This window comes from Miscanthus floridulus, chromosome 10, assembly GCF_019320115.1.
Source record: "Miscanthus floridulus cultivar M001 chromosome 10, ASM1932011v1, whole genome shotgun sequence".
Taxonomy (NCBI): Eukaryota; Viridiplantae; Streptophyta; class Magnoliopsida; order Poales; family Poaceae; genus Miscanthus; species Miscanthus floridulus.
In genome coordinates, this window is record NC_089589.1 from 120,953,817 (window position 1) to 121,025,905 (window position 72,089).

Below are 72,089 nucleotides of genomic sequence, written 5' to 3' on the forward strand. Positions count from 1 at the left end.
AAACTTGAACAATAGACATAAGCCCCCGCACAAACAATCAAGAAAGTGAACCTATTTTGCATTCCATAAAACGTCAAGTAGCATTCTTACAGGACACAAACTTACAATAAAATCCAAACTATTGTGGCGGAGGTCCGCGCCAAGCAAGCGCGTGAGTAAACCCAGCGCGCTCGTCGTCTATGTCAAACTTAACTGACTCAAACACGTTGCGTGCAACGCTGCGGGGAAAGGCCGAACGCCAATACTCCCAAAGCTCTCCGCTCACATATATACCATCGTTGTAGAGAGTCAAAGGCACAACATCTTGCGCAGGCTCTCGATTCGGAACCTACGCAAGGTTAAAATTTTCCACAAAATCATTCAGAACAAAAGAAACTTTATTTACGAGAGTCCAACTGGACTACAATATACAAGTCAAAACAGCTAAGTCCTAGAAAGAGCCTAGACCTCCTGCGTCTCGGCCACAGCAGAAGTCCCTGGAATGGAGCCCGCATCAACTGTGGGCAGAGACGGCGCCTGCGGCCTTCGTCCATCATCATCGCCGATCGTAGCGCCCACCGGAGCGCCAGCGGTGGCGGAGGCGTCACCCATGATCGCCGAGCGCGGAACTGGCGGAGGCCTACCCGCAAGACTCTTCTGTGCATCCTGTAGCACAGGCTAAAATATCAGTCGCACAGGCAATGAAAGCCTTCGCAGCTTCGCAAAAAGCAAGGAGAAAAAAATAGCGGCTACAAAGACTAGAAATACCTTCGCCCTCTTTTCCCCCGCCAGTTTCCGGGCAGCAGGTCTCCCAAATGGAGCCCAAAAGTACCCGATGAAATTTCTCAAGGTTTTTCACAAACCAAGAGAAGTCTCACCAAGCTCCTCTGGACCCGGCAGCGCTCCCTCCGGAATACTTTCGGTATGCGTACACCCGCCGCGCACCAAAAGCTTGGCGTAATTCGCTACTCCCGCCAGCGCCCCATAGTCCGTGCAGCCATTGATCAGACCGAGGAGCTTCGCAAGGTGACGCTTTAGCCAGGAGGCGAGGGCGTAGACGCTGTCTTCCTCTAGAGGAGTGGAGGTTTTGCCTCTAAACTCGGCAACGATGGCCCGGTAATGGCCAATGGTTGCAGCAAGGACCCCCTTGACCGAGTCCAAACGCCTCGTCATCAAAGACAGCTGCTCCCCCACCGTAGCTGCGGATTCCTTCTCAGAGGCCAGCTCTTGCCGGAGACACTCGGCCAACTCGTTCGCCCTATGGGCTTGCTCGGCGGACAAAGCTTCTGCATCCCGGGCCTTGGCGAGATCGGCCCTCAAAGCCTCCATTTCTTGTTCCTTCTCCGCCAGAGAAAGGCGGAGAGTTGCAAGGGAGTTGGCCAAACCCCCTTTTTCACCTTCCAGGTGCTCGTTCTCCGCCTTGAGCGCTTCAATCGCAGTATCTCGGTCAGAGACCTCGCAAGTGCAGCGCTCTTCCATAACAACAGCTATGTGATACCCCTGCGATCAGAAAGAAGAAGACCAAGGCGATCAGCAATAGAAACAAAAACAAGTCTAAAGGCGAACATACACCAAAAAAGGCAAAACGCCAAAGACGCACCAAGCTCTGGTGTTCTAGATGAACACGAAGAAGTTGGAAGAAATCCATGTCCCTCAGACGCTGTTTGAAGCGATCTGTTCAAAGAAGAACAAACAAACACAAAACCATAAGGTGAGAAAAGCAAATCTCACAATAAATACACCAACTGCCAGAGACCACCTCCGACGTCTCCAAGAACCCCAAGATAGCACTCTTCCCAACCTAAGATAGAAGTGTCGGAGGAGCCTGCGTAGCAAAAAAAACAACAACAACAACAACTCAGGTCAGAGGGCCGATCACAAATAGGCAATAGCACAAGACCAAAAGACGAGCAAGCTAAAAACAATCTACACTCACTTGGACCCGGCGCCATCGGCCCCGGCTGCCCCGGACCAAACCTGGCGCTGGCAGCGGCTGCTTGTTCCTCCGGAGTGAGGAGTCCAGCCATGACATCACCTACAAAGCAACAAGTACACATTATTAGCACTTGGTAGAATACAGAAACAAATAAACCTGGCGAAGACAGCGGACACACAAATGTGCGCTAAACAAACTTACTCATAAAAAGCCCAGGATGGGCCGTCTGATGAGCCCCCTGGGCAGAAGTCTCCGCCCTATCATGCGGCAAAGGCCCGAAAGGCCAGCTCTCCCCAGCCCATGGCCTGGCAGGCGGAGAGCTCGAAGAAGCCTGGGCCACTGGGGCCTGCTCAGCAAGCACGGCCTCCGGCTGCCCGACGTCGGCCTCCGGCGCGGGGAGAGACGCAGCAACGGCAGGAGGTGAAGGAGCACGCAGCAAGACGACATCCGCGACCTCTTCAGAACTTGAATATAGCCCGCCAAAAATGTCGGGCATAGGATTGGCGGCGCTGGCCTCCGGTTGTTCGGCGCTACTCGTAGCAACGTGCAAGGAACGCGCCAGAGCAGCACTGGCCTCTGGCCGCTCCGCACCGCTCACAGCGCCACGTACAGAGCGCACCGGAGCTCCAAGAGAGCCGCTATCTCCACCGCTCGCGACCCGCATGTCCCTTGATGGGATGGAAGAGCTCTGAACGTCTTCACCGCCGGCGGAGGCAACGCCCACACTAACGGCCGAAGATGCGGCCGGCGTGATCACCAGAGCACCGGTCTTCTTCTTCCTTTTCGCAAGCGCCTGAGCAACAGCGGCGCCCTTCCTCTTCTTGGACTCGGCCTCCGCCGTAACATTCTTCATGGAGGCCTTCTTCTTCTTCTTGTCAATCGAAGCCAGGACCTCGGCGGGAACCTCGCGCTCCCGGTTGACGATCCCGAGCTCCTCAAAAACTCGATTGAGCCACGACATGGTGCCTGCCACGGCTCTCCGAGACATGTATTCACGCTTAGAAATTTTGCCAACCAACCCGACGGTGGCCTCCTCAACGTCGGCAACGAAGCTGTCCTCCGTCACCCCCTGCCCCAAAGACCGACCAAAGCGGGGGAAAGGAATCCCGGCCTCCGGCCCAAAAACGGGAACCTTCACCTTTTCCAGCCGAAAGGCTGGGTTGTCTCTACCCAGGGGCTAGTAGTTGGAGGCCATAATCTCCTCCACCAGGTCGCGGCCCCCGGAGTAGCGGCACGCTGCTGCAAAAGCCCGGTCGCAAGCCTTCCTCGCCGGAGACATCTCCTTCGGTGGATCCACGCGCGTATGTGGCGCCATCACCTCCATTCTTGAAGTCAATGGATACTCCACGACCTCCGTACCATCCTTGGTAGTGCCGCGGACCCCGTAGGTCTTCACGTAGAACCACTGCTCAAGCCAGCCATGGTCCCACTTGCCCTTCTGGCAAAAAGAAATCTCCAGGCGGTCTACGCCTTGGTTCCTCTTCGACATAAAGGTGCAACTACCATACTGGTAGGTCACCTCCACCTCCTTGCCCTCCCGCACCTCCTTCTTCTTCGGCTGCTTCTACAGCTCGTAGTACGCACAGAAGGTGTCCACATCCGGCTCGACGCCATAAGAAACACACGCCCAACAAAATTTGCTGAGCGTAAGGAAGGCCATAGGGGTCAGATGGTGAACCTGGACATTGAATGTCTCCAACACCCAGCGGAGGAAGGGGATGTAAGGAAGGCGGAGGCCGCAGGTGAAAAAGTCCCGAAACACCACCGCATATCCCTCCTCCGGCTCTAGAACGGTCTGGCCGGCCGGAGGGATCTTTACCCTCAAAGAAGGAAAATACGATTCCTTCAACATCTCCACGACCGCCTCTTCAGTAATGGAGGAGGGGCCGAAATCCCATGACTTTATCGCCATGTCTCCAGAATCCATAGCGACCAGGTCCCCGACAGACGCAGAGACACTCCCCAAATCCTCCTCCACCAGCTTCTCAAATTCCAGTGCAGAGGCGGAGGCAATCATGCACTCTAGCCGCTTGCCCTAACACCAAGAAGGTGGCGATAGGGTCCGAAGAAGGCGGGCCGATGAGTATGGGCGAAGGCCAAAAAGAAAGCCACCGCGGCGGCAACCTAGGAGGAAGGCGCAAGCGGAAAGAAGGAACGCGCGAAGGCAGTTCAAGCGAAAGCAAAGAAAGCAGAGAGCAATTTCAGGCATTGCAACGAAAATGAAAGACTCATGCGGGGGGACCCCGCCACCAACACCGCCCTTATATAGGCCGCGGGTGGGCGGTTTAGCTCTCGCCGTACAACGGTCACCCCCGGATAGTGCGCCTGGCACCCAACGGTAACCCCTGGATAAGTTGCAAGGTGCACAACAGCTAGATTTGTAGCCCAACGGCAACCTTAACAAGACCAGTGGCCGCGCCAGAGCGGGCCAGGGGGGAACCGGCGGGGATCGGTCGGAGACATGACCACGCACAGTCTCCGCCCCCGCGGACATCCTTGCTTAAGGCGCTTTGGGATCCACGCGCGTATGTGGCGCCATCACCTCCATTCTTGAAGTCAATGGATACTCCACGACCTCCGTACCATCCTTGGTAGTGCCGCGGACCCCGTAGGTCTTCACGTAGAACCACTGCTCAAGCCAGCCATGGTCCCACTTGCCCTTCTGGCAAAAAGAAATCTCCAGGCGGTCTACGCCTTGGTTCCTCTTCGACATAAAGGTGCAACTACCATACTGGTAGGTCACCTCCACCTCCTTGCCCTCCCGCACCTCCTTCTTCTTCGGCTGCTTCTACAGCTCGTAGTACGCACAGAAGGTGTCCACATCCGGCTCGACGCCATAAGAAACACACGCCCAACAAAATTTGCTGAGCGTAAGGAAGGCCATAGGGGTCAGATGGTGAACCTGGACATTGAATGTCTCCAACACCCAGCGGAGGAAGGGGATGTAAGGAAGGCGGAGGCCGCAGGTGAAAAAGTCCCGAAACACCACCGCATATCCCTCCTCCGGCTCTAGAACGGTCTGGCCGGCCGGAGGGATCTTTACCCTCAAAGAAGGAAAATACGATTCCTTCAACATCTCCACGACCGCCTCTTCAGTAATGGAGGAGGGGCCGAAATCCCATGACTTTATCGCCATGTCTCCAGAATCCATAGCGACCAGGTCCCCGACAGACGCAGAGACACTCCCCAAATCCTCCTCCACCAGCTTCTCAAATTCCAGTGCAGAGGCGGAGGCAATCATGCACTCTAGCCGCTTGCCCTAACACCAAGAAGGTGGCGATAGGGTCCGAAGAAGGCGGGCCGATGAGTATGGGCGAAGGCCAAAAAGAAAGCCACCGCGGCGGCAACCTAGGAGGAAGGCGCAAGCGGAAAGAAGGAACGCGCGAAGGCAGTTCAAGCGAAAGCAAAGAAAGCAGAGAGCAATTTCAGGCATTGCAACGAAAATGAAAGACTCATGCGGGGGGACCCCGCCACCAACACCGCCCTTATATAGGCCGCGGGTGGGCGGTTTAGCTCTCGCCGTACAACGGTCACCCCCGGATAGTGCGCCTGGCACCCAACGGTAACCCCTGGATAAGTTGCAAGGTGCACAACAGCTAGATTTGTAGCCCAACGGCAACCTTAACAAGACCAGTGGCCGCGCCAGAGCGGGCCAGGGGGGAACCGGCGGGGATCGGTCGGAGACATGACCACGCACAGTCTCCGCCCCCGCGGACATCCTTGCTTAAGGCGCTTTGAGCTCACGACACGCTCAGGCGGACCGTGGTCTCAAAAGGGGGGAATTGTTGTAACACGGCCTCCGAGAGTAGCGGAGACCTACGCGGTCAGCAGGTCTCAAGGACGTCTCCGACCGATCACCTAAGCGAAGGCCCAGCCACCACGCCTCCAGACCCTGACCCTAGAAAGATGATAGTTTCTCAGACTATGCTCGTAGGACGCTGCATGCAACCTCGGCGGAGCCTTCGCCCGTTAGGCGCGCAGGCACCTCTGGACGAAGAGGGCGGAGGCCACCCCACTGATAGGCTAATCAAATGCCAACGTCTAATATGTGTGTGCAGGTAAGCAAAGGAAGGCGCTCATGGACGGTGCTGACACTCTGGTTTGGCCTCCGCTCATTGGGCGGAGGCCCAAGCAGGAGCATGACTGAACCAGGCATCGGAGGTTGGTGGCTTTCGGCGCCCCTGAGGTGAAGACCGACGGCGGAGGGCCAAAGGCCCATCAACGATTCCTGAGGCCTGCTGGGCCGGTTGGTCGCGCAGGCCCAGTATCTGATAGCGGCGTGGCAAGATTACCCCCGAGACGAAGAGCAAGTACAGGAATATTCCCAGAATGTACTGTAGCAGTTGAGGGGCACTGTTGTAAACACCGCAAAGGCGGTAGTTGAGCCCTATAAATAGGGAACACTTGTAACAGTACGGGGAGGTTGGTGAATGTATTAATGAAACCACAGCATTACGTGTCACTCCCTTACACGCCCACTTGCCGTGCCAACCCTTCCAAAGCTTCCGCCCGATTACTGCAATCATCGGGCGAAGACCCCTACCACTTCCTCACCATCTGAGATAGCAAGTCTCAACACCATGGACTGAGTAGTTTGTGGCGTCTGTCGGTTTTTTGTATTTTTCTTAGTACTAGGTCTCCGACTTGTATTGATCGAGACTGGGTATTCTTGTTGTAGTGGCGCCTTAGTCCTTGGAGGTATCTTGCTGATTGCAGGGTAGCATTTACTCTGACTTCTTCTATACTGTCGAGTTCTAATCTTCGGATGTGCTCTGCTTCTCCTTCGTTGTATTGCTCTATTCTTGGTGACGTCCAGATCAAGTCTGCGGGTAGTACGGCTTCTAATCCGTACACCAGGAAGAAAGGTGAGTATTCGGTGGCTCTGCTTATTTGAGTTCGTAGCCCCCATACTACTTTGGGTAATTCTTCAATCCATTTTGATCCATAGTCTGCTAGCTCTTCATATAGTCTTGGTTTCAATCCGGCTAGTATGAGTCCATTAGCCTTTTCTACCTGTTCGTTGGCTTCTGGATGTGCGACTGATGCGTAGTCTATGCTGAAGCCACAATCCTGTGCCCAACTTTTGAATTCTGTAGCTGTGAAGGGAGAACCCCAGTCTGTGATGATTCGATTGGGCATGCCGAAGTGGTGCATAATGTCTTGGATGAACTCGACTGCTTTGGCTGTGCTGTATTTTGCGAGTGGTTTGTATTCGATCCACTTGGTGAACTTGTCGATTGCTACAAAGATGTACTCGAAACCGCCCTTTGCTTTCTTGAGAGGTCCTACTTGATCCAGCCCCCAGCAGGAGAAAGGCCAAGCGGGTGGGATGCAGATGAGGTTGTGGGCTGGCACATGAGCCTGTCTTGCGAACATCTGACAACTTTTGCATCTTCTGACAAGTTCTTCTGCGTCTTTCAAAGCGGTTGGCCAGTAGAAACCAGTGCGAAATGCTTTGCCGACTAGTGTTCTTGAAGCAGCGTGATTTCCATAGCAACCTGAGTGTATTTCGTCTAGGATTTGTTTGCCTTCTTCAAATGAGACGCATTTTAGGAGTACTCCTGATGATGCGGCTCTTCTGTATAGCTTGTCTCCTACTAGGACGTAATTCTTGCTTCTGCAAACGACTCGTGTGGCTTCCTTTTTTTCTGTTGGCAACTTATTTTCTTTGATGTAATCAATAAAAACCTAGGTCCATGAAGTGGTGATTACCAAGATCTGGTTGCCTTTGGCTAAGATTTGAGGGATTATTTCACCGGGTTGTTTGATAGAGGGGGTTGATAACTCCTCTATGAACACACCGAGTGGGACCTCTGCCCTGTCTGATCCAAGCTTGGCAAGGACATCTACTGCAATGTTGGAATCCCACAGGACATGTAGAATTTCTAATCCTTGGAAATATTTTTCGAGTTTTTGGATTTCAGCACAGTAAGCACCCATGTTTTCTTTGGTGCAATCCCAATCTTTGTTGACTTGGTTGATGACTACTGCCGAATCGCCGTATATGAGTAATCGCTTGATTCCAAGGGTAATTGCCACTCGTAGCCCATGGATGAGAGCTTCGTATTCTGCTTCATTGTTGGTAGCTTGCCATAATATCTGAAGGACATACTTGAGTTGTTTTTCGTCCGGAGAAATTAGGAGGACGCCTGCACCGGCTCCTCCTAGCTTGAGTGACCCATCAAAGTACATCTTCCAATGATCAAGGATGGTGCTAGACACGGGTTGTTGAATTTTTGTCCATTCGGCAACAAAATCAGCAAGGGCTTGAGATTTAATTGCTTTCCGTGGGGTAAAATCGATGTTGAGAGCATCGAGTTCAACCACCCACTTGGATATGCGCCCTGTTATGTCATTGTTGTGTAAGTTGTCTCCTAGTGGGAAATCTGTCACCACGGTAGTCTTGTGGCTTTCAAAATAGTGACGAAGCTTGCGTGAAGTGATTAGTAGGGCGTAGAGTAGTTTTTGCACATGCGGGTACCGGATTTTTGATTCTGATAGTACTTCGCTGATGTAGTATACTAGGCGTTGTACTTTATACACGCGCCCTTCTTCTTCTCTTTCCACTACTATTGCCGTGCTGACTACAGTAGAGTTTGCCGCAATGTATAACATCATGTCTTCGTCTTTCTTTGGAGGTGTGAGGATTGGTGAGGATGTGAGGTATGCCTTATGTTTCTTGAAAGCTTCATTGGCTTCTTCCGTCCACTCAAACTTGTCTGTCTTCTTTAGTAGTTTAAAGAAAGGTAATCCTTTTTTGTCGAGTCTTGAAATGAAACGATTGAGTGCCGCCATGCAGCCTGTTAGTTTTTGTACATCTTTGACACTTCGAGGAGGGCCCATCTCTGTTATGGCTCGAATTTGCTTAGCGCTTGCTTCGATTCTACGATGACTGACCAAGAATCCGAGTAGTTGTCCTGAAGGAACTCTGAATACACACTTATTTGGGTTCAATTTCCACCTCCATCTTTTTAGATTCTCGAAGGTTTGTTTTAAGTCTTCAATCAGTGCATCCGGGTTCTTTGTTTTTACAACCACGTCATCCACATATGCTTCTATGTTTTCGCCGATCTGATCTCCAAGGCATGTTTGGATAGCTCTTTGGTAAGTGGCTCCAGCATTCTTGAGTCCAAACGACATGATCCTGTAGCAGTAGGCGCCGAACGGAGTGATGAAAGATGTCTTGCTTTGGTCCTGTTCTTTTAATGCGATCTGGTGATATCCGGAATAGCAGTCCATAAAGGATAATAGGGCAGATCCTGCTGTTGAATCGACTATCTGATCAATGCGTGGTAGCCCGAACAGATCTTTCGGGCAGTGTTTGTTGAGATCTGTGTAGTCGACACACATGCGCCACTCGTTCGTATTCTTTTTCTGTACTAGAACTGGGTTTGCTATCCAATCTGGATGAAGGATTTCTCTGATGAATCCGGCTGCCATTAGTTTTGTAATTTCCTTTTTAATTGCTGCCTTCTTGTTGGGAGAGAATCGTCGTAGTCATTGTTTCACAGGCTTGGAGCCTTCATTGATATCAATTCTGTGCTCAGCCAACTCACTTGGGACCCCTGGCATGTCGGCCGGCTTCCAAGCGAAGATATCTTTGTTGTCCCGAAGAAAGTTGGTGAGCGTGAGTTCCTATTTTGCTGATAGGTGTGCACTGATGGTTGCCGTTTTTGAGGGATCACCGGTGCCCAGGTCGATTTGCTTGACGTCGGCTTCTTTTGGTGGTGCTAGGATGCTTGGCTTTTTAGCCGGTATCTCTAGTTCTTCTTGACTTACTTCTGCGGCAATAGTGGCTATTTCTTTTCTCCCATCGTTTGCTTGTGCTCTTGCTGCAATTTGAATAGCCTGAACATCACAGTCAAATGCGCGCTTTAAATCACTCCGAAGAGAAAGAACACCGTTAGTCCCTGGCATCTTAAGCAATAGGTACGGATAATGCGGTATTGCCATGAATTTTGCTAGTGCCGGGCGCCCGAGGATTGCGTGATATGATGAATCGAAGTCTGCGACTTCAAACTTGATGAACTCTATACGGTAGTTTGAGGGAGTTCCAAAGGTAACCGATAGAGTGACTTGTCCAAGTGGCATTGCTGCCTTGCCAGGTACTATGCCATAAAAAGGTGTTCTTGTTGGTGTGATCATCCCGGCGAGTTGTAGTCCCATGTTCCTTAGAGTTTCTGAGAAAATGATGTTGAGTCCGGCTGCTCCGTCGATTAGTACTTTTGTAACAGTCATACCGGCAATGGTTGGATCTAGAACCAGTGGGTAATGGCCTGCGTTTCCTATGCTGGTCCATTGGTCTTCTCTTGAAAATTGGATTGGATACTCTGACCAATTGAGATATCTTGGTGTAGCAGGTTCTGCTGCCATGATGGTTTGTAATGCTAGTTTTTCTTGATGTTTGCTTCTGGAATCTAGAACCCCAGCAAAGATTACTGCCACTGTCCCCCTAGATTTTTGGAATCCCTTGTCTTCAAGGTTGTCTCCTTCTTTTTTCTGATTGTCTTCTTTATTGTTTTCCTTGCTATCTTTTCTAGTGTATCTTTCGTTGAAGGTGTAGCAATTTCCGATGGTGTGCTTTCCGTTGGGGTGCAAGGGGCAACGTATGTTCTCAATGTCATCATATCTTCTGGGCTTGGTAAATTTCTTTGATTTGTCAGCCATTGCTACTGTGTTGTCTGGACCACGCTTTCTCTCCTGATGTCTGCTGTTTCGAGGAATTTGCCTGTCCAGGTTGTCTCTGTTGTTTCTATCCAGGAATCTTTCTCGTGTCTTCTCCTCTGCAGTAATCATTTTTTCCACTGTTCTTCTGAATTCTTCATTGTTCCTTGGGTTTTCTTTGCAGAAGTCTTGAAATTGCCACCTAGCCATGATTCCGTGAGAGAAGGCTTCGATTACTTCTCATTGTGTGATGTCATGTACTTGAGCTCGTAGTTCACCAAATCGTCGATAGTAATTTCTGAGACTTTCGCCTCCTTTCTGCTTGAGTCCTTTTAACTCTGCGTGGGTGATTGGATGTGTAATAATTTCCGCAAAATTTTCATAGAAAGCTCTTTGCGAGTGGCATGGTTTCTAGGGCCATGGGAAAGAACAAGGTTTTGATGTCATCATCTCCTCCGGCCAATTCAATCGATTGTGAGTAAATCCTGAGCCATTGCTTTGGTTCAGTCTTGCCATCATACTTGGAGTGGTTGGACGGCTTGAACTTGTGAGGTAGTCGTATTGAAGCAAGTCTGTTCGCAAAACAGGGGAATCTATCGTGCGTTCTGGCTTCCGTATATTCTGATTCTGCACCCCCTTCTTGCCAACTGTCGTCTTAGTGAGAGTAGCTCTGCGTGGCTGTCCGAGTAGGTGCTTTGCTTCTAGTCTTTCTTGGTTGCTCGACTCGGTTGTTTTGACTGTGATTTCTTTGGCTCTCTCCGTTGTGACTTCCACTTGGTCCAAGTCTTTCGAAAGCGGACTTCCTTTGATTTTGATTTTCCTGTTCATGAGATGTTGCCCTTCCGTCGTGCATTTTAAGGATTGTTGATCGGAGAAAATCTCGGAGCTGTTCTTGTTTTTCATTGGGATATGAGGTCGCCTTGAGTTCTTCTAGTGCTTCTCGGATCTTATCGTAGGGTGTATTTGCTGCTCGTCCTTCTTCAACCTCTCGTTCTGATTTTCTTCTATTGTACTCGGCTAGGTCTGATTCATATTTGATCCAAGTATCCTTTCGCTGCTTAGCACGACATTGATGTCCTTGTTTCAATTTGTTCTTTCTTTCTCTCGCTTGCCTTTGACTCTCAGTTTCACCATCGTGCCCCTGGATAAATGGCGATATGTTGGATTTGGATTCATCTAAAGACCTCACGTCAGGTACTTCTAGGGGGATCAATGGTGATCGAGGACGATGAATCATGAATACTTCTCTAGCGTGAGTTGTTCTGTCATCGTCGTTGATTTCCGTACTGCTAGAGCTGTTGATAACTTCGGTAGATGTTTCAAGGTCATAGATCGAATCTCCTTCTTGGTAGGGTAGAGTTTTTGTCATCGTATCGTCGACTAGTTGGGTGTCGTCATCCTTAGGAATGGTACCTGGCCAGTGAACGATGCAGTCTTGAGAAGTTATAGGTAGAACGAGACCTTCCTGGGCTCCCTTCAGTGGCATTCTGAGCACTGGATCGAGGAATCCTTCGGGCCGTCACTGATTAGACGTCGCCATGTTGTGGAGTCCGAACGGAAGAGGACCCGACTTCTTTGAAGTATTATGAGTGTATTCTGAGTAGTATTCTTGATAGGTTGACGTCATGTTCCGGAGCTTTTTCAGAAAAAGAACTCGGTTTTCCGAAAGAACTCGGATAAGACTTCGTCTCGGAAGTGGAACTTGAGTTTGAATCGGATGCGTGAAGTCACGGAATCCAAGTTGGATCAGAAATTACAAGTTGCGTGAATCTGTCGGCAAGCTGATCTGTTGTTGTTGTCGAAATGAAAAAGTCCTGATGATGATCCGAATCTTCGAGGAGACGGCCTTGGAGCTTGCCGTCATCGCCTACCTCGCAGATCCATGAACCAAAGATGAAGATTGATCCCTTCGAGAAGATCATGTTATCAAGGTCCATCGAGCTCTCGGATGCAAAGTCGCCGAAAGCCCCTACCTGGCGCGCCAGCTGTCGATGTTTGACCACCGATAGCCTGCCACGGGGGTCCCCGGGGCAGTATGTTCCAGGCTTCAGCGTATGTAGAACTCGACGGTTAACGCAAGAGACAGTCAATTTATCCTGGTTCGAGCCCTCGATCGTAGACCGAGTAATAGCCCTACGTCTAGTCGGCGTTAGCCTTTGCATTGGATTGATTGTAAAGTGTTGCGTTGTACAATTGTTGTCTGAACTACTGATCCAAGGAGCCCTGCCCTCCTTTATATAGTCAGGAGGCTAGAGTCCTAGTCAGTTTACAATGAGAGTTCCTAGTAGGATTACAGAATAATACTACTACTAAGATTATAGGGGAAGACTCCTAGTTAGGCTAGTTCTTCTCCCTTCCCTACGGGGTATCCCGTGGGTCCTACACCTACAACCTCATCTAGTAGTGATGGTTTCATTTGTGATGCCTCACTAATGGTTGAGAATGAAAACCTCAAGAAGGAGGTCAACAAGCTCACTCACACCTTAGCTAAGGCCTATGGTGGTGAGGGCCACTTTATGTGCTTGGGTAGCCAAAGAGCTTCTCTCTACAAAGAGGGATTGTGCTATACCCCCAAGAAAGGTAAGGCGGCTTTTGCTCCTCACAAGACTAGTTTTGTGAAGAACAATGGTCGGTTTTGCACTAGTTACAAGCAAGTTGGTCATAAAGAGCATGAATGTAAAAACAAGAGCAAAAATGCTAATGTATCCTCCATTAAGCTTGATTCTTTCTATGTGCTTACTAAGGGTACAAATGGTGTGAAGGCTAAGTTCATTGGTAAACCATGGATGGGCTCAAAGAAGAAATCCATTTGGGTACCAAAGAGCTTAATGACTAACCTTCAAGGACCCAAGCAAGTTTGGGTACCTAAAAAGAATTGATCTTCTTTTGTAGGTCAATTACAAAGCCAGAGGAAGGCATTGGGTTCTTGATAGTGGGTGCACTCAACACATGACCGGTGATGCAAGAATATTCAACTCAACCAACACCAATGGCAATGATGGTTATGATACTATTATATTTGGTGATAATGGCAAAGGCAAGGTCAAAGGGCTTGGTAAGATTGCAATATCCAATGACATGAGCATATCCAATGTGTTGCTAGTAGAGAGCTTGAACTTCAATTTGCTATCCGTGGCTCAATTGTGTGATCTTGGATTCAAATGCATATTTGGGGTAGATGATGTAGAGATCATAAGTGTAGATGGCTCTAACTTGATCTTCAAAGGCTTTAGATATGAGAATCTATACTTGGTTGATTTCAATGCTAGTGAAGCTAAATTATCTACATGCTTGTTCACTAAGTCTAGCATGGGTTGGTTATGGCATAGAAGGCTTGGTCATGTTGGAATGAAACAATTGAATAGATTGGTTAAGCATGACTTGGTTAGAGGCTTGAAAGATGTTGTGTTTGAGAAGGATAAGCTTTGTAGCTCTTGTCAAGCCAGAAAACAAGTTGGAAACACCCAACCTAAGAAAAGCATGATGAGCACTAGTAAAGCATTTGAGTTATTGCACATGAATTTGTTTGGGCCAACACAATACATTAGCATTGGTGGCAACAAATATGGCTTTGTGATAGTGGATGATTACACTAGATACACATAGGTATTCTTTCTAGTGGACAAATGTGATGTGTTTGCAACATTCAAATCATTTGTCAAGGGCATTCACAATGAGTTTGAAACAACCATTAAGAGAGTTAGAAGTGACAATGGTAGTGAGTTCAAGAACACTAGAATTGATGAGTTGTGTGATGAATTTAGAATTAGATATCAATTCTCGGCCAAGTACACTCCACAATCAAATGGCCTTGTTGAGAGAAAGAATAGAACACTCATTGATATGGCAAGGTCTATGCTTAGTGAATACAATGTGAGTCAATCTTTTTGGGCCGAAGCTATCAACATGGCTTGCTATTGTAGCAACCGCCTCTATTGTCACCCATTGAAAGAGAAGACACCATACGAGCTCTTGAATGGTAGAAAGCCCAACATTGCATATTTTTGGGTCTTTGGTTGAAAATGCTATATTTTGAAGAAAGGCACTAGATTGGGTAAGTTTGACAAGAAATGTGATGAAGGATTCCTACTTGGCTACTCCACTACAAGCAAAGCATATAGAGTTTGTAATTTGGATAGTGGTACTCTTGAGAAAGTTCATGATGTTGAATTTGATGAAACGAAGGGTTCACAAGTAGAGAATGAGAACTTGGAAGATGTTAGAGGCATTCAACTTTCAAATGCCATGAAGAACATGGATGTTGGTGAATTGAGGCCTATGCAAGTGAATGATGATGAAGATGATCAAGTGCAAGTGCTCTCTAACTCAAATGTGCAAGATGATACAAATCAAGCTAGCACAAGTGGCTCTCATGAAAATGAACAAGATCAAGTGGCTAGTACATCATCTCAACCCAATGATCAAGCAAGTGCAAGCAATCAAGTTCAAATGCTCCAACCAACCAATATTGCAAGGGATCATCCATTGGACACTATAATTGTTGATATTTCTAGAGGTGTACAAACAAGATCAAGATTGACTTCATTTTATGAGTATTTCTCATTTGTGTCATCCATTGAACCAAAGAAGATAGATGAAGCATTAAAGGATGTTGATTGGGTGAATGCTATGCATGAAGAATTGAATAATTTCACAAGAAATCAAGTATGGGAATTGGTAGAAAGACCAAAGGGACACAATGTGATTGGAACCAAATGGGTCTTTAGAAACAAGCAAGATCAAGATGGGATAGTAGTAAGAAACAAAGCAAGATTAGTAGCACAAGGCTATACACAAGTTGAAGGTCTTGACTTTGGAGAAACATATGCTCCGGTTGCTAGATTGGAAGCAATAAGAATCTTGCTAGCCTATGCTTGTGCCCACAATATCAAGCTCTATCAAATGGATGTAAAGAGTGCATTTCTCAATGGTTACATCAATGAAGAAGTATATGTTGAGCAACCTTCCAGTTTTGAAGATGATAAGAAGCTCGACCATGTGTACAAGTTGAAGAAGGCATTGTATGACTTGAAGCAAGCACCTAGAGCATGGTATGAGAGATTCAGGGACTTCCTACTCTCTAAAGGGTTCATAATGGGGAAAGTTGACACCACTCTTTTCATCAAGAAGATTGGAAAAGATTTATTTGTGTTGTAAATCTATGTTGATGACATCATATTTGGATCAACAAATCAAGACTTTTGTGATGAGTTTGGAAGGATGATGGCTAATGAGTTTGAGATGTCCATCATTGGAGAGTTAAGTTACTTCCTTGGTCTTCAAATCAAGCAATTGAAGAATGGTACATTTGTGAGTCAAGGCAAGTATATCAAGGACATGATCAAGAAGTTTGGCATGAGTGATAGTAAAGCCATTAGTACACCAATGGGAACAAATGACAACTTGGATAGTGATGCAAGTGGAAATATGGTGGATCAAAAATTGTATTGGTCTATGATTGGAAGCCTACTCTATGTGACCGCATCAAGGCCGGATGTCATGTTTAGTGTATGCATGTGTGCAAGATTTCAAGCCTCACCAAGAGAAAGTCATTTGAAGGCTACTAAGAGAATATTGAGGTACTTGAAGCATACACAAAATGTTGGTTTGTGGTATCCCAAAGGAGCAAAGTTTGAGCTAGTTGGTTACTCCGACTCGGATTATGCGGGATGCAAAGTTGAAAGGAAGAGCACCTAGGGCACATGTCAATTGTTGGGAAGATCACTTGTTTCATGGTCATCAAAAAAGCAAAATAGTGTTGCATTATCAACCGCCGAAGCCGAATACATATCTGCCGATAGTTGTTGTACACACATACTTTGGATGAAGGCCACCTTTAGTGACTTTGGAATCAAGTTCAAGAAAGTGCCATTGCTATGTGACAATGAGAGTGCAATCAAGTTGACAAACAATCCGGTTCAACATGCAAGAATAAAGCACATTGATGTCCGCCACCATTTCATAAGAGATCACCAACAAAAATGGGACATTTGCATTGAAAGTGTAGGCACCGAAGATCAACTTGCCAATATATTCACCAAGCCATTAGATGAGAAAAGGTTTTGCAAGCTAAGGAATGAGTTGAACATATTGGAATTCTCAAATATGTGTTGATGCACCTCCCACTTATATGACATGCCTCTCCTTCGAGCAATCCAAGGTAAAAGTTGATTGACATGGCATACATCCTTGCTAAGAACTTGTTTAGTGCATCTAGACATCTTTCATATTTAATAGGCTCATTCATGAAAATCAAATGGATTTGATGATTATATGGTACCACTATTGCTTCTATGCATATTTTGATCTAGTGGTAGCATATGACATGTTTGTGGGCTTGTAAACCTAGTGTTTAATCTAGAAAATGAGATCTAAGTGTTTAACTTAACATGGTACAAGATAACCCTTATTTGGAGGTGTGAAGAAGCTTGTCCTTGGATCAAACCGAGTTAAATATCTTTGGCAAATGATCTAGATTGGACCAAATTTGGGAAAATGATCCTCACCCCATTGATTGACATTAACAATCTCAACCTATCTACTTTTTAAAACCTTTGTGGTCATTGATGACAAAGGGGGAGAAATAGTGCACAAAGATAGTGAAAAGACAACAAAGGGGAGAGAAATAAAAGATATAAGATGATAGGGGGAAAACTTGACATAAGGGGAGAAATATGACAAAGGAAAGGGATCAATTAAAATTTTGAGCACACAAGTAGGGGGAGCAAGCTCATGAACTTGTATGGTGCATTTGAATGTGCATTTCATATGTTTGCTTGCATGTCATAAGTTTTAAATTTCAATATCCATGCTTGTGTGGTGTATGCTAGTTGTAGGTTTCAATGATGAAATGAAAATCTAGCATGCGTAAGTTTATTTAGTGATTTCATTTCCAAGTGTTTCCAAGTGGTATCAAGCTAACTATGGTGCTAAGGATGGTATAATGGTGCACTCCGATTGGTATCACGCTTCAAAGGTCCATCTTTTGTACCTTAGCATCATTTAGTAGACATTGTCTCCTATATTTCCTATCTAAGCATATGTGCAAGCTTCAATCCAAACTCTTAGCACATATGTAGGGGGAGCAATTGCTACCATTTGGGGTTCATGAAACTTGTCCATATCCTTTTACACATAGTAAATATGCTTGGGCAAGCAACATGGATTCAATTGAATTTCAATTCATATCTTTGTGAAAGGGTTGTCATCAATTACCAAAAAGGGGGAGATTGAAAGCTCTAGTTTGGTTTTGGTGAATTGATGAAACCCTAAGTGCTAACCTAGTTTATCAAAGTGATTATGAGATAGGTGGCACTACTCCAAGTGATGAAGAAATTGTGAAGATCATGATGATGGTGATGCCATGGTGATGATCAAGCGCTTGGACTTGAAAAGAAGAAAGAGAAAAATAAAAGGTTCAAGGCAAAGGTATAAATGGTAGGAGCCATTTTGTTTTTGTGATCGAGACACTTAGTGAGTGTGATCACATTTAGGATCGATAGCCGTACTATTAAGAGGGGTGAAACTCGTATCGAAATGCGGTTATCAAAGTGCCACTAGATGCTCTAACTCATTGCATATGCATTTAGGATCTAGTGGAGTGCTAACACCCTTGAAAATGTTTGTGAAAATATGGTAACACATGTGCACAAGGTGATACACTTAGTGGTTGGCACATTTGAGCAAGGGTTAGGAACTTCACCGGCACCCTAGACAGAAAAGATGGAGGTCACTGTAAGTGACCGGACGCTGGTCTCGGTAGGACCGACGCGTCTGGTCAGAAGAAGCAGCGAAGACGCTGGCATCGATCTTTGACCGGACACTGGGTCATTTAGTGATCGGATGCTGGAGGGTTGTGTCCGGTCCTGCTGATGTGGCAGCGTACAGAAGAGTCACCGCGTGACCGGACGCTGGGTGAGTCTGGTCGAACATGACCAGACGCGTCCGGTCGTGAAAAGTTGTCTCTGGATGCTTACTGGAAATGACCGGACGCTAAGGTTCAGCGTCCGGTCACTTTGAGCTGCTGCGTCCGGTCTTCACTTAACCCACTATACCACAGCCCATACTAGCGTCCAACCAAGGGTCGGTAAAAATGTCGAAATGCCGTTGGACGGTCGGACGGTATAACTTAGTGGCTTATGGTCAGACGCTATATCTTGTTTTGGCTACAGACTGTCGGTCGTTAATTCTATTTCACTTCGACGTTGAATGGTCGGTCGTTATATCATACTTTTAATGACCCACCGCTCGTCGCCGTAGATCCCGCCTAACTTTTTAATGTGGACACACATGTCAGAAAAAAATTGGAGCCCGCCATTCCAGCCCGCCAAGGCGCAACACCACATCAGCCCATTTCCCGTCTCCCCTGGGCGCTCACCCCAGTAACCCACGGTCCCTTTCCCGAAACCCCAGCACAGCACCCCGCCGCCGCTGGCTCCAATCGAAGAAAAAAAAACCACGGCCACCATCGGTCCTGCACACGGAGCCGCCCCCTGAGAACTGCTCGCCGCCGTCGGTCGGCCGCCCTCACCGGTGGCCCCCTAGCCTCCTCCGCGCGCTCAGTCAGCGGGCCGGCGACCTCAGGTCGCCCCTGCCGGCGGCGACCTCAGTCCGGCCGCTCCGCGCCGACGACCTCAGCTCGACGCTGTCTCTAGGTCTGCACAGCCGGTGAACTCAGCTCGCCCCTCCCTCCGCCCCCGTCAGTGACCTTAGGTCCCCCTCCCCCACCACCACATACGGCGCCCCCACCCCCTCCAAGTTGCTCTGCACCCGCACCCCCATCACCACCCCCTCCGGGGTCCTCCATTCTTCTACACTGGCGCCACAGCCAGCTCTCCCCCTATCTCCCTCCGCATGGCCAGATCCAAAGTAAGGGAGCCACGGTGTCCCTCTACACTATGTTTGCTGCTGTTGACCGCGTCACCTCCTTACTAACTAAATCATGGATCTGTGCATGTTGTATTCGTGGTTGCCTGAAGCGTACAAGAAGAAGGTGCTCCTTGGACCTCTGCCCTAAGAAAAGCCGCAGCATCTACAGGCGCCTCATCAGGCCTCAGCAAGCACTAGGAACCAGCTCGTGGATTAGACTCACGAGTATCAGGTAAAGTGCTCTCTACCACTTCGCTACCATTGTTGCTGCTTGTCTTTTCTGATTCCTGGTAAAGATTCTCCATGTAGTGATATGGATCTCTATTTCTGCTACTAACTGTGCCTTCTATTTATTATAGTGGACACATTTGTTGTTGCTTATTTGCTTAACTAGGCCAAATCAACAAGTACACGTGGCATAGAAACTAAGTGTGCTCTCTGCATCCCAGATGTTGCTTAGTCGATTTGGCATATGGCAAAAATGAATACATAGTTCATGCAGAGCTTCAATGTGTCATCCAGATTTATTGTAGGAAGTATAGCAGTTGCCTTTAAATTTACTCAGTGTGGGCTGAGGCTTTAGTTTGATCATCAGTATGGACTGTGGTTTAGTTTGATCTTCATTTACTCCACATTCAGTTACTGTGGCTTAAGATTATTTTTCCTATTTTTTTGCTTCCTGTGGATAGTTCAAGAGAATCTATAGCTTAATTGAAAACCGAGTGTAGCTCATGAGAAATATGGAAAGTTTACTTATAAGACAGGGCCCCCTCCCCCTCCAAACTGATCACCCTATTTTGCAATGTTTATTCTTGTTAAAGTTAATATGCATGTGTTCTTTTTCTTGCTTGCTTGCCTGCCTGTCAGTACGACTGAGACTGAATTGAATTGAACTGAATTTCAGAGAAGAAGAGTACACATAACTCTTGAACTCCCTTAGAGTGCAGATCGTGCAATATAGCAGTTTGGGAGGACCCATTGTTCTAATCAACTTCTGCTATGCAGGTCACTTCCCTACCCCTGCTTATTGTGCGCATGCTATATCAGACACATTTTTCCGGTCATGTTATGCATAAGAGTTTCAGTTTGGCAATTTAGTTTTTTTGCAGCCAACAAACACGAAAGCAGCATAAAGCTGGACCAGTTGTTAGTTAGACAAATAAGTGTTCATGACCCCACATAAAAGAAATCAAGCCCATTCCCTGTATAGCTAATTTTTATTTTACCATTCCCATGTTTTCATTGCCCACCGTTATTAAGAGTTGGTACATGTAGTTGATATAATATTAGTTGTCGATCATTGGTTGAAGATCATCTTACTTTCCAATTCCAGGTGGGTATTTCATTTGTCGGTGTCACTAGCTTTAGTGGACCTGAAGGTCTCTTAGTGTGGATGCCTCTCACTGCACCATAGATGACATAAAGTTAATGAAGTATAGTATAAGTAACTTTGAGTGATTTTGGTGGTTCCCCTTATTCTAAATGACAATATCCATTTAAGACAACTTTCACTATTGCATTCACTATTCCAATAATCATTGGTACGAGCTCGGTCGAAACATAGTAGTGTAAGTATTGCTGGGACAGTTCATCTTTCGGTGTAGGGCTAAAAATAGAGTTCATCATTGCAAATGTGTGAACTGAACATTGCAAATAAAGCATGTGTTTGCTACCACTGAAGTATTGAGCAAATGTATGAAACTGAGTGCTGCTAGCTCTAAGACTCAACTTTGGAGCATAAGACCAAGTACAACACAGACGTTTAGCAGGCTCTTAGAGGCAGTTTCATTGTTTTCCTTGCCAATGTGGACCTGAGCACAAGCTCATGTGTGGGCGACTGGGCGTTGCCACTTGACGAGGTTTTTGATGCATGCCTTGAAACTTACGTGCGAGACGGATGTCTCCCAAGAACAGTAATTAGCTTAATTATTTCATTACCTTAGCAAAATCGTTTAGTTTCCATTTGAGACAAAGGCTCTTTTATGTTGCTTCATGATTCATGTCCTAATGCGCCTACTTGTGTGACAATTTGAAGAGGCTGAAGATTCCTGTAGGTCAAGTCGTTGCTAATCATTTCTGATCATAATGTTTAATCATTGAATTTTTGTCTATGTTGCTAGCACTAGCAGCCTAGCATGATTGTGTTACGTAGGTTTGAAATGCCATGAACTTACTCTTTTATTATTCTGTCTAACCTTGCAGGTTGGGTTAATCGCTTCGCCAACGCCGGTGATACTGCTGTGGTTGTTGCTGAGAGCACATCAGATAAGGTAATTTCAGAATCTGTTGCTGTGATACAATGTGCTATCTCCATTTTACTTAATCCTAGCATGAACTTATGATTGCTTCCAGCTGGACTTGATTTTTTTTATTGTTAATGTACTCACGATCAGTTCCAATTTAAGCCTATCATAAAACATCTCTTTCACATAACTATATATTTAGTATCAGCTAAGTTAGTGGTTTTCTGCTGGTGTCCTGAGATAGTTGGTGAATGGTGAATTGGAACAGCAGTGCGGTGACATATGGTTATAGGAAAGTTAATGCTAGAATTTAATTTAGCTGCTTCTAACTTGCTACAAGAATTTTTCTTTTTTCAAACAAGAGCAGCCTTTTATTTACTAATGGTGCTAATTTCATTACAGATCTCATGAAGGCTACTCATGAGGACCACACGGAATTTCTGCTTTACTTGGTCTAGATCCATGACGAGGTGGGTAACCTTTTTTTATACTGCAAAAATGTAGGTAGGCATGCAAGATAGTTTGCTCCTCATGCTATGGTTATATGACAGGAAACCTATCGATATTAATGAAGGGTGAGTCATCTGCATGCTAATTACAGTTCATGCTAGCCTAGAGTTCGTGTTTGAAGGCGTCCCTCTAAAATAGTGGGAAGGTTCCTGTTGGATTGCTGATTGCTGATGGAATTATTATGGTATCCAGATCAATTTTATTTTTGATGTACTGAAAATTGCACTATTTGTTCAGCTTTTTATGATGGAATTTGTATGGTAGGTCTGGCAGCTCCATGAGTTGACCTTCAACAAGACGGTGTCGACATTGACCAGCTCAAGGTACACCTATGGCCCTTATTTCATTAGATTTTTTTTTGTCGACATTGACCAGCTGAACATTGATGTCATATCCTGCTTGCTTGCATAATGTTTTTTTTGGTTGAGTAAATAGCTTTACTGAATTTGTGGTACGTGTACTAGATAGGTCTAGCTAACTAACCGTTATATTTCACTGATCACTGGATGGAATACTTCACTTTCCTATTATCTTGTTTCTTGCATTTACAGTATGAGATGATTGTTCACGCAGGCGCAACTAGGGAGCACTGTTTTCCTTTGATCAATATATTTGTCCACTTGATTGTCTATAGGTGACTGCTAGCCAGGAGACATATTTTGCTACTTGAGATGAGCAAATAGCAAGTGACATGGCTGTCTTCTGAATTAAATAGAGACCAGAGAGAAGTAGCGCAGATGAGTTGACTCATTTGATCTATATTTGCATGCTATACACAGACTACAGTTACAGAAAGAAAGTGTGAATTAGAGGTTACATTGCAGTAGTACATGAATGAATGGATGGAAATTAGGACAGATCAACTGCAGATAGTTATTAGTTGTGAAATATTTTTCATGTAGCAAGACATGAGTATTCTTTTTTTGTTCTTTGATGAAATTTAAGTTTTGTCGGCTCATATTTTTGAATGTTCAAACGCCGCCGTAGCATTAGCATGGGCATCGGTGATGAAGAAATTGCCTACGTTTGGACAGAATGGTTCCGGAACAAAATACCATTGTAATGAAATAATAAGTTATTTGAACCTATTTATACCTGGTAAACTGATGGGGTTCTTAACGAAAATTGTGGTCAGTTTTAGAATATTTGTATTACTAGTACTGAAATCTACACACTATTTAGGTAGCCAAATCAAAAGCATGTTACCTAGCCGAATTACATCTCAGCTGCTATTTGGATTGGAACTATCAGTTTATTATATCTTTTATTTGCAGGTGGGAGGTAATGGCTAGGGGGGGCTGATGCATGCAGGAAGCAATTGGATGGAATTTCACATGGCCAATGCATTATTTTGGACATTCTAACTAGATATGAATGCTTTTGGACATTCTAACTAGAGATGAATGCTTTTGTTTAAGTGATGAATTGTAATGAGTGCGAGCAAACCATGAGATGTAAACTGTGCAACTAGTGCAAACATCTATATATGAGCTATGCATTATTCTATCTTGATGGCCAAACTGCCTTATGTAACTTGTTTCTCCAAGTTGAGCTTATGGATATGATATAATGATATAATTGTGAGCTATGACGAGCTTCATTGTCATAATTGTGTATATTGTCCAAAATGGAATTGATGATTTTATATATGGTTCATTGATTGTATGATTAGTACTGATACTGAGGTTAATGAATAATTTGAGGTTAATGAATAATTATGCTGTTAATTTTTTGTATTGATAGTGTCAGATAGTTGGACGCTATATAATATATAGCGTCTGACCAATAGTCGCTATAAGTATGTACTTGGTGTCGAACAGTCGGTCGGTATATCTTTAACGTACCGTCGAACGGTCGGTCGCTATAATTAAGGTTGGACGCTATAACTTATAGCGACGCCACTTATACCCACGCGTCAAGTCGGACGCTATATGTATATAGCGACCTACCATAGGTCGCTGTACTGACTTATAGCAACCTACCATAGGACGCTGTAGATAGGCTGTGGTATAGTGACCGTTGAGATCGGGCGATCAACATTTGAAGAGAGGGGACACGTGGCGTGCATCGCCTAACCGGAGCGTCCGGTCACCCCGTGTTGTGCCCAGTGAAGAGGTACAATGGCTCTATTTCGTGGGGGCTTCTATTTAAGCCCCATAGCCGGCTCAAGCTCACTCTCTTGGCCATTTGCATTGACATAACAACCTTATGAGCTTAGCCAAAGTCCTCCCACTCATGTTCATCATTGATTCATCATCTTTGTGAGTTTGGGAGAGAATCCAAGTGCATTGCTTGAGTGTTTGCATCTAGAGGCACTTGGTGTTCGTGTTTCGCTGCAGGATTCGCTTGTTACTCTTGGTGGTTGCCGCCACCTAGACGGCTTAGAGCAGCGAGGATCATTGAGCGGAGGTTGGTGATTGTCTCCGGCTCCGATCGTGGTGATTGTGAGGGGTTCTTGACCTTTCCCCGATGGAGAGCCAAAAGGTACTCTAGTGCATTGCTCGTGGCTTGTGTGATCCTCATCTTGTGTGGGTTGTGAGGCACCCTATTGAGGGTTTGGCGTGTGATGCCAATTAGCGCGTGAACCTCCAAGTGAGTGAATCGCCACAACGAGGAGTAGCTTGCCGGCAAGCAAGTGAACCTCGGTAAAAAATCATTGTGTTCATCATTTGATTCCTAGGTGATTGGTCTTCATTGATATTCATTCTTATGATTGATTGGCTCCTTCTTCGACACGGCGGTATAAACAAATTGCTCACTCTCTTTACATTACCGCAAACTACTTGTCAAGCTCTTTAGTGTAGCTAGTTGTGAGAGCTTGTTAGTTTGGTTAGTGTGGCTCTTTAGTTAGCTTTTGAGAGCACACTAACTTAGTGTAGTGTCAAAGCTATTGTGTGGATAGAAACTATATAAACTAGAATTGTGGTAGGTGGCTTGCATTTTTAGTAGGCTAGCGCAACACTTGCTTCGCCTCATAATTGTCTAACCGGTTTGTTAAGTGTTGTTGTAGAAATTTTTAATAGGCTATTCACCCCCCTCCAGCCATTAGGACCTTTCACCCAAGAAGGGCATCGTGTTCTCGTTAGTGGAAGCCATCCCTGTCATGGCTAGCTCGGTCACTAGAAGATCGAACTCAGCCCTTCATCACCATCATGAACTAGGCCAAATGAGGCCAAAAAGGGCTCGAGGGCTCCTGACGAGATCCAAACATATGGGTATGTTAAGCCTCAGGATCAATGGTTCTAGATCAAAGAGACCTGACCGAGCCTGGGCACGTCCCGCTCAGGGTTTGGGGGCTCGCCTGAGCCTCAAGTAAACCTGGTAACGGTTTGGGCTAGAACCGGTTTTTATAGTTTGGTTTTCCTTTTGGATCAATATAGTTCGGTGGAAAATGCGCTCAAAACTTCAGTGGTTTGGTTTGGTTTGTATTAGCACATCGAATGGATCAATCCAGTTTGGTTCAGTTTGAATTGACCTGTCGAGCAAGCGCCACCATGGGTCTATGCTTGTCCCACGCCACGGCCATGGGCCTTCGTTTCCTCCACGCGTGACTCCACCGCCTGCCCTACGCTGTGGCTAGAGGCCTCCACGCGTGACTCCGTTGGCTGCCCCACGCCGTGGCCATGAGACTCTACCGCCTCCGCATGCGCCCTTAGCCTCTGCTTCGGCTGGGCCACCGGCCAGGGTGCTGATCCAGCGACTAGTAGACTCCAGTATGGCCTCTGCAGTGCTGGCAAGGTTGCCACTTCTTCCCGCTGCCGATACATCATCGCTGAGGCACCAAGTCGCAGTGTCGCACATGTCGGCACCCGCCTCGTCTGGGCCTATGTCACTAGTTTGTGTAGTAGCTTTCGATCGTAGGACATGAAGGGCAAGCGTACAAGCATTGTTAGCAGCAGCTACGGTCAGCAGCCGCATTGGAAGAGCCTATTCAGGAAACTAACATCGCTGCGACCCACAGCCATTGAAAGGTTCATTCATGGTTTTGCTATGGTCTAGAACCTCCGTTTGAAGAAATAGTTTGGACTATATGGTTTTGGATATACGCACGGTTTGGTTGGGAACAGCTTTGGAGAAAGGATGAATGGTGTGGGGCAGAGTGGGCTGACGTATAATTTAGAAACAACTTGGTCTCGGTATGGTTTGGTTTTGAGACCATTACCAAGTTTAGCCTCAGGCTCTCGATCGATGATACACCCGTGCTCAGCCCTTGGCTCCTACCTGACCTATGATGCCAGCCAAGGACCGGGCGCAAGAAGACAAGCCCCAAGCCATTGAGGCTCGAGGGCTCCTAGATGCTACACTTCGGGCGTGGCCTTGCCGGCCGCTCCCGCGATAGGATCACGCATGGGGCGTGACACAAGAAGACAAGTCTCCTCAGCCTCTAGGGGTTGGGCGGCTCTAGGGCCCATGTGTCAGCCCTAGGAGCCAACCTCATTCGCCACCAAGAAGACTCTAGATTATCCACCTAGGGGAGGCTAGTCCAAACCGACACAGCCTGACACGCAGAGCGGCGTCCAAGGCTTCTTTGGCTCCACGACACCGCCACTATCCATAGAGCGCCGCTGCAAGATCCTCCAGGACTCCGACGCATGTAGACCGTAGATATATCCCCCAAACCGCCATGTACCTGACCTATCTCGGTATATAAGGAATAAGGTCGGACCTTAGAGGCGGGAGGGAGGATCCTAGACAGATCATTTGATTCGTCATTCCATCTGCTGCTGCTCAGCATCAAGAGCAGGGTAACCCAGAGGGGGGCACCGAGGGCTCCTCCGCCGCACCCGTCATCTTCCTCCTCTCCAACAAGGGAAAGGCTCCACCGGCGGCGAGGTAACCTTAGGATTAACACCGAGCTAACCCCCTACCTAATCTCTCTCTACACTCTGTTGTAACCCACCTATTTTGGGTGCTCTTCAGTATAAGGATCATCAGCTGCTATACGTAGGGCACCAATCAGCCCGAACCAGGATAAACCATTGTGTTCTCTCTGTGATTCTTGTGTTCTTGAGTCCACCCGAGCCACCGGAGACACGTACTCTGACACCGACTCAAACAATAATGCTTGCTGTGGTTCTGACCCGCGACACAACCCTTTTCCTAGAGATGGATTTTGAGATCGAGAGAGATTTGCTGGGTTCTTGGAGTTGATGTTCTAACGATATCCTCTCAACATCTTGTGGAACATCCTTGCAAAGTTTGGGATTGGTTGGAGTTGATTTGGATCAGTTTTGGGCTTTGAATTTTCTGGGGGCTGTTCATCTACAACAAACAGGTCCGATAGAGCTATCGGACAAGTCCAGTGTTCATGGGGGTGTGCAACACATAATGGATAGGTCTGGTTCGCCTTGTCTAATGGACGTAGTGGATAGGTCCAGTACCTACTAGACTGGTTTATTGTGAGTAGAGGCTGAGCAGTTTAGTGCTGGTTCGTGCTCCATTTGTTCCCATTTTTTCTGCTACATGGGCTCCATGATTTCTAGGGTCCATCCAGTAACCCGTGGTTTGTATGAGCTCCTCTTGGTGTTTCTAGAGTTTTGGGGTTTGATTTTTGGACAGAGGCTAGTCTCATGAAAGTTTTTATTTAGCTCCCGTTCACCCCTCTCTGTTTGCCTTTCTCGGTCCTGCAATTGGTATCAGAGCAGGTTACGGATCAATCCACCTTAACCGGTTCTTAATCCACAGAGGTGATATTGAGAAGTGGTCCAGTGGAAAGACTTCATGGTTCGATGGCACGAACTACACATACTAGAAGATCTGCATGTCGGTGTATCTCCAGAGTCTTGGAATCTCGTATTTCGGAGATTTGTTTGGCCTAGGACTACATCGTCTTGGCAACTCAGGTTGATCAAATCCAGATTGATCAACACAAAGCAACAGCAAGGCCAGAAACACTTTGTTTTCTTGTCTCTCACTTCTCGAGTGTCATTGGAGTGCACTGGCGGTGATCGGGGGAGGGCGGCAAGGGCGGATGGCGTAGCACGGGTGCTAGGATACGATGGCGGTGGTGCCTTGAGCGGCGGCATGTCCTGGGAGCTGAAACCCTAGTCGCCTATTCTCCTCCGGAGAGAGGTATGGCCAACACAGGGGTTTTAATTGCGGAGGGGGGAATGAGACGCAGCGACTGAAACGGGAAGTGCCGGACGGAAGGAGAGACTACCAAAAAAGGGAAAGAGCATGTTGCTAGCCCGTGTGGCGCACGCGTGCTGAATAAGATTTTGGCATTCCTCCGACATCCCAAGCACAATTCCCTTTCCAAGTTTGCGAGCACGCGCAAGACTGCAAGGTACTCTATCGAACCGTCGATAGACATACAGATTAACCCACCACAGCTTGCAATTCTCGTCATCCAACATGGTACTCTGACACCACATGATTGCTCCATCCATAAACTATGAATTAAGGTAGCCACCATCAATGAAAATAAGCTAGAAATCCTAGCCGCAGTCGACTCTCCCGTCAATCTGCCTCGGCCATATTTGTGCTGCCCAGACGTCCTAGCCATAGCCCTGCTCCACCTTGCACTGTATCCGCTTTCAACGAGACTAGATGCATAATCCTTGAACCTCTAGGTGATCTTTTGCACAACCTCTAGATCCAATCGAACCATAGTTCTTGATACCAATTGTTAGAAATTAGTGCCCACAACAGCAATCTATCTGTTAACCTCCACGCATAGAAGCGTCAATTAAATCTACCAAGACAAACATGCAGGTTCACAGATAACTTCAAAGGCACGATATTTGTTAACGAGGTTCAGACAAAGCCTACGCCCTCAAGGCATGACTACGAGCGTTCCTCCCCGATACCAGAAACATCGGCTGCTCCAGGGTCCTGGCAATATGCCGCTGCCCACTCGCAAACGTGTCGCTATGTCATCATGGTTACAACAGTAGCACTCCTCTCGTGTATTTATGAGGAGACTGGGTTACATATTCCAACTCCAACTCTACCCTATACTGCCAAATACAACTTAGAGTCCTAATGTAACCAAACTCGTACATAATATTTGACACATATCTAACATACCGGATATACTCGCAAAGAAAAAAAAACATACCCGATAGAAAAATTTGACATGTTAAATTATTTGTCTTATGTGCCATTTCTTTCATTTAGTTAGGCTGCTAAATGTATCACGTTAGGACAGTTAATTATTTCAGCTTGTGATTAGTGTATTATTTATTATCAGAGTGGTGAGTACAATAATGTAGATACTACAGATACGCCGGTCAATGCGTGTCTGTAAATACCATGCAAGCTGTCACGCATCATGTTTGTCTTATGTTCTATGCCCTGTACGCTACTTTGACGTGTGGGCGTATCTATATACGCATGCTGCGTGTGTACGTTACTCTGTCCGCCATCAAGCTTACGAGGTCAAGGAATCAATCAAGCGGCCATCTGGATACAGAGAAGTACTAATACGAAACAGCAGCCGCCTTGGATATAAAAATAAGGGTGATTGCTAGTTAGATAACCTAAATTTGACACAACTAATGTACTTTTCATTTTGTTTTGCACTTGCTCAAGCTATCCAACACTTCTCATTTATATATGCTTTATTACATCTCTTCGTTCGATATTCGTAGCTAGTGCCTAATAAGCTAGTAATGCGTATACGGTATGCTCTCTTCGCCCATCGTCACACTAAGATTTGGCTGATCTGTTGTCTTATTTTAATAAACGGCATGTGGGACATGAGCTTGCAAATTTAATTGAAACTGAATCTAATCACCGATTATACTGGCTATAAATATACGTGCATAGACCAGCAGGGAGAGCACACAATAGCAATATGGGGTCGCAACTTCTTGCAGAGTACAACGGTGCCCATCAGGCGGTGAGGCGGCGGTGCGTGGTTACCGGTGGCCGTGGCTTCATGGCCAGGCACCTGGTGGCTGCGCTACTCCGCTCTGGCGAGTGGTTTGTGCGGGTCACTGACCTCACAGCCGCCATCGAGCTTGGCCGTGGCGACACTGAGGAGCTCCTCGGCGACGCCCTCCAGGATGGCCGTGCCGTCTATTCCTCAGTGGATGTCTGCAGTCTAGGTCAACTTATCAGAGGTGAATATGCTAGTATATATGTTTTAAATTTTAATGCAATGTGTCAACTTATCAGAGGTGAATATGCTAGTATATATGTTTTACGTATGAACAGTAACTTTTGATATTTTCGAAAGGCGCCGAAATTTTATATTATTTTTTTAAGCATCTTAACGTCCTCAAATGAAAAAACTCAAAACTACAAAGTTGTAGATCTCATTGAGAGCTACAACTTTGGTATAAAAAGTATTTTCATTTAACTCCATACAAATAATATATTAGTGCTCTAATGCAGCAAGCGCTAGTAGGCGATTATTATGGTGCTGAAATTTTATATTATTTTTTCAAGCATCTTATGTCCTCAAATGAAAAAAATTAAAACTATAAAGTTGTAGATCTCATCGAGGTCTACAATTTACATATAAAATTTATCTTCATCCGGCATCGTATCGAAGGGTTTTCTATTTTTTGAAATTTGAGTCTCATCACGCGTCGACATCGATGAGACTCAAATTTCAAAAAATAGAAAACCCTTCAATACGATGTCAGATGAAGATAATTTTTATATGTAAATTATAGACCTCGATGAGATCTACAACTTTATAGTTTTAATTTTTTTCATTTGAGAAAAGTAAGATGCTCGAAAAAATAATATAAAATTTCAGCACTATAATAATTGCCTACTAGCGCTTGCCGCATTAGAGCACTAATATATTATTTGTATGGAGTTAAATGAAAATACTTTTTATACCAAAATTGTAGCTCTCAACGAGATCTACAACTTTATAGTTTTGAGTTTTTTCATTTGAGGACGTTAAGATGCTTAAAAAAATAATATAAAATTTCGACGTCTCCCAAAAATATCAAAAGTTACTGTTCATACACAAAACCGCCCAAAAGATTGAAAGTTGAACTTTTTCAAGAGTTGGAGGGCCAAAGTTATCCGGTTTTGAAGTTCAAGGTTGAAATCCGGACTTTGACGATAGTTGGAGGGTGTAAATTGGACTTTACCCATATAATGCTAGATTCTAATACAACCTATCTAGATGCTTAAAACTAATTTAAAAATCTATGATATGTTTGAAGTTTTCAAGAAATTTCTTTATGGCCAGAGGTAATATATAGAACAAAAAAGTGTACACCCCTAGCTTACTGTTAGTATTGTTTATCTTCCTCTTGTCGCTCCACTGTTCCTCTCTCATCAATTTGACAGTCCAAACGTCTCTGCTGCCTTGGGCCCTGCTATCCTGTAGGCGACACTTGTAGAAAAGGAAACCCTCACATTGAATAGTTTAGTATTATCTTCGATGTTTAAGTTAAGAACCATCTGACAATAGCGTTGCTGTTTTGAACTGTATGGGATATGAGCGTACATTTTGCAGCTCCAAATAATAATAAAGGTGATAATTCTTTTCACAAGTAGTTGTTTGGATATAAAATACTTTTAAAATTGTACTAATATAGTTGAAAGAAAATTTAATGTATGGAATTCATCATATTTTAGTATGCATGGTAGGAAAGTAACAATCTTTAAGAAATATTTATTAGAATTATTTCTGACTGTCGCAATTCATGTACTCATTCAGACACACATGTAGCATCCAATAATCATAATTTTATAATCATAAAAATATATTATGATGGAAATGAATGGTCAAATGTAGTTTGGGTGACATGTCAGACTACAACTTGTAAAATGGGCAGGTGGGAGCATAATGTAATGACAATTTGTGAAGTAGTTAGGTAACTCTGATTTCTAAGTTTTTAGAGAGATAAAATACTCACTATATTATAATAGTTACATGATATAATGTATATAATGATTATGTTGGTTTTGGACAAAGCCAAAAGAAATTGACTTTATAGACATACTTTTAAATAAGCCACGACATATTCATAATAGGACATAATTAACATTTTGTTATGGTAAATATTCACCACTTTAAAAAAAATCACCTTTAGTTATGTAGATATAATCATCAAAAGTTTTTGACAGCTAGTGTCAAAAGTTACAAATCCCTTGCTATTAGAAGTGAAGCTTAGGTGGGATCATAAGTATCATGCAAGAGAAGAGGTCAGTGGTTCGAATCCTTGAAACCACATGCACAAGTATTTCACTTCAAAATTGAGTGGGTTGCCTTGGGGTCAAAAATCCTTATTTGTTTCGTACTTCTTTTTTTTGACCTGATGACATTCATACTTGGCTTTATGAAAAAAAACCATTTTCTCACGAGTGTAGCTTCAAGCCATATCGCTTTATTCCCATAAGAGAGTTCTGGGATGTAGTTTTATTACATGTGTAAGGGAGGTTCTCCTCAGCCAGTGGGTCATAGTCATCACTAGGATAAGGGTTACGAGTTGCTCATACCTTTTTGTTGCAGCATATACTATAACAGTTAGAGGCTGCGCTCTAAGTCATTTAATCTAGTTCCATTGGAAATGCATGTGCATGAGTGACATATCATATATGGGTGTTTTAAAGAGGCGTCAGCGTTTATAAACTTGCTCCATCGTGTAATGTAAGGGATACAAAAGCTTTAAACTTTGTACCCAAAAATAAGCTATTGAGGATATTTTAAGACTCAAAAACATTTAATTACTCACTCATTTAAAAAGAATTTTCAGCCCAACTTTGCCATACCTTGCACACAAAAAGGACATCAAGATGATTCAGATGGAGTATGTATACATTACACAAAACAATGGTACCATTCAGATGTTGAATTATACTCCTAAAACAAAGTATTTATAACAATGGCTTTTAGGCGATCTTTATAGGAAGTTGTAGCACCCGGTTTTTAGAATAAAACTAGATACGCACCATATGTGAACCCAGGAAGTCAAATCTCACATATAGCTACAAATAAGAGTAATATCGAAAGACAATGCTCAATATATAACGTACTTAGTATAAAGGATATATCCTTGGATAGCAAACAGTGGAAAGATAACTCCGATCTCTGGGTGAAGACTCCAATTCCACAGGGACAACTGACTGGTTGATCACAAGCCTAATTCCTCCAAACTCTAGCAATCTGGTACCCATCAGGGATTTTTTCAAAGACTTAAAAAGTAAAGCAAGTGTAAGTACATGTCGTACTCAACAAATATAACATGGGGTTCATGAGGCTCAAAAGGCTCACACTGGTTAACTGCGATTAGTTTTAATGAGTCATGATTTTAGCAATAGGGTGGCAACAAGTTTATCCACAAGCCCACATAAACACATGATCAGGTAAACATGAATAATGAATAGCATAAACAATAATCATTAGTGAGCATCTTCATCATCAGTATCATCAGTGTCCATCATCTATTCCGTAAGGGTTCCAATGCCGCTCATGACCGTGAGCACGGCTGTTATAACAGTTTTACACTCTACAGATGTTGTACACTTTCACTGTGAGTCGTGATTTACCCTTTCGCCCGAGGTCACGAGCCTCTTAACCCACTACCAAGGAAGGTCGGCAGGGTTCACTATGAAGCCTTTCAAAGGTTCGTCTAACAAGTTAGGGCCGCTAGGTTCCCCATCAATAAGCATGAACTCCCCTCCAAGGAGTGACTGACAAAAGGCCAAGAAACCAAAATGCACTCAACTTGGCAGGCAAAGGTCATACCTGTCGGAGCCCCTCTTGCACCATAAAGGTAACCACTAACAAGCTAGAAAAGGTCTTCATACTTGACTAAAGCCAGAGCCATGTAGCCATCACAGTTGTACTGTAAGTCCCGGATAATCACTTACAAACAAGTCCTTAGGGAGAGGAATCTAGAGCACCATAAAATAGACCAATGCTGTAGCCCCTTGTTCCATGATGCTAAAAAGCATCTTTTAGTGTTTATTGCATATATCATTAGTCAAGTTACAAGATCATGGTTTTAGTTGAGCACTAGCAAAGCTACCCAATGCAATAACCCAAAGGTATCAAGGCACAAGCTACAAAGTACTAGGAAATCCTTAGTGGTAATCAAGGTAGACACATGCAGTATGAATTAAACGATTAAATGTATATAGGACAATAAGGAAGATCCCATGCTATACTTGCCATAAACTCAGATCCTTCTTCTAGATCAAACCTTCAAAGATCTGCTTCTTGATCAACACGTAAAGCTCACCGACTGGACATGATCATAAAGCACCACACAAGCATCCATGCAATCATACACGAAGCAAACAATAGAACTAAATTAAAATAGTACACCAAACATATGAAACAATAAGTAAAAAGGTTTTAAAGATGTTCTACACATCGCTACGAACACATAGACGTGAATAGCGCGCTAATCAGAGCAACGGTGCGAAAGATACAACCATCGAAAGGCTTGTTTTTATAAAAGAGAACCATATGCTTTATTAATTTTAACTATATAAAAGGATGCATAAGATATTTTAGAGAAATACCTAAGTTGAATTAAGTCAAACTTATTTTTGGTTTTGAAAACTGAAGTGGAATTTATCATATTTTATTTATAAATACAGTGACATAATTATTAATCAAGTTAGGATTTAAACCATGAAAATTCCAGAGCTGGTAACAAGATTAACATTGTTACTAATGTGTAGTTTATGTCGTTACGAATCCAACGCAACTTGAACGGGTCAAATCGGAGTTAAAACGAAGAAACTACGCATAAAATAAGATCAATGACAATTCTGTAAATATTTTGAAATTAATTTCGTATTAAAAATAATTAAAAACCGAATTAAAACAGTCCTGTGGACCGGGGCTTATTTTTGGAAAATTGTAGGGGTCAGAACATAAGATCCAGGGGCTTGGATTGAATTATTTCTGAAAGGCAGTGGACGGCGGGTTGATTTGCGGAAAACATAGGGTCTCTTTTGAAAGTTTGTCGGCCGAAGGGGTAACTTCTAATCTGGGCTGTTGATTTGGATTCGGACGGCTAGGAATAGATCAGAGAAAGAGAGAGAGCGCGGACCGGCGTGGCCGACGACGAACTTGGCGGCGGCGCCATGGTCGACGGCGAGAAGCTCGTCGACGAAGCTTGAAATCGGCCCTAGAGACCATGAGAGAGCAAACCGGAAACACGGGGAGAATGAGGACGGAGAGGCGAACTCACCCAGGTAGTTTTCATGGTCGGAGACGGAACGGAGGCGACACGAGATGCGGCGGAGCAGACGGCGAGCATGGCGGCGCTAGGTTACGCGGCGGCGCAGCGATTCGGTGAGGTGGCTGCGACTCCGAGGATTGGGATGGGGAGGCACGGCCATGGGCAGCTGCTATTTATGGCCCGGGGAGCATCTTGGCACGCATGGCAAGGCGGATGAGGTGGGGGCAGCGTGGACTCCTCAGCGGCGGCGGCGAGTCCGAGCGAGTCACGAGGGTAGGAGAAGTGCCTGACATGCGGGCCCGGCATGTCAGCGACCGAGAGAGGGGAGGAGACGCGTGGCGCGGGCGCGCTGCTCGGCTGGGCCGGCCTACTGGGCTACTGCGGGAGAGAGGGAAACGCCGCGCGGGGAAGAGGAGGAGCTGGGCCACGCGGGGAAGCGGCCGCGACGGAAGACTGGGCCGCACGTTGCTGGGCCGAATGACAGGGAAGGGAGAGGAGAAGAAATTCCATTTTATTTTCTTAAACACGAATTTTTAAACCAAATTCAATTCAAATTTAAATCCTTTTGAAGCTTTGATCAAACCCAATCATCACAAAATAAATATGTAGCAGCATGTATGCACAAACATGTTTCTAAACCTTATACTAAATTTGAGCATAAAAATCCAAAATTAAATCTTTTTAACCCTATTTCGAAAAGAACAATTTTTAGGGTGTTACAGAAGTGCTTAAACTTGAAGGGTTAACAAGAAAAAAATTTGGTTGCTAACAAGCAGGCCCGACAACTACAAAATCTATTCATGTAGATGCTACATTTAGTTTTAAGAGGAGTTTTTAGAAGAGAGAACACCTAAAAAAACAAATTAGGAGCCGAAAGGCTACAAATAACCTCTGGAAATCGATTTTCGAAGACGGTCCTATCCGACAACTTTTTATGGGGACAAAACATTTGTTATAGGCACTAAGCTCTATTTATAAGGCATACCTTAGTAAATCGATTCTAGATAAGTAAATAATGGGATGGTAAAAAAAGGCTTGCTCAGTAGTGGGAACTGCAAATCCTAAGAAATGCATATGACATAGTTTGTAGGAAATGGGTCACTGGTGACTTGCAACCACGGTGGTTAGCTAGTAGCCTTGTCGCATTGTGTTTTTATTAATATTATCCCTTTGTAAAAAAGATCCAGATAATCGATTTTCAGAGCTGAGTCACCTAATCCAACCATATCTAGAAACCGATTTTCATAGGTAGCTTAGGTGGCCCACCTTTAATTTGTAAACAGTTTTGACTCTTCAATGGATCATATAACCTGGATTCCTAGGTACTCCTGATATCTCATTTGATCAAGTGTGTATATATCTTGGTTTTGTAATACCAATTTTTCTCGTGTTCAGCTTTTGAAGGGATAGATGTTGTTTTCCACACGGCTGCCGCTGATCCTAGCAAAGACAACTTGGAACTTCATTACAAGGTCAATGTCGAGGGTGAGTAGCATAACTGTCCATGTTTGTTCTCTAGTGGCACAATGAGAATAAATTTGATAGCTATTTTGCACCTTCTACTGTAAAATCGTTCGTTCTGACGAGGTGTCCAGTCGTAAAATATATGGCATTTCACAAAGTTTATTGGTGATAGACACTGCATAAAACACAAATTAGTTTGAACCCATTAGATGCCTTATATAATTACAACAATATTGGATAAATTTGTTTATTATTTATATAAGAAGAATAACATAACCATGGGTCCTGAATTAGCTTTTGAATTATATTTTACATGCACAGGGACCAGAAATGTGATCGATGCTTGTAAGATCTGCAATGTGAAAAGGCTTATATATACCAGCTCTAGTGTTGTTGTATTTGATGGATTTCATGGACTTCTCAACGTCAATGAATCAGTGCCATACCCAGATAAGGTTTGGATTTTAAGATTAATTCAAGCACACTAGGCACAATTAGTACGGAACACCCAAACTAATAATTAAAGGGTATTACTACTTCAGATATACTATCCCCATTCCTTCTAGTGAAATGAAATTCTGTACATAAGTTGTGAAAAAGACAACTAACCGACAGGTTCTTAACATGCTGTTACTACACAAACTTTTTTTTAGTTCTACTAGACAAACTTCTGAAGATATAGTCAAAATCTATTTTTCTGACGGCAATTTTGTTAGTGGCAGTTTCCTGATGCATACGGGAAAACCAAGGCAGAAGCTGAGAAGTTAGTTTTGAAGGCGAACAGCCTAAATGATCTTGTAACTTGTTGCATACGTCCTGGTAACATTTTTGGTCCTGGTGATCATGTGATACCAATTCTTGATCACTATGGAAGAATACATGTAAGGAAGTATATATATGGCATGCTTACAATTTAATATTACTATTAGCGCTGACTTGGTTGGTCACTAATGTTTCATTCGTGTAGCCTAGTATTTATAGATTGGATGAGTACAAAGGTAATGAAATCAATAAATGGTTGTAGTGTTTTTTATTTGGAACCTACAGATTATCTGTTAGGATCTCATGAGCACTCATTTATTTATAGAGGTGCCTCTTGACTTTCACCTCCTTTATGAATCTCCAGTGAAGCCACTGATGCCTGCCTCCAAAAGTTAACTTATAGCTAATTTGGTTATATGCATATGCCTTGGCCAGGCTCTGAGGATGCAATTTCAGTTATGTTTAGATGGAGCCGTGCAAAAGCATCCCGTGAGCCTGCCCCCCGAGAAACGAAAATGGAATCTGTTTCACTTGAGACAGGCTCCCGGGATGCAGCGTCTTAGTAAGGTAATATGGAATTAGCAAATAATTATACCATATTTTAAGCCATATTAGTATATTTCAATGACGATTAAGGCTTAACATGGTAAAATTAACTAATATACAGTCGATTCAAACAAAATAAATATTATCTTAGTACTTGTTTTTTCATTTCACTTTAATATGATGTATCGTGGCATAGCCAACCAAGCAAACGCTCTACTTAGCCTGGTTCTCTAGATTCATTGAAACAAGCAACAAGCAGTTGCATGTCTTGAACCTGTCCCTGCAGCTAGCCTGGCTAGTATAATCGAGCCTGGCTCCGTTGAGAGGGAAACCAAACACGCTATTACATAGACATCTTACGAAGTCTGCCTCTATGGATGTTTACAAAGACATGCCTATTAGGTCCACTTCTCTAAATAACTATCTTAAAATTGTAGAGCTCAACATGATCTATAGTTCTGTAGCTCACAAGTTTCAAGTTGCAAAATTTTAAAGTGCCAAATATGTGTTTTATGTTCTCCAGTTATGAAATTTAAAATTTCCAAACAACCAAAGGATGATGACATGCACGATCCAAAAGTTGTGGCTTTTTTAAAATCTATTTTTTAGTAATTTTACTGTTGTTTTTTTGCTTTGTAGAAATCATTTGCAAAGCCAGGCCTTTTATGGGCAAGCCTTTTAAGGCACCTACCTCTATAAATCTATCTAGTTGAGCCGATCCTGAGAACGCTTTTTGTAGTGGTGTAGTATGCTAACGCTAGCTTTTTTGTAGTGGTGTATTATGCTGAGGTGCAAATAATAAAATAATAAACGAAAGGCCATATTTAACACTGTGGGTCCAAAATCTGCTTATATGGCCAAGCTCCGCACGTGGAACGGGCCTGCATTATGCGTAACATCTCTCTTACACTTTCATATTCGCTTCGTGTAAATGGGTTAACCCAGAGGTGCTAGTTTTGAACGACAAGGATTATAAACCAGCACTTACCCTCCTAAACTTCTAAGGTGGTACTAAACCCACCAACTACAACTCCTTATGGACCAAGAGTACAACTATTACATGCTTCTAACGGGCCGGTTTTGTTACATTATATATCATTGTAACATCACTTTCTGTCATTGTATTTGTTGTTAGATTAATTTATAAGTCTTAATACAAAGATTTGGGAATTGGGATCTCCATATATTGTGAGGAGATAACCTATTTTATTGCTTGCAGTTTATTATTGGTGAAGGAAATAACTATGATGATTTCGTTTATGTTGAAAATGTGGTTCATAGTCACCTCTGCGCCGAGAAAACTCTTTCTACAAAAGAGGGTGCTAAGATCAGTGGCGGCAAAGTATGTGTTTACCACTCCATACTATAATGTTATTTTTATAACATATTTCATTGACATATGAAATCATTTGCAGGCATATTTTATAACTAACATGGAACCAGTAAATCTATGGTGTTTTGCATATATGGCTCGTACTGAACTTGGATACAAAAGGTAAACATTCTCTAGATTCTTCATTCTGAAATCTAGACAGAACATTTACTGATAGAAAATTATTCAATGTGGAGGATTTGCAGAATGTCATGAATCATGTTGCCGGCATGACCTCATAGCCTTATGCTTCTTTGTTAGTAGAACATCCCATCCTCAAATAGTGGCAGAAGTACGGCATTGCACCAAGGATTAATTGTGAGGATTGGGATCATAGGTAGAACAATTTTGTGAGGATTGCATTTTATATTTGGATAATAGAATTATGATTGCCTCATGTTTTGAAAATGTATGTTGCAATAAAAATAAGAGCATATTGGGAGCACTTAATTCTCAAAGATACTATAAAATATTTATGGTGATAAAGTATGTAGTCGGGAGCCCATGTGGTTGTAGTTGGTGGGTTTAGTACCACCTCAGAAGTTTAGAAGGGTGAGGACCAACTTATAATCCTTGTCACTCCAAACACAGCACCTCCAAGTTAACCATTTTATATGGAGGACAAAAGTGTAACAGAGGTGCTATGCGTATGCGGGCCCATTTCATGTAAGGAGTTGGGCCATATAAGCATATTTTGGACACGGGTGTTACAGGCCATGAGCAGATGTGGTGAATCAATTCTTTGTAGCACACATGATAATAACACCCAAGGCTGACATGGTGACCATGCCTAAGGCATATGGCCATCAGCAGCATGATGAGAAAGGATGTGGAACAACAGAGAAGTGAGAGTGTGTGTTAGAATTTCCCACTTCACTCTCGTGCCTTTACAAGAAATCAATGATTTATAATTATAGGCATTCAACCACCCATAGAAATCAATTTTTAGAGGCAGGCCAACTTGTCGGCTGCCTGTAAAAATCAACTTCCTCAAATGAAAAATAGAGATGTAATGTTTTAGATCAGAAAAAGTCTACTTAACCCCCTCAACTATTGATGGTTGTCTACTTTACCCCTTCACCTATAAAACTAGGTATTCTACCCCTCAAACTATTGAAAATCATCTAAATAACCTCCTGAGGCTGTTTTGAAGAAGGTTTTGCTGACATGACATACTAAAAAGTCTATATAACCCCCTAACATATCAAGGGTTGATTACATCACCCCCTCACCTATAAAACATGATATTATAGCCTGTAAAGCATCAAATAATGTTCAGATGACTCACCGGATAGTATTTAGGGTTGTAAGGACACTGTGTCCCGCCACACTAGCCTAAGCACAAATGATTGCGCGTAGGCCATTTGTTGCCTCCACATCCTTACTCTTTGTAGACTAACCCACCGCCCAGCGAGCAGCGTGTGACATCTTGTCTCCTGCTCCACCTCTCATGACTCGTCGATGGTATTGAGCTCAAGCACGCCACACCTACATCATCATCATTCAGTCCCTCCCACATCCTCCATCCTGTCATCCTTCAATTTATTAGGCAGCAATGGTAGGAGAAAGCGAGAGGGGGCGTGGATGTGGAAGGAGCCAGATGACAAGGACGCAAGCGTAGTGCACTGCAAAATGTCATTGAGGAGTGCATGAGGTGGAGTAGGAAACAAGGTAGCGCTCATTGGGCGATAGGACAAGCTTGGAAAGAGTTCAGAAAGGGAGGCAGCCGATAGGCCTTTGCGCAAGCATGTGTGCTTAGGCCAGTGTGGTGGGATATTGTGTCCAAACAACCCTACATGAACATCATGCGAACATTATTAGATGCTTTAAGGGCTACAATATCACATTTCATAGTTGAGGGGGTCATGCAATCAACCCTTGATATGTTAGGGGGTTACATAGACTTTTTAATATACCACGTCAGCAAAACTACTTTCAAAACCGCCTCAAGGGGTTATTTAGACGGTTTACAACAGTTTGAGGGGTAGAATACCTGGTTTTATAGGTGAGAGGGTGAAGTAGACAACCATCAATAGTTGAGGGGGTTAAGTAGACTTTTTGCTTTTAGATCTCAAGAGTTTAGGGTGTACGTCCATCCAAGATCATTTGAAAACTTTTAAAAGTGGCTTTCACAATATGTGAAATTAAATCCAAATTTTGAGAGCCTAAATAGTCTTCGAGGTCTACAACATCGATACAAGATTTGACTTTATATGTCTTTATATGTAAAAGCTATGATTCTTTTGTGGTGCACCTATTTTTAGAGGTGAGGCACATTTGCAAATGATGCTGGAAATCAATTTCTAGAGGCGGTTCATGTTCCCAATCTGTTATGAAAATAGATGTCTAGAGTTAGGACATCTTTAGAGATTCCTAGAGGTTGTATTTTGATAGTATTGTTATATGGCCTAGCTCCTGACATGGAATGGGCCCGCATATGCGTAGCACCTCTCATACATTTTTGTCCTCGCTTCGTGTCAAAGGGTTAATTCGGAGATGCTACATTTAGAGCTATAAGCCCTCACCCTCCTAAACTTTTAAGGTGATACTCAACCCACCAATCACAAGCACACATGGGCCACATGGGCTAGCTACTATAGGTTATTAACGGGCTGGAGTGTTACAAGTTGTCTCCAGAAAAAGGAGTCCATCTCTAAAAACCGTTTCTGTAGTAGTATTAGTTGCATAAACTGCGCTTCCAGGGATTTGAAACCTGGGGACACAATCAAAGTAATCTTGGTACAACTTTTTCATAAATATATATTTTTTGTTTAGAACTGTCAATTTCAACCCATATAAATTTTGATAGTTAACTGATTCTTATATGCCATTTTTCTAAGATCAAAACTTAGGGTACATATAGTTTCTGAAACTCCCCCTACCCTGAGAAGAATGCGTGCACATCAAGGAAACCCAGATTATAGCATTAATTTTGTTTACTGGGATCTCATCAGTTTTGGGGAGAAGGGAGCAGTGAAGACAGCATATTTTTATGTAACCAGATATATTTCTAAGATGATGAATTTTGATGCAGACCGTTGGAGATAAGAATACCTACACTGGTTATCATGCCAATAATTTATGTCCTAGAGTTGACATACAAGTTATTACTTCACCACTATGGAATGCGTCAACCTCAACTGCTAACAATGGCAAGGGTTAAGTATTTGACACTCAATAGAACATTTAGCAGTGACAAGGCTGTTGAAGAACTTGGCTACAAACCCATTGTTTCACTCAGGGTTCGTAACTCGAACTCTTTCAGTGTTCCCATCATATTATTTATTTTTGTTGAGACAACTCCTTATGTATGGTCTAGGATGGCCTGAGGATAGCGGTTGAATCATACATTCGCTTCAAAGACAATGTTTTATTTTAAACAGAAAATTATAAAGGTACAACCTTTAACATTTCCCACTCTCTTGTATATTATATCATTTATCCAATGAGGAAAGTCCCATGCTTGAACCTAACAAATATCATGCCAAATTTTGCTTCCAATAAAGCACTCAAATGTATACATTCGTGATGCTAATGTAATGAATAGTAATAATATGGATCCTAATAATATACAAGCACCAAAATAAAATACAAAGTTTTAGATTTTGTATAAAATGCTCACTGGAAATTTTAATGAACAATAGATTCTCAAACATGATTTAGCTATTGACCGGAATATGTATCTTGCAATTTTATCTTAGCACTTATATAAATATCCTATGTAGTAAAATAATATAGAAGAAAAATGATCTTAACTTCGTTCCGCATATTTCTCAGTCATATGGCTTACGAACACATATAATTGCGTGCAGCGGCGGATCCACAGGGGGGGGCTCCAGCCCCCCCTAATTTCTTGATTTCAAGCCTAATCACTGTAGCAAAAGCTTGATTTCACCATTAAATCTTCATGCAAATCAACATCTCCATTGTTTTAGCCCCCCTTATCCCGCATCGTGCATCCGCCACTGATTGCGTGATAAGATTATGAAATTAGAACTTACTTAGATACACTGCATACATCTCTATCTAGGATATTGTCTAATTGTACCAAAATCCTATCATCTGCAATATTAAAATCATTCATTTAGCAAAGTTTGATTCTCCCATTTGAATTTCAGGTTATTACTGTGACAATGTTTCATGTTGGAGATGTCTATTAAACCAAGGTCAATGATATCTGTGCATATTAATGGAGTATAAATGTATGCTGTCAAAAATATCTTATGGCAAGCTAAGCTCTACCACATTGTCATTTAATTGATGAAATGGTGTCTGGGATTCACTTCATAACTCTTACCCATGTACTTACACTGTGTTGCATTAATGATATAGTGTTTGCCTTTATGTGCTAGTTCTTTGTATAAATTACAAATATAAATGATATGTTGACACAATGTACTCCCTCCGTCCCAAAAAAAAACTGCAACCGTAAGGTTCAAATTTTGTCTCAAATTAACTACAATCGTAGGCGTCATCACCAGCTTGTGGGCCATATGGGTCCGCTAAAAAATCAGCCGCACACCTCCTCAAGTGTGGATGCCCAGAAGCATCTCGTCCACTTGTTCGCCACATCTTTTCTCCTGCACCGCTCCCATTCTCCTACTGTGCACGATGCCCCTGCTCTGAAGTCCAAATCTTCCAGGGAAGAGATTCCGGTGACGACCTCCTGCTTCGAGATGCAGGCAAGAACCTCCATCCTCCACCACGCGCTCTGAGCCCACACCCGGGGCAAGTGCGCGCTTCCCCGCCCCGGTTGCGGCCGCGGCCCTTGGCATCATTGTCGGTCTCCCCCAAGCCCCTGCCACAAATGCCATCTCAACGATTCGAATAGGGGTGGCGGTGCATGGTCCCGTGGAGTGCTTGTTCCAGCAGCCATCCTTTCACCTCTCCTTGTGCTGACATAGAGGAGCAGGGAGGGCGACACCATGACGGAGAGGCCCGTGGATGCATAGAAGGCGGAGGCGGGTGGAAGCTAGGTGTTTACACCAAAATTTGGTAAGCTTATTCCGAAAAGAAAGAGATCGGCCGATGATGTCAAAAGAGAGAAAATGTCCTAATTAAGAGATATTTATGAGCCGGCCAAGAAATATTATTTAATTAATTTGAGAGAGACATGATGTCCAGGTGCATATTAGGATGAAAGAAACAAGGACACGTATCAAACAAGAAAGCTTCATCAGCAAGGATTCTACATAAGGAAAATTAGAGTCCATGTATCTTGATATTTATTTTTGTTATCTAGTCGTGTTCGTTTAGGACTCTTATCAGCCTAGGGTATAAATATAAACCCCTAGCTATTGTATCAAACAGACAATCAATCAAATACAAGTTACTTACTTTTTCGGCTCCGGCCACCCCTTAGGAGTAAGAGTATAGTAGATCTTGGCGAGTTCTTCAGCAAGTATGGCTGCATCGATCTGGTCGACCTCCACTGCTTGTCTGCAACTACCGTCATGGCTTATACTTCTGATCGTATGGCTGCATCAATCCGGTCGACCTTTACTGCGACTTTGGTATAAGCTAGTTATCGACTCTTGTCTAGTCCAAGTATGGTTGCATCAATCCGGTCGACCTCCACTGCTCGAATTAGATTAAGGTCAAGTTATCGGCTCTATCTAAGGGTGGCGTTCCTTCGGATAGATTCATTAAGTTACCGATATTGCTTATTGCTTTCAGTATTTATTTAATTACAGCAATATCACTTCGCCCGATTGGGATTGATCTAGATCGGCCTTATATCTTGTTTGACCCATCGTTTGTTAATCTAAACTGATCTAATCTGCACTTTAAACGATGAATTATGTTTTATCGGCTGTTTTATATCAATCTTAATGATGCATAGCGTGCGGTTAAGGCGTGCCTGATTTTGAGTAGATCTATTGGCTAGCGAAAACCGTTCCATGGCCCGTTATCACGGCCTATGTGATTCTGCCTCACACCCCACTGTTAGAACTATGGAGTGGGGATCGTTATTTGGTAGATCCGTTTCTGAGAGGGCATGATCTTAACTGTGCGCTAAGCCTGAATCGGCTGTTTTAGCCGATATCGAGCGCTTTCACGAACAATTCGCATCACGAGATCATCGAAGTAGAGATAGGTCGAAAGATGTGTTAGCCCCATGATCTTATTATTGTATTACGGCCTGCATGATTCTGCCTCATGCCCCACTGATATTAGTAATAAGTTAGGGTCGTCGAGTCTATTGTTGTTTCTACGCCCTGCATGATTCTGCCTCATGCCCCACTGGTCATAGCGATAGATGAGATCTAATATGTTCATTAGATTTATCTTTATCAAATAGTTAAATGATGATGAGCTGTTTCATTTATACAAAAGGTGTTCGGTTACTTGTAGTCATTGGCTTAGCATAAACTAATTATTGTTGACATCTTATTGCCATTGACTAATATTTGTTTAAATAATGATATTCATCCTGAACAATAACCGATTCTTCTTACACAACTCCATGAGCTTTAATGGATTCATTCTTATGAATATGCTAGAATCGACTATTTAGTCGATTTCCTTTCATATCGGCTCTCAGAGCCGCACATTCGGGACTGTCTGGCAACACCGACATTTTCTGCCCTAAATTACTGATAAACTTTCTCTCCTTGTCAATTGCAGGGTCAAATTGACTGGCACATCTCGGGAGGAGTGCGCAGGATCGACCATCCCTGCGCTGAAGCTAGGCGGATCTCTAGCTCCATTGAGCGGACCCTTCCGGCTTGCTCATGTGTCCTCGGCACGGGACGAAATTCTGTGCCGACACATGTTCTTGGCACGCCCGGTGGGACCACAATCGTTTGATTAGAAGTCATAGGCCGATGTTAACATTTATTCGGCCATCATCACGCTACGAGTTAATTCATCATCGTAAAATAAACGAGGGACAGGCCAAACGAGTAACACATATGATGGATTATTTGACTGACTTGATTACAGAGGTGCAACATTTAAGAAGGAGAAGCTGTCTAAAGGGAAGCATATACATGTCTACAACCAATCGGCTAAATAAAGCCGATGATGGAGGGTCTGAGGCAAGTACGGATGGAAATTTGCATGACACTAACATGCGTTTGGATGAAAAGCTGCTGCACTAGATTACCGTCTTTGGCTTCCCAACTGATCAGCATGAGAGAAGTTCAATTCTTATCACATACATGCCAGCAAGTCCTGATGATGCATCGGAAGTTGACACATTGCCAACACATGGTGGTTTATATACTTCAGCTGCTGCCACAACACCACCAAGGACATCAACATCGCAGTGAACGACATGATGGATATGGCTCCGAGTGCGTCGGACATCATACCGACGAATTCGGGTTGAGCATGATCTTGAGTACCATGATCACCAACTATGACGAGGATGAATGAGAAGCGCTGGCGTGGTACAAAGGATATCGCACGGCCTTAACTAGGCTACCGCCAATCCCAACTCCTTCGGCGATGACAACCAAGACCACCACGAACTGTCAGAGCTTGACAAGCAGGTCACAAACTACACCGAGGTAGTTAGGTCCAGGGAGTTGCACATGTTCAAGCTGATGCATCAGGTGATGAAGCCATTTGGCCTGGTAGACACGACATGACCGACTCAAGTAGAGCTACCACCAGCCAAGGTACGTCAGCAGTGGATGACCGCGTGTGACGTGAAGAGCATGGATACGCAGATGGTGTTTTGAACGTACAATCGGCTATGTAGAGCCGATGCAACCACAATCAACTAAATTTGCTGCTGAAACAAAAAAGGAAGGGATCAGAGTGCAAACAGGAATCTAGCAAGGAATATCACATATGCAAGCATTGATATGATGACCGAAAATCAGGACTCCACATATATTGTGACACGGGATGCATATATGAAGAAATAAATAAAAGGAAAATTTGCATGTGTGCGTCTGCAAAAAGAAGTGGAGTCCTAACTCAGGTTTTTTGCAGGTCAGGTTTGCATGCTGTTATAAATGGTTGATAGATTAAGGAAATATTTCTTCAAATTACCCCACCATCGGCCGAGTGATTTCGAGCAATAACCATTGGCCGAAAGTTATTATCAACATACAGAAAATCGACTCCGAGTATTGAAAGATTCTTAGAGTTTGTTTAAATATTGTGGTAGCCAAGAACAAAGGTATCAAGTCAATAGCCGATAAGATGCTTAGAGTATATCATTGTTATGCCAACCGATGCAAGCAAGAGAAGATCAAATTAATAATGATTATTCTAATATACGGAGATCGGCTATTTTTACATTGGCTTAATATTCATGGATGCGTACATAACATGGATTAATTGAAATTGGCTATTTTACATATGCATGAAGGCATTTTACTGTCAGTGGCCTTTATTGAAGAGCGGACCAAGAAGCAAAGGATTGTTGTTTCTTTAAGTTGCCATGCGAGGAAGGTCTTGTCGATGAAGCATTTACTCTCTAAGCTGACAAAGACCAATCACCTCTCTTGTGGTAGAATCGGCTATTGGTTCAAGACCTTACCCTTCAAACTGATGGAGTCTACAGCCGATCGACAAGGGTGTAAGACTAGTGAGATATCAGTTTCTGGTACAACAGTGGAATTTCAAGAATAATCACATAGAGCCAACAGCCGATGACCGTCACTAGTTTGATTGTCGAGGTCACATTGAGTTTTCTTCCATGGGTTATTATCATCAGCTGTTCGACCAAGTATATTTTTCGATAAGAAGGAAAATTCATCATGTGAGGTTGTATCAGAGATACGGAAAAGGTTGACAACCTGACAGCCAATAGGACACAAGGCGGCGGCATGTGTGGGGATACGACAGTGTGGGAAAGGCCAGGAAGCTGCTAGGAACCTCCTAAAGGCAAGGAAGCTTGGAATCAGATCGGGGTGAGTGGTGGTACTACTAATATGGGCGATGTTTATCAGGTAATTGTGTCGGGAACCTTCTAGAGAGTCTGGGGATGGGAATGAACTTTTACAGTGGCATTATTGTAATTTCTCACCTATTTTTGGTATGCGTGCTAGGTCCTACCATCGCATTTTTTTGTGGGACCAAGGAGTAGGCAAAATATAATAATTACTACAACCTCATGTGTTTGTGTACTATGGTTCTCACCCTATATAAGTATTCCTAGGGTTATTGTATTTATTAAGAATGATCAAGTATACCAAATTATTTGCAGTTTTAGTCTACATAGTAGGCTCCTTGTTGGATCTCCCTTAGAAATATTGGATCTCCCTTAGAAATATTTTCAGGAGAGGTCTCTGTATGTGAACCATGCCTACAAATGCTTATGGGGGCGGTTATCTTAAGCAATCATCTCTAAAAATTGGGTGACCTGGTAACATGTCTGATATGGTTAACAAACTTTTATCTGCTTTCATTCATTTATGTGAAATTTGATGAACACCAATTCAACATACTAAGGAGTTTAGTTCGACCGAACCATAGCGCCGAGAGGGTTGCAAATTGGGAAGGTTGGCACAAACACCTCATCTGGATGTTCCATCAGAAGGCTCATGGATCCTTGGATGATCTGGTGACTCGGCAGGGTGGCCAATAGGCAACAGCTAGTTTAGGTCTACATACAGGTGTCAAGTCCGATGATGATTGCCACAATTGTGAACAGTGGATAATGGAGTCAAACGACACTCCTTAGTTTACCGAAAGGGCAAGAGGGGCATACTAGGATGGGTATGGGCCTCATCCCCAGGGTGTGTACTATGCTGCATGTATAAGTGCCACTTCTGGAGATGACTCCATAACACTTGGGAGATGGAATCCTTAGCGGCTGCTCCTTATTAGAATGACTGGGGAAAAGCTTCATAGTGCACCCTGCCTGCTCACCTTCGAAGTGTTTTGGGAGTAATTAACTCGGGCATATGGGCTACACGACTCATGGTGAAAGTGTACAACTTCTACAAAGTGTAAAACTGGTATATCAGTCATGCTCACGATCACGAGCGGCCTTGGAACCCTTACGGAATAGATGATGAACGCTAATGATACTGATGATAAAGATGCTCACTAATGATTATTGTTTATGCTATTCATTATTTATGTTTACCTGATCATGTGTTTATATGGGTGAATAAACTTGTTGCTACTCAATTGCTTAAAATTGTGACTCACTAAAAGCTAATTGCAGTTAAACCAGTGTCAGCCTTTTGAGCCTCATGAACTTCATGTTATATTTGTTGAGTACGACATGTACTTACGCTTGCTTTACTTTTCAATTATTTGGAAAAATCCCGAATGGGTACCAGATTGCTAGTCTGGAGGAGTTAGGCCTGTGATCAACCAGTCAGTTACCCCTGTGGATTTGGAGTCTTCGCCTGAAGATCGGACTTGTTTTTCCGTTGTCTATACTCTTAGGTTGTATTCTTTATACTAATATGCTATCTAATAAGCATTGTCTTATGATATTACCCTTATTTGTAGCTATATGTGATATTTGACTTTCTGGGCTCACATATGGTGTGTATCTGGTTTCGTTCTTAAAACCGGGTGCTACAAGAGATAATAAAAAGGCATAATCTAAACAAAGATGGGCAGGGAATAAACTTAATACAAAAGATTATGCACAGATAGGTAAAATAGGAAACTGAATAAAAGTCAACACCAACAGAGTAGCAAAACACATGTTTGGAGCTCCAAAAATGATTACAGCATTGATAGGTCTTATTAGTCTTATTAGTCCAGTACAGGCTGTATCAGAGAGCTCAAGTGACTAACAAAAGAAAAGTGCACTACACATGAGACTAGTGCACCCTGAAACACCATGAGGCTTCTATTCATCTAGGTCATCCTTTTCCAGCAGAGCAGCAGAGACAGTCTCAGACTAAATCTGGAGAAAACCTTCACCAATGCCTCTGAGGATTTCGTTTGGAAGGTGAGGGGCAATCTTGCAACCAGGAGGGGGCACCATGGCCAGTGGGACAGGCTCATCTTTATTTGCAGCAGGTTCCTTGACTTTCTTGGCACTTTCAGCATCCTTGAAACCTTGTAGTTTGTTGGAGATTCTCCTGCTGCGCCTCAAGAAACTGTCATCGAGCTTCTCCATCACTCTGACTATCCTTTTCTTCCTTGGGGTCTGGAAGACAGGAGGTGGTGCATCCAGAATTTCTACATCCACCTCAGAACCAGCATTGCCTTCAGGAACATCTTCAACAATGTCTTCAGCTACTTCATCAACATTGTCACCAAGAACTTCATCTACCATGCCACCAAGATTAGTGTTACCATCAAAATCATCAACAACATCCACCTCATTCTCATCATCTTCCAGATAGTCGAGCCCAATTTTTTTCAAGCATCAGCACCACCAATCTGAGGATGTAAAATTAGGGGCAAGTGAATCAGAAGGTGTTGATCATTGAAATATGAAGGAATAAGAGTGTTATGATTAATATCTAATAAGCTCAGGAATCTTAAAAAAATGGAAGATGGATTAGAGGGGATGAAATTTAGTACCTTTCTGATAATAGATGGAACCACTGTCACTAGTGGATCAGAGGCTGTAGATGGGCCAATAATGACAGATCTCAGAGTAGGAAAAGGGCCCTTCAAAGCATCAAGCACAGGGAACTTTCCAGCAACAGTATTGGGTATGATCTCACTTTCAAAGCCTTCGCGCTCAATGCCATTCAACACATTCTGTGCTTCAGCCTCTTTCTCCACATCAGCAAAATGGGCTTGCACTGCATTCTAGGCAACAACAACTGTGTCATGGGGAGCAAGGTGTTCCTGCCGGCGACTTGGGCCCCCAGCATCTACATTCATAGCTTCACCATTGTTTGATCCAACTGGTGTGGCATCAGAACTAGCAGGTGGAACAGGCCCCATCCAACGAGGAGGTGGGGGAGGCTGAGGGTGCAGTCAACCAATAGTGACAAAAGCTTCTTCATCCTGCAATTCAGTGGCATTCTGTTTCTTCAGAACATAACATGGTACAGTCCAGGATCTCCCTTTTTGTGGCAGTCCAGCATTCACCTTTACTGAGTCAGGTATCTTTGCATCATCATTTAAGTAAACCTTTGCAACAACATGAGCTAGATTATCTGGCTCATGCCAATGCATCAAGATCCCAAAACCAGATACTGCCTTGGCTATCTACTGAATTCTTAAGATCTTCTGGAAAACTCACTAGAAAAACCCAAGCTTCACGGCCCAAATCAAAAGAGCGCGTATTTTCTCCTTCATCATGCTTAATAACAGACATTGCATAATTGCCAAAGTGGAAAACAGGGCCAAGGAACCTTTCTCTATCTAACGCACAGTTGAATCAAACATAACCATCACCTAAAGCACAAGGTTGGATCTCTGTGGTGCGAACCTGATGGATATCATGGAAGAAGGTGCGAAGCGCAGCCTTCAGATCAGCAAAATCATTCCTGTGCACTGGTGGCTGCATCTTGACAATCGCCAAGTCTTCATTGTACAGGATGTAGCACCCGGAGACAAAGACGTCGTGACGGAGCGGCGACCTCTACAAGGGTGCTTGGAGCGTGAACCCAACAGGAACATGGGGGAGAGGATCGACAGGCCAATTCGCCATGGTTTCGCTGGGGTTTTCTTGAGTTCTAGGTAAGACGGTGGATTTGGGGGGGGGGGACGGAGGGGCCGAGAGACTGATGGTCACCTGAGTATAAATGAGACGTATCCGCCCCTTCGTTTTCTGAATGGGAAATCACCCGATAACGCTGTTGCTTCCCAAACTTGGAGAGACACACCGCGGCATCGTGCCCGTAATTGAAGCACGCATTGCAACGAATCGATCCTTGGCAATCTTTCTTAATGTGGCCAGGGCCCAAGCAATTGTGACAAATGATGTCCGGTGGATAACTCTGGGCTGGGCCAGTAACCGGGCACACAGCGGGGCTGGAAAGGCCAGGAGCCAAATTACTAGAGAGAGATGGGCTTGAAGGGGGACTAGAATCTTTTGAATTTGAATGATTAGAGATCAAGAGTTCCTGAGAAGGCGCCTCATTCAAAGCCACATTAACCACCTTCTTACAAATGACCGGTTTTGAAATTTTGGATTTTTGAACACAATGTTGAACACGCATGGATCTGGAAGAGGATCTAGCATCAGGATGAGAATCCATGACATTCTTAAACTTAGGTGAAGAAGCATCCAATTTCCTCTTAGGAATGGAGGAAAACCCAAAATTAGCATGATAAGTTTTCGGATATTTCAAACGAAGAAAAACCGGGCCCTTGGGAGCCGGAGGAGAACGAATAACCTCAGCAAAACTTTTCTTAAATTTTGATCCAACTGTTGTCCATTCAACCTCCTGCTCCAAGGTCCAAAGATCAAATTCTCTCCGCCAATTTGGACCTCCTCCGCTCCAAAGACGGAAAAAGGCAACAAAAGATTTGCAGGAAAAGCTCTTGAGTTTGTAGATCATAATGCCAACATTCTTGCAAGAAACCGAGAAACTGAACATCCAACCCGAAAGATGGAAAACATTGAATTTTTTAGCAATGCCACCAAGGCATGCTTGCAAAATCAGACCAACTGAATCCTCATTGAGACGAAGGGCAGATCTCCCAAAACTCACAACGAGGTGGAAAGCTCCCGAGGAGAAGGCAGTGGTCGGACTCACCGAACAACCGAAGTGATCTTTGACTAGAGAAGCAAACTTGATTCCTGGATCAAAGCAAAGGTCCGAGAGTCCCGCCATGGAAGCGCACTTGGATCAGAGAGCAACGCCATGGGAGGAGATGGAGGTGGAAGCGGAGGGTGGAGGGAGGGGAGGGGAGGGAAGGGAGGGAGCTCTCATGGTGGAAGTTGTTGTCTCAAACTTCTTTTCCCAACCCACCATTAAAATCCATTTCCCAACCCACCAGGCCAACCATATTATCTCAGATTTCAATTTAAGTAGTAGGCACCTAGTTCTCATTGAGGCTTTCAGTGCATATTTCTTAGTGTCACCCAGTCCTAATCACTATTTTCACTCCTCGGCCATCAACAAATGAACAACACCAGCTAGCTCTCGTCGCAGCAGCCATACACAGACCAAGTTAAAAGCATCTCCTCATCATTGTTGTGACAGTGATATAGCTGTGACACATAAAAGTAGTCGTGCAAACAATTTCAACAATAGCCAACCGTGATGCATGCAGTATGCTAGAGTAGTATATATAGGGCGAGGAGTTTGGCAAACTGCTACTAGGAATGTGCAATAGAGCAATTTTTTAAATTATTACTGAAAACTAAGGGAGCAAAAAATAAAAAGTAATAGTCTTTAATTTTCTGGAAGTACACTACATATAAAATTGAAGCCACATGGGTACCATAAATACATACAAGTACAACATTTTTTTTAAAAAGTACAAGTACTGCACTTCTTTTTTTTACTAGTATTTTTTATTTTTAAAAAGTACAAGTATAACCTTTATGCTTCATATCCCAAACTACACATGTCCTGCTAGATGATTACAATTTTACCCAGGGTTTACTTGTGCAAAATAATCTGATATTGTAATTATATTAATACTTTGATGCTCTAGACAATCTGACATGGATGATCTATCGAGTATACCTGATGTTCATTTTTTATTTCCATACAGATTACAAGTTGCAAGCATAAGTTTACAATGACTTTGTGTTCATCCACATATTATTACCTGCACAAGTTCCCGTACTTCAAGTGGCAACCAAGCCGTCGATATCCAATTGGATATTACACACAGATTTGATCAGGCATAGCTCCATCAGACAGGAACCAAGCATACAGTATATATATTACATATCCTTGGTGCCAAGCTCCACCTCTTCCTTTTCCTCCTGTGCACGCCTGACAAGGACAGTCATGCATGCATCAGCTTGCTCAGTGTCACCGATGGCGAAGACTAGCCGCGGAGCTTGCGCCGCTGTGGTTTCTCCTACCTACAGCAATCACAACTACTGGAACCTAGTACCAATCAAGCCCAAGAAATCCATATGGGGGTGCAGTGGTTGAGTTAAGACATGGGCAATTCCACCAATGGCAATCAGGTTCGGGGTTGCTCTCTCTACCAGACTTTTCTGTGCGGCGAGGAAGCCTTATAGTCTGAGATCTCAAATCTGCATTTTTCCTGATGTCACCCACTCCTAGTCTGTATTTCACACGTTGTCTTTCCTGGGCCACTCGAACAACACCGGCTAGCAGAACTACCACACAGGGACCAGAAACATCTCCTCATTTTAGTGTCATGAGACTAAGGCTGCGTTTAGTTCGCGAAATGAAAATTTTTGGATGTCACATCGGATGTTTTGAAGATGTCGGAAGAGATTTTCGGATACTAATAAAAAAAACTAAATACATAGCTCGCTTGGAAACTGCGAGACGAATTTATTAAGCCTAATTAATCCATCATTAGCGCATGTTAGTTACTGTAGCACTTATGGCTAATCATGGACTAATTAGTCTTAAAACATTCGTCTCACGATTGCCAACCAAACTGTGCAATTAAATTTTTTTTCGTCTATATTTAATACTCTATACATGTACCGCAAGATTTGATGTGATAGTTTTGGGTGAAAATTTTTGGGAACTAAACCAGCCCTGACACAGCAGTGAGAAATAATAGTACGTAGTACTACCTGGCAAACAATATTAACACTCACTTATACTGTTGGACAGGACATGGTGATGCTCGAAACTGCAGTATGCTGATGGAGTGGTATATATAGTGAGAGAACTTTGGCAAGCTGCTACTAGAAATCTGCTACCAGCATGCAATATAATAAATTATTGAAAAATCAAGGGTGCAACGAACAAAACGTAGTAGTGGCCTCAATTTGCTAGAAGCTCACTAGTTGTAACATTATTAATGGCATGTACACACCAAAGATAGACAAAACGACCAAGGATGATCTAGAGATTTTGGAGAACAAGGCCCAAACTAAAACAAGAGGCCCATCATATAAATATAAAAAAAATAATCTGTCCATATATGAAACGTAATAATATTAGTACTAAAACAGTATCCAAGCAATATTTGTACGAAATAATTCTAAATTTGATTAGTATTTGAAAACTAGCAAAAGCTTAAAAGGTACTGTAAAATCCCTTGCTGAGAACAGCCAAGGTGTGGCCAAGATCAGCGTGCAATGCTCTCGCCGATGCCTCCTCTTCCGCTGCTTCTGTTTGCCCTCAACAGATCGGGATCTCCTATGTTAAGCTCTCGAGCAGCTTGATGTCTGTGGTCAGTGCCTTGGCCATAAACACTGCCGCGACTAATCGTCATCCCAGGAGGTCCTCAAGGGCCTCGAGCGTAGGGAGTCTGGGCGGCGATGCTAGAATTGTCAGTTTTTTTTTTTTTTTGAGATTACACATTACAAAGCATAACGCTCACAACACACGTGCACTCACCCCATGAACGCATGCACACAAACTCTACCCAAATGAGCACCTTCGAAGACGGGGCGGCACATCCTCGAGACAAGATTGATGATGTCATCACAGACGCCTCGCTGTCGACAGGAACGTCGCCTACCACTAAAAGTATAAAGCACGGCGAAAGCCTTACACACAGGCTAACTCCCCGTCACTGGGCCGCAAGCAGATCAACAAAGAAACTAGGAGTGGGTGGAGCACGTACCTAGTGCCGGTGCACGCCGGGGACATCGAGCACCTCATCGAAGGAGTCGGCTCGCGGGTGCTGGTGTAGATGTACGTGCCTGCGCTGTGTTGGCTTTGTCCTATCTTGATCAGCGGGGTGACCATTACTTGGTCAACCACTGATTTTGGTGAAGGGCAGTTCCCTGCTTTTCACTGGAACACTATCTGCAAAGATCGAGTAGTTCTTTTTGTATTGGAGTATTAGAGGACTGAAAAATCATTATCCTTGAACTGGGAACCTTTCTTCAGTGTAGCTGACAGTAAGGTTTTTTTTATCGGCCGATATTCACCGAAATTTTCGAAATTTCCTTTCTATCCACATGGTCCGATAAAATTTGACATAGGCCAAATTTTTCCCTTCTTTCCTGCTCCCACACAGACAACCCAAATTCAGCCGTGCGACGGTCCCACACTATAATGTTTTATTCTTGTTTTTATCGGTGAACAAGTGATGTTTAATAGCTTAGGAATAGTTTCAAGTCAAATTCTACGAAATTTTTTTAAAACAATTTAAATTTTTTTTGAATTTGGTCCAATATTTCCGATATATCTTGCTTATCCTGTTTACCCATGACCTCCGATAAATTTTTATTTCCGATAATGAAAACCTTGGACAGTAGTACTAACACTATCCTCACAATCAGATGGTGGTTCATATGGATCATCAGTGCCAGTAAACCCTGGAGGTGATATCCCTTGGTTAATGCTAGACTTTGCAAGTAACCAGACAAACGACAGTTGGTTTCTTTACCTTTGATTTTGCCAGCACGTCCAAGCTTGTATAGGCCTTTTGCATCCCCCTTCATATACTTCAAGCGGTGCATTTAGGAACACCTACAGAACCAAATGTGCTTCTCTAACCTATATATCCAACTGAAAGTCTGAAACTAGGATATACATCTTCAGAAGTATAAACGAAGACATCTTGACTTGTTGACATGGATCTTCAGAAGTGAATCACGCTTACCTCTATAAACGAAGACTTTGGCTGTAAATTGCGACATGCCCTTCGATCACTTCTGTAAGGTGATATCAAGCTAGCAATACAGATCAGCCCAGCATCAAAGAATAGCTTTGCTACTTCCAATGAAAATTAAAGAATCACACGAACAGAATAATCAGTAGTAAAACTCAGTTGTGAGGAAACTGATCAAGTGCCGAGAGATTTCAGAACAGAACGTACCTACTCTGCTTATGTCTTCACCATGATCCTCTGCTCTGAAGCTGAGGTCTGGGTTTAACACATGCCTGAGATTATCACCGTCGAGAACGAATGTCAGATGGCCTCTAGTGTGCAACTCATGGCTCAACGCACATGCCAGCATGCTTTTCCTAAGACAGGTACTAATGACCTTCTTAAACGTCAGAGTCTCAGTAAATTCAGTTTGTAAATATGTAGATAGGGTGCGATCAGCAAATGGAGACCTGAAACGAACGCTTAGACCAGTGATCCACACCACACAACCCTTCTGCTTCAGCAATTTCTGTCTCTCATTCTGCTCAATGGGGCAGTCATGCCATAGGATATTTGTCGATTTCCCGACAGTCGAAGTCAAGAGTTTGTTGATCCCTCTCAAACCAATAAAGTTCTCAGAATGTTGAACATCAAAACATGGTATGAAGAAAATACTGAAATGAAATTACGAGTACTGATTTTAGTTTCAGGATGAGCAAGACAGTTATGCCATCCTTAACATACTTGGGACACTGCATCCTAAACAGTTAGGTTTACTGTCCCACGTAAACTTTTGGAAGCATACTGATTCCTAGTCTTCGCTAATATTTTTCATCAACTAAACACAGCTTGCAAAAGAAAAGTTTAGTAAAACTCTATGCTCCGTTCTAGAAAGAATGCCACTTTCAGCCTTGAAGAAAATAGGCAAATATTAATTTGAATGACTAAAGTACTGATGATGAGTCATAGGTCCATTGCAATTAAGGGGCACTGACACATGACAACTCAGTACTACTACCCAACCAATAATTTCTTAAACTATTAGTGACTAATAAAGAAGCGTATCAATGAAGCTCACTTTTGTCCTTTGTTGATGAACATAATGCCGTCAAACAAAGGACTGTTAAGGTCCCACCAATGACAATGTATATTATTCCTGTTCATGTCAAGTTAATTAGGCATTGGAATATAGGTGCAGAACTGGCAGCACATTGAACCTCAATTTACGAGCATCCTCAACTGAATCCAGTAGTCAGGCTGCCAATCCTCTGACTCTGAACATGATGTCATTTGGAGACGAACGCCTATAGTGATCCCATGAACCTGATATGAATCGTGCAGTTCTTTTCAGTTTTGTATGACACCGAAGGAGATGGAGCCCCAAGGGACAAGGACTATGTACTATGATGAGTTATTCATCAGTGACCCAACCGAGAACAGAACTACAGCCTATAGTAGGTTAGTACACATGCATAGCCACTACACAATTTAGAGACTTTGGACACAGTTTGCAACTTGTATGTATTCAGCAACATGTCCCCAAAGCTACAGGGTTTTCTGACATTCACAAGCAGCGAGCCCTCGTTTCAACAAACAGAGTACTGTGGTTCGTGAGTGAGTGTGAGTGGTGGCAATAACGGCTCTGCTCAGCTCGGTGCCAGCGAATGATTGCTTGCCAACGAGGTTAAATAAATTCAAACGACACTTGGAGAAGGCTGCTACCTGTGAGCTTTGTGGAACTGAGGATGAATCCATGTTCCACGCCCTCATCATGTGCCCTCAGGCTCACAATCTTAGGCAGGCTATGAGAGGCTCCTGGGAACTTCCTGAAGATAAATTCATCATTGCTGCATGCTGCTGCTTCAGATTGGTTGCTGCTAATACTTTCTTGCTGTAACAATGTCATGCAGCTTGCTTTTGATTTTGTGGAGAGTCTGGTATGTCTGCAACCAAATGAAGCATGAAGGCAGGCAAATGCCAATTGATGGCTCCGCTCATTTCCTAATCAGTTATAAAGCTTCATTGTTACAAATCCGGCAAAAGCATCAGCTTGGGAATGACAAGGGTAAACAAATAGTGGGTACATCGAAAAAAGAAAGTGATTTTTCTGCTTGGATTTCCATGTACAGCTGGAAACCTCCTCAACCTGGTAGGGTGAAGATTAATGTTGATGCTTCTTTTCACAAGGAAACCAATATAGCAGGCCTTGGGATTATAGCGAGGGATGATAAAGGAAATGTGATTCTAGCTTCAGCAAAAGTTCAGTTTGATTGTTTTGGTGCTGAGGAGGCTGAATTACTTGCCTGCATACACGCTCTTCTCCTAGCTATACAATGGATACCTGATCTGGTCACTGTTGAAACAGACTGTTATAACATTTTTCAGGACTTGAACTCACTAAGTGATAATAGATCCCACCTATAGCCCTTCAAGTAAAGGAAACACAAGCGTTCACGGATGAGCTCCAGGAGACTTAGTTTGTTCTAAAAAAGAGAGAACAGAATATGGTTGCTGATCTTTTAGCATTACATGCTTGTAAAGACTTGTCTTCAGCATTATGGCTGCGACATGTACCTGACTTTGATGTAACTTTATTGGCAAATGATGTAACCCGTCCTGATTAATAAAGCTCAGCCTTTCTCGCAAAAAAAAAAACTCTATTAAATGGCAATTGTTCACCCGCTACAATTTGGAAGTTGCGACTCAATTTGGGATTCTTTTCTAGTGATTTTTATATAGTTTCTCAAAAAAATGGTGTAAAAGTCTTGTGTTGCCTTAAAATTATGCCTGCAATCTTAATATTGAGCTGTCGTACGGTCGTGCCATTTGAAACTGTAGACCTCTGAGTGGACTTCTACAGCACCAATTCGGTAGGACAAAAAAAAATAGTATAAAGTTAATTTTCTGGTATAAGGCATATATATTTTATAAAAAAAAAGGGTTCCCATCATGTATGACAGACACTATATGCCTAACTGAAAGCTGGCAACCTACAGAGGGATATGTCACGGGGCATATATACTAGCCTGCATAACATTAACATGGGCCTGGGGACGCTGCGGTGCAGTTTGCTACATTGACCTGGGCCGGTCCACAACTGGAAGGGACGAGTCCACAGATTAAAGAACATGCAGCCTGTTCGGTTGGCTGGTGCTCGTAAACGATCGTAAATTTTCAGCCGAAATAGTATTTTTCTCCACACCAAACCAGCCAGCAGTAATAATTCACGATCCAGCCATGAACCAGCCAGCCATCCGAACAGGCTGATGGTCTGCGAGAACCGTTGCGTGAGCCGGAGCCACAACCACAAGAAAAGCAAAACCAACCGGGTGCCGCCGCTCGGCCTAAGATGGTAGATAAACTGGAGCCGGTGGAGTTAGTGCGTGTGAGGACTTGATACCATGTGCTAACACATATCACCCTACTCCATCCCTAAACCAGATACAAGATAAGATTACTTATTGCAGGCAGTAACTGAAGCAGTGAGGCTTATGGGTTTTCCTGTATGCCACTCTTTCCCAAGGCGTATGGGGTTCTCCCAGGTTTCGCTCTCATTTCTTATGGGACTCTGTCTCTCTCGTTATGCTGGTGTAATATGAAGGTAGCCAGTAGTACATATAGAAGAAAATAAGCTAAATATAAAGTACAATGCACTTAATAGAAAGTAGGTATCATGTTCTTCCTTTCTAAAAGAATGTAGCTAGGCACCATGATATAATATAAAGGTGAACATTATTGGGAGCTGAATGGAAATTGTTGGGACATGCTATATTCATATGGGCCAAGTCCCCTAGAAGAGGCCCAACTAGTGCCATTGGAGTGCTATGTAAAACCCACCCCCACCGAGGGGTCGCTTGCAAATTTCCGCTTGCCTATATAATGCTAAGATCATGAGGACAAGGGGGATCTCTCCTCTCCCACTCATTTTTCGCAAACCCTAGCCGCTGCCTCACTCTCCCCTCTCGCGTGTTGGAACCTTTGTCGCATGTCCTTCTCCATGGAGCCTTCTCCGTGGATCCTTTGCACCAGACCTTCGTCATGGAGCCTCCTCCGTAGAGCCTCCACCATGGAACCATCTTCCGGCCTTCGTCAGCAAACCTTCTCCAGCTAGGTCTTCGTCGGGAGATCTTCTCTCACCGGCCTTCTCCGGGGGACCTTCTCCCGCAGGCCTTCTCCGGAAGACCTTCTCCCACCGGCCTTCTCCGGAAGACCTTCTCCCACTGGCCTTCTCAGAGGAGCCTTCTACTCTTGACCCTGTTCGGGACGCTTGTCCCAACAGAAATAGTTTTTACTCCAGCAACATCTAATAATAAAGATGATATTGGTCATGATTGGTCATTGTTATATATGGATTTTTTGAAATCAGCCTTTCGGAAACCAAAGAAAATGTTACATATAGCTTGTTTGCTGAAAGTATTTTCATGGAGATCATGGAAAGTTAAAAACCAAAGAAAATGTTGGTCCTATATGAATGAACACCAAAAATAACTTTTGTCAAGCATGGACGGTTAAGCAGCTCTGTCAGGGTGTACTCTTTCATTGACACAGCCATTTCTTGTTTCATGTTAAAGAGCAACGCCACCCAACCATCATATTACACTGCCAGCAGCTGAAACAAGTTCCTCTACAGTCCACACTTTGCATAGCATCACAAGTTGCAATCAGCAACACATCACCCTGTACATGTGTGCAGTCTAAGACCAGTACAAACAAGTTCTTGATTATTGATGAACCAAATTATCGATCTGACTTAAGAAACCAGTTAAATCATTAGCATTCGTCAGGTACTCAGATAGGTAACCTTGGCAGTGCCACCCCAATTGGTTCTATATACAAGATGTGTTGCGTTGCATATACATCCATGTCTAGTCATGGAGGAAACCATTCGTTTCAAGATATGACACAACTTGATCAGCCATTGATTTTGGTGAAGGGCAGTCCCCAATTTTACACAGGATCACTATCTGCAAAGATCGAGTTGTCCATCTTTCATTAGACTAGGGGACTGAAAAGTCATTGTATTATCCATTTATCCTTGAACTGGGACACTTTATTTCTTCAGTGTAGTTGACAGTACTAACATCTTTTTAATGTACAGAGACAATGAATAAATTCTGGTACTAGATGGTGGTTCATAAGGATCATCGATCCCAGTAAAACCTATAGGTGATTTCCCATGGTTATTGATAAGCTTTGCAAGTAACTAGACAACGACAATCAGGTGGTTCCTTTCTTACCTTTGATTTTGCCAGCACGTGCAAGCTTGTACAGGCCTTTGGGATCCCTTGCTTCGCATACTTGAAGCGGCGCATTTAGGAACACCTACAGAACGAAATGTACTTCTCTGAGCTATATATATTTCTCTTACTGAAAATCTAAATCTAGAATAGATACCATATGGAAGAAGGCAGAAATTTCCATCTTGACTTGCCGACATGGAATCATGCATACCTCTATAAACGAAGACTTTGGCAGTAAGATTCAACAAGCGCTTCGATCACTTCTGTAAGGTGATATCAAGCTAGCAATGCAGATCAGGCCAGCATCTGCGAATAGCTTTGCTACGTCCCCTGAAAAGAACAACACAAACAATAATCAGTACTAAAGCTCAGTTGCAAGGAAACTGATGATCAAGTATAGAGAGATTTCAGGACAGAACGTACCTACTCTGCGTATGTTTTCAGCACGATCCTCTGCTTCGAAGCTGAGGTCCCAGTTCAACCCATGCCTGAGATTATCACCGTCGAGGACGTATGTCAAATGGCCACTAATGTGCAACTCATGGCTCAGCGCACATGCGAGCGTGCTTTTTCCTTTGATAGATGTAAGGATCTTCTCAAATTTCAAATGCTCAGCAAATTCAGTTTGTAAACATGTAGATAGGATATGATCAGCTAATGCAGACCTGAACCGCTTAGAACAGTGATCCACACGACACAACCCTTCTGGTTCAGCAAATTCTGTCTCTGTTCTGCCCAATGGGGCAGTCATGCAACAGGATATTTGTCGATTTGCCAACAGTTGATGTCAAGAGGGTGCTGATCCCTGTCAAACCCATGAAACAAATATCGATATATAATTACAACTAGTGCTTTCCGGATAAGCAAGTCAATTATGACATGCTTAACATACTCATCCTAAATAGTAAGGTTTATTGTCCCTAGTAAAGTTTTGCCACCATGCTGATTCCTAGCCTTCACTAACATTTCCGTCAAAAGTAGGGTACTAAACAAAGCTAGTTAAAAACAAGTTCAGTAAAAATCAGTTCTCCATCCTTCGCGCCCAAAAAAAAACATGGCTCCATTCTAGAAAAGAAATAATGTGTTTTTTTTTTGTGGGCGAACCATGCAGTCATTGCAATTTATTAAGTGGACCTGACATATGACAGCTCAGTACTACCGCCCAACTGAATTTATTAAATGGATGAGTACTCTGAAACCGCTCACCACCCCTTCGCTATCCTAAAACAGTTTAAATAAAAGAGAGAAACACAGCTAAGAAACGGCAAATTAGCCTGAACTGAATCGTGCAGCTTTTTTCAGTCTTGTACAACACTTTGAAAGTGATTGAGATCGAAGGTACAAGGAGCATGATGATGAGTATTATGATAGAACTAATGCCTACACAGCGACTTGCATCGGCAGTTCATACCCTTGCCCACCAACACCAAAACTCTGTATTGCAGAGGCTTCGTTGATTTCTAACTCATTTCTTCATTTCAGTCATAGTAAATACATGCAGAGGCAAGTCATTGTGTACACGTAGACTTGGACACATTCAGCAAAGTGTATTCAGCAACATATCCCCAGAACAACATGGCCATGTTTAGATTGAAAGTTTTTTCAACCTGATGAATAATACCACTTTCGTCTTATTTGGCAAATATTGTCCAATCGTGGACCAACTAGGCTCAAAAGATTCATCTCGTGATTTCCAACTAAACTGTGTAACTAGTTATTTTTTTTACCTACATTTAATACTCCATGCAAGCGGCTAAAAATTGATGTGATGGAGAGAGAGTGAAAAAACTTGGAATTTTAAAGGGAACTAAACAAGGCCATGATGTTCTAAAATTTTCAGATGTGTTGTGCTGCTCATGGTGTGCTGTCTGTACTCTGTACCAGCCCTGCCCTGGTTTGAAGGAACAGAAGACAGTGTGGTGGTGACTGAGTGGTGGCAATTACAGCTCAGCTCGCTGTCAGCGTCACGGACTCTACTAATAAATTTATTAGGCTTCTGTCTATTTATAGCTAGCGTATTGTACACACTGTACTTGTACATGGCTCTATATATATGAAGGCACTCCCCACAATAGGAGTGTGGTGATTCTCCCAAACCTCTACCTTTCTACGCGGTATCTTTCGCCTAGGTTCTCTTCCAGCTCTCTCCGGCCTGTTCCTCTTCTCTGACTCTCCTCAGCGCCGCTGCAACACCGCGCGCTTCTTCCCCATGCCGCCGTTCTACGGCTGTGCGCTTTCTCCTTCCCCGGAACCCTCCCGGCGCGCACCTTCCCGGCGACGCACCCACGCGCTTCCTCCCCTCCCGCGCACGCGTGGCCCAGGACACGCCCCAGCTTTCCATCCCGCGTCCGCTGCATCCCGCGCGGACTGCATCCCACGCCCGCACGCTGCGCGCTCCCTCCGTCCCGCACGTGGACCAAGCCCACGCGATCTCTCGCTCCAGCGTCGCGCGCTTCCTTTCCTCTCCCCTCCGCTCGGTCTCCTGTGCGTGACCCGCATCTCGCGCGCGCCCCTCTCTTCCTCGTGCAGCCGTGCATGCATAGCTATTGCATCCTGCTTCCGCATGCAGCTGTACATGCGTAGCCTTTCCTTCTTGCTTCCGCATTATAGTTGGCCATTTGGCCCGGGCACTACGGCCAGCCCAAGCATGACACGAATCAGCACGGCCCAGAAACGACCCGGCCCGACAGCCTTCGTGCCAGTGCCTGGCACGGCCCGGCCTTAGTGCCGTGCCTGGGCCGCCATTCTAGCCCGTAGTGCCGGCCCGGGCATGGCCCGATATCACGTTTGAGTATATATATGGTGACTTAGTTAGGGTTTCACTTAGTCTCTCCCTTTCTCTCCGTCTGCACGCCCGCTCTATCTTCACCCGAGCGCACGTGGCGCTCCCTCCCCCGTGCAGCGTTGCCACTCCATCTCCCTCTCCCTCTCCATAGCCAGCAGGCAGGGCAGCGCCCCTCCCTCTTCCCCATGTGGAGCTCTCCCCATGCGGCGCTCCATCTCTTCCCCGTGCGACGCGGACCCTCCCTCTCCCTCTCCACATCCGGCAAGCAAGGCGGTGCCTCTCTCTATCCATCTCCTGGCGCGGATCCGGCGAGGTGGAGTCTGCTGGTGGCGGATCCGGCGGGGAGGAGCTCTCCGATGGCGGATCCGGCGAGGAGGAGCTCTCCGGTGACGGATCCAGCGAGAAGGAGTCCGTTGGTGACGGATCCGGCAAGCACGAGCCCGCCGACGGCGGATCCAGCGGGGAGGAGCTCTCCGGTGGCGGATCCGGCACGGAGCAGTCTGCTGGTGGTGGATCTGGCACGGAGAAGTCTGCTGGCGGCGGATCCGACGCGGAGGAGTCCGCTGGCGATGGATCCAGCGAGCACGAGCACGCCGGTAGATCCGGCGGGGAGGATGCAGGCTAAACGCGACTCCAGCACGCGAGCGGATGCACGTGACACGACGGCGTAGCCCCAGCAAGCCATGGCACTGCTGGGCCGCCGTGCCCAGTGACACGGCACGGCACGGCTAAAACCTGATAGTGCCGTGCCTGGGCCGGCACCTCGGCACGGTGGCACTAACAGGCACGGCACGGCTAGTCTACCGTGCCGCGTAGTGCCGTGCCTGGCCGTGCCCGTGCTAGTGCCGTGCCGTGCGGCCCGTTTGGCCAACTATATTCCGCATGCAGCCGTGAGCGCATAGCCTTTCCTTTCCTGGTTCTGCAGCGCAGACTTGATAAAGCGCACAACCCAGCCGCTCATGCACGTGCAGACCCGATCGCCCGCACCCAGCGGCGCGTACGTCCGAATGGCAACGGGGCAGTTTCGGATCGGGTGGAGTCTCTGTGCACTCGAACCCGAAACCTGAAATCGAAACCCAAAACTGCACCAAACACCGATTCAGGTGATAATCCGTCCCCAAAACCGAATCCGTGATACCCGAAACCCGAATAAATACATGAAACCCGCTTTGTATGGCAACATAGTAAGAGAAATAAGGACTTTCTATAAACATATGCATGATATATATATTCATATTCACATGTATAAACAAGAGGCAACAAATAATAAATATTTTCATGAGTTAACTTAGAATAAATTTAATAATATAAGTAAATAAGTTATTATTAGCATATTATAAAACATAAGTTTTAATTCCAAATGATTTATTTCGGATATCCACGGGTGAAAAACCAAACCCGATTAGTTTCGGGGCCCGAACCCGAAAACCGTGGGTGATAAATCATCCCCAAACCCAAACCCGAACTCGCAAGACCCGAAACCCGCGGATATCCAACCCAAAACCGCCCCGTTGCCATCCTTGCGCGTACGCCTATGTGCGCGATTTCCAATACGCCAGATTGCATTTGTAGGGGCGGCTCTAGATGGTCTGTAGTATCGGTTTTGGCAGCCGCCCCTATCAAACGGTGACTACAAATCACCGATTTGTAGGGGTGGTTGGCCAGCCAGGTGGCTGGATGTTGATCCGCCCCTACAAATCAATTTCCAGAAATCAAGAAAAAGGGGAAAATAGCAATTTTTTTAATCTGAGGAGGTCCCCACCGGCAGTCACACACCCACTCTACGGTTGCGGCATTTTTTTCACGATTTTTGCACACTTTACGTCGACCGGGATTTGAACCCGCAACTTCTCCCTCGCGCACAAACTCCTCTACCACTGCACCTCACGACCACCTGTGTCTACGATCCATTTTGGTTCCCCACATATTATACAAAACTGAGCATAAATTAATTATTTGAGGCCCTAAACTATTTCAAATAAAAAAGTTGTCAACTATAAAGTTTTATAACTTTTCAAGATCTACAACTTTCATTTTGGTAGTCTCTCCATCCGAGGTCACTTATAAAATTTGAATTTCAAATTTGAGAAATTCGAACGTAGTTTTCCATGACAAGATGATTTCAAATGAGAAAGTTATCAACTACAAAGTTTCATAACTTTCCAAGATCTACAACTTTCATTTTTACTGTTTGTCCATCCGAGGTCGTTTAAAAAATTAAAATTTTAAATTTTTAGAAATTCAAACGTAATTTTCCTTGACAAGATGATTTCAAATAAAAAAGTTATCAACTACAAAGTTTTATAACTTTTTGAGATCTACAACTTTCATTTTGGTTATTTCTCCATCCGAAGCCGTTTACAAAATTTAAATTTTAGTGCTTAATTTTTAATACTCGGCGTCTATTTGTTGGGGCAGTTCAATATTGAGCCGCCCCTACAAATCCGATTTATAGGAGCGGCTGGATATAGAGCTGCCCCTATAAATCGGGCCATTTGTAGGAGCGGTTGATAACACCGGCCGCCCCTAGAAATCTATTTATAAGGGCGGCTCATTTGACAACCATTTACCCCTACAAAGAAGGGAGGCGTTGCCATAAATCGTTTCTCTAGTAGTGTTCCCCACGTTGCACGCGCTCTCTCGGCTACACGCATCTCCCGCTCATGGCCCTCTGCCACCGCGCACATCTCCCTCCTGTGCGGCCCTGACCTCTTCTCCCCCTGCGTGGACCATGCTTACCACGCGCCTCCACTCGCCCACTGTACGTTCTACTCCGCGCTAGCCCCTCCCCTTTCTTCCTAGCCAGTAGCCTCGGTAGCACGCTCGTCGCTGCCACCTTCAACCTTCCTCTGTCGCCATGATGACTGCGTCTGCGACCAGTTTTGCCACCGGCGCCATCACCAACTCCTCCTCTGAATCGGCCTCGGCCCCGACGTTTAACATCCCGTCGTATGCCACCATCTCCGTCAAGTCCCACGTGCCAATGACCCTTGACCTGAAGCTCCCCAACTACACTCGCTGGTAGGCCTTCTTCCTCTCTTTATGCGGTAAGTTCGGGCTTCGCTCGCACATTGATGGCACGGCGACGCTGTGTCCTAATGACCCGGCGTGGGCGGCAGCCGATTCCTATGTCCACAATTGGCTCATGACCACCGCCGAGGATGGTGTCCTCGACCACGCCTTCGAGCCTGATTAGGCCGCTCGGCAGCTCTGGATGGCGATCGCGAGCCTCTTCCACGTGAACAAGGTCTCCTGTGCCGTATTCCTCAACCACGAGTTCTACTCCATGACTCAGGGTGATCTCTCTATCGACGCGTACTGCTAGAAGATGAAGGCCACCGCCGACGCCCTTCGTGACGTTGGTCATACCATCATCGACTCGCAGCTCGTCCTCAACCTCCTGCATGGCCTAAACCCTCACTTCTCTAGCACCACCGACAACATCGCCGATTCCAACCCGCTTTCCAACTTCGCCACAGCATGTCTGAAGCTGGTGCTCAAGGAACTCCGCCTCGCCAACGAAGGGCAGGCCACGACACAGACGACCCTCTATGTGGGGTTGCCCTCTTGTGGCTCGGCGTGCCATTCGACCTCCACCGGTAGTGTGAAAGCTCTAGTTTGGTTTTCGTGAATTGATGAAACCCTAAGTGCTAACCTAGTTTATCAAGTGATCATGAGATAGGTAGCACACTCCAAGTGGTGAAGCAAATGAAGATCATAGCATGACAATGATGATGCTATGGTGATGATCAAGTGCTTAGACTTGGAAAGAAGAAAGAGAAAAACAAAAAGCTCAAGGCAAAGGTATAAACCATAGGAGCTATTTTGTTTTGGTGATCAAGACACTTAGAGAGTGTGACCACATTTAGGTTTGATAGCCATACTATTAAGAGGGGTGAAACTCGTATTGGAATGCGGTTATCAAAGTGCCACTAGATGCTCTAACTCATTGCATATGCATTTAGGATCTAGTGGAATGCTAACACCCTAGAAAATGTTTGTGAAAATATGCTAACACATGTGCACAAGGTGATACACTTGGTGGTTGGCACATTTGAGCAAGGGTGAAGAAGTTAGAGGTGAAGAGGAGTTAGTCTCGCTGGTCACAAGGTGACTGGACGCTGGTTCCAGTGGAACCGGCGCGTCCGGTTAGTTGTACCAGCAGAGATACTGGTGTCGGTCAAACGACCGGACGTTGGGTCTTGAACAACCGGACGCTGGCGAGGTGTGTCCGGTCCTATTGTCGGGCAGCACACAGAGGCTAGGGTTTCTAATCGGACGCTGGCAGGGTCCGGTCATGCATAACCGGACGCGTCCGGTGGGCAAAATGCGTTTCTGGAACCTTACTGGAAACGACAGGACACTGGTGGCTGAGCGTCCGGTCAACTCAAGTGACCGTTGTGATCGGGGCGCGTGGCTGTCGTCGGGCGACCGGACGCTGAGGTCCAGCGTCCGGTCAACATGACCGGAGCGTCCGGTCAGCCCGCGTTGTGCCCAGTGAAGGGGTACAACGGCTCTATTTCATGGAGGCTTCTATTTAAGCCCCATGGCCGATTGAAGCTCACACCTTTGGCCATTTTTATTGACATAGCAACCTTGTGAGCTTAGCCAAAGCCCTCCCACTCATCTCCATCATTGATTCATTATCTTTGTGAGATTGAGAGAGAATCCAAGTGCATTGCTTGAGTGATTGCATCTAGAGGCACTTGGTGTTCGTGTTTCGCTGCGGATTTCGCTTGTTACTCTTGGTGGTTGCCACCACCTAGATGGCTTAGAGCAGCGAGGATCGTCGAGCGGAGATTGGTGATTGTCTCCGGCTCCGATCATGGTGATTGTGAGGGGTTCTTGACTTTTCCCCGGTGGAGAGCCAAAAGGTACTCTAGTGGATTACTCGTGGCTTATGTGATCCTCATCTTGTGTTGGTTGTGCGGCACCCTATTGAGGGTTTGGCGTGTGATGCCAATTAGCGCGTGAACCTCCAAGTGAGTGAATTGCCACAACGAGGAGTAGCTTGCCGGCAAGCAAGTGAACCTCGATAAAAATCATTGTGTTCATCATTTGACTCCGAGGTGATTGGTCTTCATTGTTATTCATCTTTGTGATTAATTGGTTCCTTCATCTACACGGTGGTATAACCTTCTTGATCACTCTCTTTACTTTACCACAAACTAGTTGTCAAGCTCTTTAGTGTAGCTAGTTGTGAGAGCTTGCTTGCTTGGTTGGTGTAGCTCTTTAGCTAGCCTTTGAGAGCACACTAACATAGGGTAGTGTCATAGCTATTGTGTGAATAGATACTAGCTAAACTAGAATTGTGGTAGGTGGCTTGCATTTTGAGTAGGCTAGCGCAACACTTGCTTCGCCTCATAATTGTCTAACCATTTTGTTAAGTGTTGTTGTAGAAATTTTTATTAGGCTATTCACCCTCCCTCTAGCCATTAGGACCTTTCAAGTGGTATCATAGCCAAGGTCACCGTGATTTGAGGCTTGACAACCTTCGGTGTAAAAATGGCTCAAATCAACAACACCAAGAAGCCACCCCAATTTGATGGCACAAATTATCCTTATTGGAAGTCAAAGATGACCACACACATCAAGTCAATCAATAGAAAAGTGTGGAAGGTAGTTGAAACCAAAATTGAGATTGGCGATCCGGAGAATCCCACCGCCGCCGAAGAAGTGCTTCTCCAAAACAATGACATTGCTCTAAGTGCTATTCATGATGCAATTGATGAAAGAACATTTGAGCAAATCAAGAATATTGAGATGGCTCATGAGGCTTGGAAGAAATTGGAAGAATCATTTGAGGGCACTCAAAAGCCGTGAAGGGTGCAAAGGCATACATCCTCAAAGAGAAGTTTGCAAGCTTCAAGATGAAGGAGGATGAGAGTGTGCCGGAGATGTTTCATAGGCTTCAAGTGCTTATCAATGATCTCAAAGCACTTGGAGAAGAGGTGAAGGACAAGAACTTCTCCCACAAGTTCTTGAGATGCTTACCTTCAAGATTTGGCACATTGGTCACAATTCTAGTGAGGAGTGGTTTGGACACCATGACACCAAACCAAGTGTTGGGAGACATCATGACCGATGATACATATAGAGATGAAGATGAGAAGGAAGAAAAGGAGAAGAAAGATGAGAAGAAGGATGAGAAGAAGAAGAGCGTGGCATTCAAGGCCACATCATCCAAGGGAAAAGCTAAGCAAGAAACATCAAGTGAAGATGATGATTCATGGGATGATGATGATGAGGAGAAGATGGCTCTCTTTGTCAAGAGATTTGGCAAGTTCATGGTGAAGAAGGGCTATCGTGCTAGGAGGAAGAAGTCTTCATCCAAGAACAAAAAAGAGTCAAGAAGGTGCTTCAAGTGTGGAAGCAAAGATCATCTTGTTGCTCAATGCCCATACAATGGCGACAATGATGATGACAAGAAGAAGGAAAAGAAAGAGAAGAAGGACAAGATGGCCTTCAAGAAGAAGAAGGGTGGTTCATATGTAGTCACTTGGGATAGTGATGCTTCCTCAAGTGATGATGATGATGATAGTGATGATAACAAGACCACCATAAAGAAGGTTCTTGCAAGCATTGCTATCAATGAGAAGCCTTCTCTCTTCGAATCTTCATCATGCTTCATGGCTAAGGCCACTAAGGTATAATCTTGTGATGATGAAAGTGATGAAGAACATGATGATGAAAATAAACATGAAAATGAAAATGATAGTGATAATGATGAACCTACTAAAGATAAATTATTTGACATGCTAGAGGATGCTAGAGAACACTTTGACATCAAGAGAAGGGGATGCAAAAGCTTGCGTAAGGAACTAAAAGACCTTAAGCAAGCCTTTGATGAGCTCAATGCATCTCATGAGAGGCTAGAGGAAGCCAATGAGAAGCTTGGCAAAGCTCACAAAAAGCTTGAAAAGGCTCATTCCTCTTTGCTTGATGAGCAAAATAAGAAGAAGCATGTTGAAACTTGCAATGTAGGTTTAACTTGTGATATAATTGATGAATCACTATCTATGCCTATCATTGTTGCTCCCACTAACCCTTCTTGTAGC

General features: G+C 44.2%; 1 protein-coding gene, 1 long non-coding RNA gene and 1 pseudogene across 2 annotated transcripts; 2 read left to right on the forward strand and 1 right to left on the reverse strand.

Annotated features, from left to right (window-relative positions):
* Positions 1-21,845: 21,845 nt before the first annotated feature.
* On the forward strand, positions 21,846-23,097 carry LOC136487079 (uncharacterized). Its single transcript, XR_010767134.1, has 3 exons — positions 21,846-22,384; positions 22,465-22,523; positions 22,835-23,097. It is a non-coding gene; the product is annotated as an uncharacterized lncRNA (long non-coding RNA).
* Positions 23,098-29,998: 6,901 nt separating this feature from the next.
* Positions 29,999-42,853, forward strand: LOC136487078 (3beta-hydroxysteroid-dehydrogenase/decarboxylase-like). Its single transcript, XM_066484212.1, has 8 exons — positions 29,999-30,266; positions 36,708-36,797; positions 37,098-37,231; positions 37,499-37,657; positions 39,304-39,426; positions 39,500-39,579; positions 42,491-42,698; positions 42,776-42,853. The coding sequence occupies exons 1-8, from the start codon at positions 29,999-30,001 to the stop codon at positions 42,833-42,835; spliced, it is 1,122 nt and encodes a 373-aa protein (XP_066340309.1). The 3' UTR covers positions 42,836-42,853.
* Positions 42,854-61,871: 19,018 nt separating this feature from the next.
* Positions 61,872-64,603, reverse strand: LOC136489454 (adenylyl-sulfate kinase 3-like; annotated as a pseudogene).
* Positions 64,604-72,089: the final 7,486 nt, after the last annotated feature.

Excerpts from the sequence above, each read along its gene's own strand:
- LOC136487078 (XM_066484212.1), top strand. The coding sequence starts at position 29,999 with ATGGGGTCGCAACTTCTTGCAGAGTACAACGGTGCCCATCAGGCGGTG. Across the intron at positions 39,427-39,499 it reads CTAAGATCAGTGGCGGCAAA|GCATATTTTATAACTAACAT; the intron begins GTATGTGTTTAC and ends AATCATTTGCAG. Across the intron at positions 42,699-42,775 it reads AACCCATTGTTTCACTCAGG|GATGGCCTGAGGATAGCGGT; the intron begins GTTCGTAACTCG and ends TGTATGGTCTAG.